The sequence below is a fragment of the Gordionus sp. m RMFG-2023 genome, chromosome 5 (assembly GCF_954871325.1).
Source record: "Gordionus sp. m RMFG-2023 chromosome 5, tfGorSpeb1-WG-v2, whole genome shotgun sequence".
Taxonomy (NCBI): domain Eukaryota; kingdom Metazoa; phylum Nematomorpha; class Gordioida; order Chordodea; family Parachordodidae; genus Gordionus; species Gordionus sp. m RMFG-2023.
In genome coordinates this window covers 16,380,968-16,453,056 of record NC_088779.1, presented here as the reverse complement: position 1 = coordinate 16,453,056, position 72,089 = coordinate 16,380,968, and the positions used below count along the sequence as shown (strand labels likewise).

General features: G+C 27.7%; 1 long non-coding RNA gene across 1 annotated transcript; it reads left to right on the top strand.

The window, feature by feature from the left end:
- The first annotated feature begins 42,014 nt into the window (after positions 1 to 42,014).
- LOC135930564 (uncharacterized) lies at positions 42,015 to 70,655 on the top strand. The gene is made up of 3 exons (XR_010572808.1): positions 42,015 to 42,093; positions 50,156 to 50,281; positions 70,539 to 70,655. It is a non-coding gene; the product is annotated as an uncharacterized LOC135930564 (long non-coding RNA).
- The last annotated feature ends 1,434 nt before the right edge of the window (positions 70,656 to 72,089 follow it).

Genomic DNA, 72,089 nt, shown 5'->3' with positions numbered 1-72,089 from the left:
ATTATTAAGAGTTTGCCAAAATATTGTAAATTATCTGCAATTTATTTTTAGTATATACTGTTCTTGTATTAATATAAATTTTAATTACTATTTAGCAATTTCTATTTATATTTAAATTTATTTTTTTGTATTAATATAAATATTAATTACTATTTAGCAATTTCTATTTATATTTAAATTTATTTTAAAATAAAAAGCATTTTTTAATTTATTTGTCTAATCTGTTACAATGTTTCAAAATTATACAAATATTATAATCGCTTCAAAATATATTTGTGGCCATTTTAGGTCATTTGACGTTTTTCATAAATTTTTACGAAGAGGTGGACCCTAACCTCACTAACAACTATATTATTGATTTTTAAATTTAATTATCATATCTCTTTCTAAAATTATTTTTAAGGTCCAAATCCAAATAAGTATAAGAGATTTATTTATAAAAAGTAAGTAGACATATAGTTTATAATCCTCTATTATATATAATTTTTTATAAAATATTAGATAAAATGCCTCATTTGCATACGTATTTGACAGTTATATAATATATTACAGTTAATATTTTAAAATTTTACTAATCAATGCTTTTGATAATAAATATAAGTAACAATTTGCATTCAAATTAACGCCATCTATTTATTTAATAAATTATTATAATTAAACATCTTATTATTCATCCAACAATGAATGTAATAAATTAGACATCTTTTCTTCTCTTTTTTACGTGTTTTTAGGAAAACTATTTTTTTCTTTTTTGAAAAACATTTTTGAGTTAAATTTTACGAATATATTTTAGATATTATTACAAACTACTATTATTTTAAGATATAATATACCAACTTGGAGTTCCTGAATAAATTATATCAAATGATGCTAAGATTAAAATTTCCAGGTTTACAAGATAGCATATTTTAAATTTACTTTGGTTGGTTGGAGTTTCTGAATGGATTATATCAATTGATGCTAAGAAGAAAATTTCCAGGTTAACAAGATAGCATATTAGTAATATATTCTAAGAAAATTTCCAGGTTAACAAGATAGCATATTAGTAATATATTCTATAATTTACCTGGGTTGGTTATGGTCTCAAATGATGTTGGAGAAAATATTATTGAGCAATCAGCTTGTTAAATTTAGCATACAAATTTTAAACTTAAGCAAAATTTAGCAAAAAGTCACGCGACAAAACATCAAAACACAAAAAAAAGTATATCATGCGGCACGATACGCCCCCCCCCCCCGTTTTGGTAAAAAATATAATTTAAAAAAAACAAAACAATGAATTTTATATGCCAAAAAATAAAATTATTCCCCTCTTTCCCAAACAATTAAATATATTTAAAATTATGATCCCAAATTAAATCATTGAGAATTTAATAAGTTATTTTATTAACATTGAATTTATATATTTTATTTTTATAGTGTCTTATAAAATAATTATAATTGAAGGTAATATTTCGATAACAGATATTGATGATGGTGAGGATAATTTTAATTATTGATAATATAGATATAGATTCGACAAATGCACTCCACATAGAACTTGATAATATTCATGAAGGTGCTAATATTCATACAGTTACTGCTTTATTAAGGGCAAGTAAAATTAGTAAAAGAAAAATAGGGAGACCTTTAAATGAAACTCCTAAATTACAAAAAGGTTCTAGGTTATTTCAGGTAATATCATAAGTTAGATGATAATATAGGGCATTGGCCAGAAGCGTCCAAAACTCGAAAAAGGTGTAAACTTGTGTTAGCGTATATTCAAGGACTAAGTGTGAAAAATGTGAAATTGATTTATACTCTAACCAGAATAGAAATTGTTTCAAAACATTTCATAATAAATACATATATATTTTTTTATACATGCAATTCGCTCAATGATGTCAAATTGTATCGTGATTTTTTTTTTACCTGTAAACTATGAAAAAAAAAGTCGAAATAAAATTTTACATCCTTAGTGTATATTAATAAAGATTTTTTATAAAAAATTTTTTTTAGTTTTATTTTAAAAAGTCGAGCTTTAAAGGGTTAATTTAGAAATTAAACTTTTGATTAAATTATATTTCGTTGAACACAATTTTTAAAAAATGGAATTTTTAAGTTTTTTTTTCAAAACTAAATTGATAGTAAGTATAAAGATACTGTAAGCACTGGATTACGTAGTAATTAACAAATATAAATTAAATGGTAAATTTTTTTAAAAAAATATTTTTTCAAAGGGAAAAGGCTAACATTTTAAGCGTAATTTTAATTATTTTTTTATCATTGAACTAAGAATTAAATTCTCTATCCAAAAATGCTTAGATTTTTTGGATTGTGATTTTAATTCTGAGTTCATTGATATAAAAATACTTAAAATTTCCTTGGATGATACTGTGTATTTTTTAAATGTTTTACGTTTTTGTTTTTACACCATTTAATAAATTCATTTGAAATAAATTGTGGACCATGGTTATACTCATTTTTCTAATCTATTTATTCAATTCTTACTTGAATCTTTAATTCTATCGATCTATAAGTATGCATCAATTCCTACCAGAGTCATTTTGGGTCGATTTTTCGCCAAAAAATTAACTCAATAAGTACATTAATAACGTTAACTTTACACAATATTTTATAGAATCAAAAGGCCGATAGTTTTCACAATGCAGTAGATAATAGTTATGAATTCATAAACAATGAAGGAATCAATATTCGTGGGTTTGACACAGATTCAAATGTAATATATTTCGATAGTATAAAATTTTAACAATTTTAAAAATATATAATATAATATAACCTTTTTTTTATAATAACAATAAATCACAAATGTTAAAATATATTTTTTATGTATAAATAATATATAGATAGAGCCTTTGACTAGCCAAGATGCTATTATATGTGAGTTATCACAGATTTCAGATATATCTACATTAAGTTAAATATTTCGAATGTATTCAAGATGACTCCGACAAAATCTCGCCGAAAGTGTATATACTGCAATACACATTATAGTTTAAATACAGCCTCAAGTATGTTTTATTAAAATTTAATATACGATTATAATATATTTTTAGCAAATTTAAAAAGGCACATTTCTAAATCACATTCGCATTTAAAAATGGAAAACAAAAACAAAAAAAGACATTCATTAGTGGGGATAAGAAATTTAGTATCTCATGAAAATACGCAATTGAATAAATTAATTATGAGATATATTATAAAATTTAACATCTCATTTAATAAAATAGAATCTCCATATTTCAGAGATATCTTCTCTTTTATATTTAAAAATGAGAGAATATGGTGCAGGCAGACGGCTGCCTGCTATGTTAAAGATTTATATAAAAAATCTAAAAATAAAATTATTAAAGACCTTAAACCGGTCAATAGTAAAATCTGCCTTACAACGGACATATGGACCGGAATAAACTCAATATCTTATTGTTCTATAACAATACATTATATTGACAAAAATTGAAAATTTGTCAATTTCCTACTTGATCTAATAGATTTACCTCATCAACATACGGGTGAGGAAATATCAAATAATCTTTTATCCTCTCTCCATTCTTTTGGCATACAAGAAAAAATAATGTCCATTACTATCGATAATGAAAAAAATTTTCTCTCCTCTGTGTCTATTATGACAAAATTTTATATAGATAAATACGGTTATTGTCTATATAGCATTAGATGCCTGGCTCATATATTAAATATAATAGTGAGCTCAGGAATGAATATCATGAATGAAAAATTGGAAAAAATAAATAAATTCGTTAAAAAGTTGCATAATTCCCCCAAATTTATGAAGGAATATATGGAATTATCAGGTGGGACTCGTATACCACTTGATGTCGTCACAAGATGGAATTCCAAATTCTTAATAATTTCCATAATTAACAAAGTAATAACAAACACCATTTTTAAATTTAATTTTATATTTAAAGAATATTGATGTGGTATGGGATTTAGGCAAGAAAGGCAGCCTTCCTGATAATCAATTATTATAAATAATGAAGAGGCCAAATTTTTAAAAGATATTGAAATATTTTTGAAACCTTTCTTCAATATTACCCAAGAAATATCCTCAGATACAAATTCTACAATTGGTTCGGCAGTTTTATTTATAGATGAAATTGTCAAAACCCAAGAAGATGTTAGTGAAAATCATGAAAACGAAACATTAAAAAATGCTGCTAGTGTTATGTTAAAAAAATAAAGATATATATGAAACACATAAATACTCTTTCAAATTATATATCGTGTTTGTTAGACCCAAAGACAAAGAAAATTTTTGCCTAAATTTATAAATAATCCTGATTATTTTAAAAATTTCGAAACGTTATATATTAAATATAAAAGTACAATGTCAGGATCGTCAGCGTACGATTACAATGAGCCCGATATGGAAGCCATGCCTTATTCTGTGCGTTTACATAATAAACTAAGAAGGTAAATATGATTAGATAGTTATATATATATTGTCTTTATTATTTAGGGCTAATTATGAAATTCCACAACATGCCACAGATGAAAGATTTAAAAGAGGAAGTAGCTAGTCCGACAACCAATGTACTGGCATAAAAACAGCTCAATATATCCAACTTTGTCTTTAATGGCCAGAGACTTTTTGGCTCAGCAAACTATGAGTGTTGCCAGCGAAAGAATCTTTAGCAAAGCTATGGAATGCATGACTAATTTTTATTAACTCATTAATTTTTCCGACGATAACATCCGAAACAGTTATCGATAATCTGGTATTTAAAATTTTTTTTATAAGCATATATTTTTTATAAGCATATATTTTTTATAAGCATATATTTTTTATAAGCATATATTTTTTATAAGCATATATTTTTTATAAGCATATATTTTTTAATGTTTATCTAATGAATTTTTAGTGAAAAATAAAAGTTAAAAGTTTGTTAGCCTTCCTATTGTTAAAATTTTTCAAAGATCCGTTAGCACTTTTAAAAATTCGAAAATATTTTAAATAGATTATGACAATTATCATTCTTCTATGGTACATATTCATTTAAGTTTTATTTTAACATCATTACTACCTATTTACTTTAAAAAAATTCAAAAAAGTTCACAAATAACGATTATGACAATTATCACTTTTCTATGGCATATCTTCACTGAGATTTTATTTTAACATCTTTATAATATATATTTTTACCTATTTAACTTTAAAAAAATTCAAAAAAGTTCAAAAAAAACGATTAAGACAATTGTAACTTTTCAGTGGTATCTTCACTGAAATTTTATTTTAACATCTTCATAATAATATTTTTACCTATTTACTTTGAAAAAGTTAAAAAATAACAATTATGACAATTGTCACTTTTCTATGGTACATCTTTACTTAAATTTTATTTTAACATCTTTACAATATATATTTTTACCTATAAACTTTAAAAAATTTCAAAAAAGTTCACAAATAACGAATATGACAATTGTCACTTTTCTATGGTACATCTTCACTGAAATTTTATTTTAACATCTTTACAATATATATTTTTACCTATTTGTTTTAAAAAAATTCAAAAAAGTTCACAAATAACGATTATGACAATTGTCACTTTTCTATGGTACATCTTTACTGAAATTTTATTTTAACATCTTTACAAAACATATTTTTACCCATTTACTTTAAAAAACTCAAAAAAGTTCAAAAATAACGATTATGACAATTGTCACATTTCCATAGTACACTCTTCACTGACTAATATTAATTTAATATGTTTACAAAACATATTTTTACCCATTTACTTTAAAAAAACTCAAAAAAGTTCAAAAATAACGATTATGACAATTGTCACTTTTGTATGGTACATCTTCACTGAAATTTTAACTTAATATGTTTACGATATATATTTTTACCTTTACCTATATATGCTGCTAACTAAAAAAATCAACTTAGTCGACTAAATTAGTTGTTTTAGTCGACTATGTTAGTTGTTTTAGTCGACTATATTAGTCGTTTTAGTCGACTAATAGACTAATTTAGTCGCTAAAGTTTTTAGTCGATTCTCGACTATTAGTCGTAGTCTAAAGAACTCGACTAATTAACAACACTACTAATGATTGTAATATATTCATAAATATATATTCCATATTTTTAATTTTAGGTTACTTCATAAACTATTAACAACATTTGTATGATACTAAAATTTCAACCAAAATTATTCCGCTTTCTGATCACTCAGTTTCCTGAGCACTATATCTAACACACAAATATTTTTTTAATATTTAACAAAAATATTATAATTCATCATATATCTTTTATATATTTTTACAATATTAATTAACCAAAGTCAAGTTAATAGTATTAATAGAAATGGATTATTCATCATAATATATCATATTCATTAAAACGGGACTAAGAATGAACCAACTATGTCTACCCTTTTTAAAGCTCCATATTATATAAATTTATATCTTTACCATGCAATATTTACTGGTCTTACATTTCTTATCCTTTAATTTTCTTATTAACCATCCTTATTTTATCACTTTTTAAATCATTATTTAATATATATCATTGATATAAAAACAAATTTTACTTAAAATCATAGCATTGTGTATTAAAAGAATTTTTTTTTATTTAATCTTCCACATTAACCCATTTCTTATAAAAATTCCTAAAAAATTTTTTCAAGATCCGGTCCAAATTCTCAGGAATTGTTTTTGAGAGGACTATGGGAATCCTTATTTTAATTTTTCACTGATTAAATAGAACACTTACATAAGAATGTGGCAAATTTAAAAGTTTATCTGACTTAATATGATCAATTAAAGATGATAAAAATTTTAAGAAAACCGAAATTTGCCTTAATTTATTCATATTCATAGGAGTTCAGAAAATTTAGAACTGCTTCGTGAGCTCAAATTTTTAACAATGAAATTTAAATCATCTATGGTACGCTCATTTTAAATTTCTAATAAATTTGCACATACCTCTGCTGAATTTCACACAATATCGAAGTATATTTTTATAATTTAAAAATCTATAAATAAATTAATATAAAATAGCGTATTAGAATTCACCACCATTGTTTGATAACAGATAAGATACTCTCTACATGATAGAATATGGTTTCGAAAAAATCAGGTCTTTCAAAATTAAAAAAAATCTCTTTATAAATGATCTAAGTTTTAAGATTGGCTAAACCTATAATTATTTTATATAAGATTACTGTAGATGTTGGGCCTTTATATTTACTAGAGAACATTTTAAATAATATTTGTTATTTTACATTTTAAATGTTTTATTTAGTTTTTTTTATTCAAATTTATATATTTAATTGTGATTAAATAAAAAATATTATATTGATTATTTTTATTAGGATATTTCACTGTTAATAAATTTAATAAAAATACCAAAAGCAAAAATACTTAAATCAAATTTGAATTTAAAAAAATTTATCTTTAATAATGAAGAAGTCAGTTGCAATTCTTTTTTTTCTAAGATGGATACTTAAAGGTATGAAATCTTTAGATTATTTTAGATAAAAATGTGTAATTATATAATGTACTATTTTTAGGTAATTAATAAATAAAAATTGTCAATAAAAATAAGCTTATTAGTGTGTCCCAGTTATTTTAATTTTATTGTCTAGCTTGTTCATTAAACAAGATATTCAATGCTACTATCTTATTTGTTTGAACAAACAATTCAATTCTAAAAAATGAATAAGAAGAATATAAGTAGACATAGTCTTACTTGTTGATTGAAAATACTTTCGAACGAGAACTTATTTTTAAATTATCTTTACGAGGCAGCGTATAGGCAACCAAAAATTAAAATATAACATATTGTAGTATAGCTTTGTTATAATTTAAATTAGAATATAACTTTTATAAATAACAATATGGTATTTAAACATTTCTAAAAAATATCTAACATGTTCAAATTCAAAAAAAAAGAAAAAACGAGTTTTCACTAAAATTTTATTTATTTAATTTAATATAAATAAATGCCTTATATTTTTTAACACGATATATTAGTGTATTTAAAATTAATTTTATTTTGATACATATAAATACAATATATTATAGTAAATAAAAATTAAAAAATTTATATATCATATAAAATAATTAATATAAATTATAAATTTTTAATACTTTAAATTATGCTCAACATTTAAAATATAAAACACTTTATCAAAACTTAAAAATAATAGCGATTATATTATAATTTCAAAGAATAAAAATAATTAAATTCTAAAAGATATTAACTATTTTATATATAATATTAAATATTTAATGATTACTCTATATATGTATCAATGACAATAATCATAATAATTATAATATGCCTATGAAATACAACAATCTAAAATAACTTATTTACTTATAGTTATATTATATATAATAATAAATATTACAATCAAGTATCTCTGATTAAAAAATAATCCTATTTCCTTAGAAGATCTTCTAAAATTGAACGAACGTAAAAAAAGAATGCGTTCGTCAAAAGTAAAAGGAACGCCTTTCATCATTTTTTCCAAAAAGAAGAACTTCGTTCATTAACGAGTTCGTTTACAACCTATAAAGCAATATTATTCAAAAAAAAAATACTAATCCGGCAGAAACTATGGGAATTGCTTATGATATAATTACGATTTATTAAATAGTATATTTTAATTTATGTTTATCCGATTATTCTAATATATCTATTTTAGATAGTCATTTTATATGTGCATAATTATATGCTAATTTATATTTTGCATGAAAAGAACAATTTAAGATTCTATTAATTTATATATAATTTTTCTTTGAAAAATTTAGAGTAAGAACAATAGTAACTAAAAAAATATAATAATATTATAACTATGTTTTAAAAGTAAATTTCATTATAATATATTAATTCATTATAAATCCAGAAGTCCATCCAAGGTCCGGGCCGAACAAATTAAAAAAAAATTATAACAGGCAGATCCAAGAAATTCGTATATAAAATTTTGGACCGAGCCGGAAATTTTTATTAAAAATTAGGCAGGGTCTCACAAATTCCGATTTTGTATAATATTAACACAAGCTCGGGCATTAAAATGATATATTTCTTTGAATTTCAAGCTAATATTTTGTTTTTGATTAATAGTGTTTGAAAATAAATTACAATGTGCATATTTAATTTTAAGAGCTGTCTATCTAACTTATAATTACAAAACATTAGAGATATCAAATCAATTGTTGTATAAAAAGGTTGTTGTATAAATAGACAGCTATAGAGGAGAGATATAAGAGCTTTAGTTAACATGAGGAAAAATTTTGGTATAGATATTAAAAAAGTGAAGGTCAAAAAATGTACAAGAAAAATTAAGCTGATGGAGAATTTTTGGAAGATTTCAACGAACTGTGTCGGGCTTGACTTTTTTTTTTAAATTTAAATTGGCCTGGCCAAGATATTTTCAAAAAATTATAACTGACAAAAATTCTTACTTGCCGAAACGACACACGCTTTATCTCTAGTAAATATATTGGAAACTAGAGATATATGACAGATGGGGTAAAAAGGCAAACGTCTATAAATATTTTATCGTAAGGGCTAATTGTTTTAAATTTGGTATTTAAATATATAATATCTAATATCTAATATATATATATATATATATTATTTTGCTCTACATTCAAAATATATTGATCAAAAACGATTTTTAGCCCTTTTTGCCAACTTTTTTATTTGGTATTTTTTGTTTGAGGCAACAAACGTGCTTCTAAATTTTATGAAATTTAAAGGATATATACCACAATATCTAATTTACTTGGTTCGGGGGTTACTAGATGACATAGGAAAATATGGCAAATTCTGGAAATAATAAATTCAAAGAGCAAGAAAACACAAAATATCTTAAACAGGGTTTCCGCATATAGAATTTACCCATACTTTTTTTACAAATTATATTTGCAATGAATGTTCTAGAGATGAAACCATTATTTTTTGGATGACTTTTTTTTCCTACGCGTGATACGCAAAACGCTGATGTAAATCTCGATAATAGAAGAAACTTTACTACTGAGGGTGAGCATGACGCTAAATCTTCTTTGAAATATAACAAAAGTGGAAGTGATAGAAATAGAGTGGTATGGTATTTCTAAGCTAATGTTGGTGTATATTTCCCCTTTTTTGATGAAAAATATTTATCGGATAGATAAAGGAAATATGAGAGGGGTTAAAAGTTTTAGAAATGTAATATAGTCATTCAATAAAATGTAAAAGAGTATGCTCGACACTTGTGATAAAAACAGCCAACCAACTCATATCCAATTAATCTCCGTAAAAAAGCTCGGATTCTACACATGTTGCCCTTCCGCTAATTGCCACATTAAGAACGATCATCATGAGGTTAACCCCAACTCAATTATCTTTAAAGCTAAAAGTGGCTGTAAATGATTCAGCTGATACCTTGGTTTGCTCTGCTTGTCAAATAACTTAGAATCTCCATTGCATTTCACTTAGGCTTTAACACACCATCTAATTGTGTTGTCTATGGTAAAATAATAGACAATAAGGAATACTAAACTGAAAATATTTCCGCGGACACCAACCCTGACACAATATTGAACAGCTTATATAACAAGCTTTAAATAGGCTAACATAATCCACCCTCAAACCAGTTTGCCTCCTGGATGGTATTGTTTTAATACCTTGCCAAACTATCTTTGCCTAGCCTGGGAATAGACTTATAGTAATTTCTTAGCTAAATCAATTCACACTTTGCCCTGGCCCATTTCGATACTTAAAAAAAACAATTACTTTGATCTTAAAAATACAATTTTCTTACCCATAGTTATCAACACCTTAGAAAACTGGGAACCAGATTTTCCAATTAGTTAAAAGCCTCGAAAAAAACTGTAGACAACAATAAACCAAATGAGTTAAATCTTTAAAATTGAATTTTTTTAAAATTACAATTTTAAGAAAAAAGATCAAAGCACCTCCTATATATTATTAGAGTCTTTCATAAGATTATTTAGATTAAATGAAAATAATATGATTTTGAATTTCGCAAGTATATTTGGAGGTAAAACATAGTTCGAATAATAGCATTGCTTCTATTGGAGATTATTAAACCATTTTTTGATACATTCTTTACCAAAATCAATGAACGATTTGTGATTCATTATATGACTATATCTAATTTACAACAATTAAAATAAGTGAACATTTTCTTTATAACAGCGGAATAAAAACATATCTCAGAAGTAAAACATTATTTGATCTGCTGTATAGAGCAACTTATTGAAAAATATTGCAAAAGAAGAATAAATTTATATTTATGATTGATAATAATTAACTTTTTGGACCATCATATAATGTTTAATTCTTTGAAATTTTATTGTGATTTATTTATCAGTTTATTAGTGTTGTTAAACGGATTTAAAAACGGCTAACTCAATATTTTATCCAGAAAATATTATGCAAGTCTAAAGATTTTGCTCATAAAGAGCATATAGGATTGAACATCTATTGGTGAAATCTCGAAGCTTAGTAAATATTTTCCTGGCTATAATGTTGAGTTAGCCGTTTTAAAATCGGCTCAAATCGAGTCGTTTAACAACCTATATACATATATTATTTTTATAGCAATATTTTGCTAATTTATTATACCCTTTTGAAAAATTTATATTTTCAAATATTTTATTATATGTGTCAATTTTTTTAAATATATGATGAGTTATAATGAATTTATGCTTAATAGTTATAATAAATTTTTAATTTAAAAAAAAGATTAAACTGTTTTAATAAAATAAAAATTATCCCTTCACACTGAAATTTCTCGACTATGCCCTTGTTGTTAGATTTTTATGTAATTTAGCTTTTAACTTTTAAGGACACCTATTATACCAAATCTTTTATAAATTTATAACTCCTTATTCGAAATAAATTAAGTTTAATTCATTTTATTATCAGATATGCAATGCCCAAATATGATACCATATGAATGTAATTTAATAATGCAATATGATGTCTGTAAGCAACATATATGGCGATGGTATTATAATCACGAAACAATGGAATGCTTACCTTTTATGTATGTAGGGTGTCATGGCGGTAATGATAATAACTTTGTATCCAAAGCCTATTGTGAAAGTATATGTAATACTGGTAATAATAAAAAAAAACATTTTTTTTTAAATATCCGATATTTACAATAAATCAATAATATTAAATATATATTAAATAATGGATTAGCTCTCAATAATATAATTACTAAATATTATAATACTTAAAATAATGGATATGTACAAAAGTGCAACAACCTATATTAACTCTTATAAGGAAAAAATATTACAATAGGCTATATTTTATATTATAAATAAAATATTAATTTTATAATTGATTTATTTATTTTAGACTTATTTTCAAATTGTTATAATTATGCAATTGAAAAAATGTATTCCAGTTCTATATAATTTAATACAAATGCAATAAATTTCAACTGTTTACCGGAATATTTTCGTGTTCCGTTCCTCTCATCTCATCAAATAATTTGCAATATTGAAAAATCATAAATAATTAAAATTCTATAAGACTATCTCATATTAAAAAAAGTAATTAATCCACATTTATAATATATGTAAGATTATAAAAAAAATATAATATATCGACAATGAGAACGTTCATATATTGAAATGAAATGAGGATTCTAACAGGGAGAGAATGCTATTACATCGCATGTAAATTTTTCTAGTAGCATTATTTTTATGGGAATGGAGCCCCCATTATACTAATATTTGGCTGATTCCAGGTAGGTCCCCTTTAAAAAGGCTATTAGCATTGAATGGTTTTTGTTATTTATTATGTTATTTGATAAGAAAATGTCGAAAACGATGGGTTATAAATTATATTTCAGTTATATTTAAAAAAAAATAAATTATGTATTTTATAAGAATTACAAAATACAATCATACATTATTACATATTATACATTTAAAATGATTGCAAAGGAAATTAGATCTATTGCAAAGTAAAATCTGATATACTGTAAAAGCTCCAGACATACAATTATAAAATAAACGAATAAGGTGTTAATTTGTTGGGGGGAGGTATAACATAAAAATTTGATAGGAGTATCAAATAAAATCATACTTTTTCAATGAATGATACATCAATCATTATTACATCAATCTATGTAGGGTGTGAAATTTTTTTTTAAAAATAAAAATTTAATATGATCAAATAAAAGCTAATTAAAAAATCTTTTAAGACGCAGCCTTAAACACGTTCAAACTTTGACAAGCATTAATTCTGAAACTTAAGCAAATATTTAATATTATTTACAATGCATATAGTTTAAAGCTTCAATCCTAAGAAAATTTCCATATTGACATCCAAATTCAAGATAGAAAAAATAGAAAAGCACTTATAACATTAGTTTTTATTTATTTTTATCTGAAATAGAGTATTGCATTATTCAATTAACTTGAATTCGGTAATACTTAAAAAATTCTATCATATACTTTTTATCGTATTTTAAGACATATTTTATTTTGCAGAATAAAAATCAAATTATTCAGAATTAAAACTACTAAAGCAAATAAAATATTGCTCAGAAATTTTTACTATTTTTTGTTTTTTAGATCTCATAACTTTTTGATTGTATAAGCTAATAAAATGATTTTGAATTCTATTAAAATTACTCATCAAGCTAGGCCCTAGGATCTAGGTCATTGGAGAGGTTTAAATTTATTTACAAAAAAGGGGAGGGAGAGGTTTGGGAGATTAAAATCTATTCTAAAAAATATCTTAATGAGAGGATTAAATAAAAGGTAATTGAAAAATATATTTATGTCTGAGTCTGGTTGGATGGGGAAGGGTAAGATTTATAATATAATATTTCCAGATAGATATCAAATTAAAGCTAATATAATGATATGTTTGCATTATTCCTCCTCTCTATATTTTAACTCTGGGAGGAAGGAGGGGGGGGGAATTATAACGTAATATTTACGCTAAATCTTAAAATAAAAATATCTTATGACTATTTGGTTAATCATCTGCATAAGTGAGTGAAGGATCAGATCCTTAAAAATCATATATCTTAGCATAAGAGGGAAGGGGGAGGGTATGACAACCTTTTTAACATTTTAAACATATCATATAAAGGATTTGTGAGAAGTAATTGTTAAAAGTTAGGTCTCCATAGCCGATCTATCAGGGGTGTAAGGTTACAATATAATACTTTGACATGAGTCTTATTAGCTTAAATATTAAAAAATAGATAGTAAAATAAACAAATATTTTTAATTGAGTTTGGGCTGGGTCGGGTTCGGGCTGGGTACGGCAGGGCCTAATTTTGCAGATCTCTAAAAAATATTGCCTAAGCATCGAGATTTCTCTAATAAATGTCTAAACCTTTGCCATCTATGAGCAAAATCTTTAGGCTTGCGTGTTATTTTTCTGGATAAAATACTGTTAGCCGTTTTTAAAATTTAAATTGAACCGTTTAACAATAGTGATATCATACCCTATTGCTTCTGTCATAAATAATAAATAGCTTTTGCCATTTTTTCCCATTTATTCCGAATTCTAAGCCTAAGCATCGAGATTTCTCTAATAAATGTCTAAACCTTTGTGCCATCTATGAGCAATATTTTAGGCTTGCGTGATATTTTTCTGGATAAAATACTGTTGGCCGTTTTTAAAAATTTAAAATGAACCGTTTAACAAAAGTGATGTCATACCCTATTGTTTCTGTCATAAATAATAAATAGCTTTTGCAATTTTTTCCCATTTATTCCGAATTCTAAAAAATTAGATAATCAAACAAGAAGAAGGAAATCCTAGCTTTTAAACTTATTTGTTCTACCTAGATAAATGTGGTTCAAGACAAACTCAGATCCCTTAACCTAGATATATTTAAATGTCTACGACTTATAAAACCAAATGATTAGATAGAAGATATTAAAAGTGCACAAATCTCCCAAATTCCAATCAAAATGGAGTCTAAAAAAATTGTAAAAATTGAGAATGAAGTTATGAAAAATACTATGGAAACTTCAAATTTTGTTGTGGCAAAACACGTATCTCATTTAACTGATTCGATTTCAATGGCCCTACCTTTATCTAATCTCAGGCTTATTATTCACTATAGTTTTGCGCCTACTAATCCGAGAGGCCTTTTCGAGTTGATTTTTCCGAATGAATATTTTATTGAGGACAAATATAATGTTTTCATATCATGACGATGGTCCGGGTAGTTTTTTTAAAAACTATTTTTAAAGTATATCTATAAATCCTATATTTTTATTACAATAAACTGCGCGATAAGAAACCACATTTTATCAAATTTGTTTACGTTGTTTATTTATTTATCATAAATAATAAGTTCCCAACCATGTTATCGTATTCTGAAAAAGTAAAAATTTAGACTTCTTCCAAAACTTTGGTTTTCTGGGCATCTCCAAATCGTAGCACCTTTATTTATCCTAAATTTATACAATTCATGAAATTAAATAATAATGTTTTACCACTCAAGGGTTTATGAAACATACAAATGAATATGAAATTATATGTGATAACTTAATATGCACTCTAAAAAAATAATGAAATGGCCTGTGAAAAGCCTTCAGTGAAATGTTTCCCAGTTTACCACATAAATGTTGTTATCCATTTTTTGGCCAATTCTTTTAGTGAAATATTTAAAAATCTCGAGAAATATTGGAGAAATATAAAATAGATGTTTAATTTAAGTTACAACTTTGATGGTTTGTTGATATTTCTACCATCACTAATAAACTCCATTTTTTATTCTAACAATCAATTGTTACTCCAGCCTCTTAGTGAAACTTTTGGAAAATCGCATATTGGCAAACCTTTTGCAGACTACCCTGCTCTGTTTAATCTTGAACAATGGAACTCTACCAGTCAACTCTGAAAAGGGGAGGCGAAATCCAACAATAATGCCAAAGTCTAGCATAGATGTTTCAATTCTCTCCTCACAAGCCCCAATCCAAACAGATGGAAATTTGTAATAATATCTATGTATATTTTAAATGATTTTAAAAAGTATAAATAATTACTAATTAACTGTTAAAAATGGGTCAATAACTTTCTGGAACGTCCACTACGAAAATAAAATCCGGCAACAATAAATTATCTTAAAGCACTCGCTAATATTATGGTTTCAAATTTATTTGTGAAAAATATTACTAGGAATCTTAGTAATCAGGTTTAACTTCCTCCAAAAAGGAATAAATTATTTTTAGTTCTCAAAATTTTCAACTTATCTAAGCGTTTAAAATTATAGTCCTTCTTGTATTTTATTATATATATATATCAGAGACCAGCAGGCCCGGCCCTAAGCCCGGCCCGACCCGGGTACCAGGGCTGGGACGTATTTTAAATTTATAATATACATGGGCTTGGCCAGGCCAGACCTAAAATATTTTTTTTAAATAACCGGGCCGGACCGGGCCTGGCCGTAAAATTTTTTAAAAAAATTTATACAACATGAACTATAATATTCTTCAATTAGATATGGTTATAATGATTATATATAGTTATGATTAATATAATGTTGGGTGAAAGTTAACACTAGCTAACACTCATAGTATCTATTACATAATATAAATTATAGTTTTCCTGCCATGGAATAAATATGCAAAGGATTAAATAAATACATTATATATATGTTATATTTTTTATTAATTAAAATATCAGTTTTATGTTTTTTATAAATAAAATTAATATAGTATATTCTCAAAATATTATTTAAACAAATTTTTTATAGTATCAATTTGTAATATACTAAATATCTGTTTAGAATATAAAAAAATAAAATATGTAATAGTGTTGTTAAACGGCTCGTTTTAAGTCGATTTTTAGAAACGGCGAACTCAGTATTTTATCCAGAAAATATTACGCAAGCCTGAAAATCTTGTTCATAGAAGGAGCAAAGGTCTAGACATATAGTATCGAAATTTTGAGGCTTAGTCAATATTTTTTTGGCGAAAATATTGTTAGCCGTTTTTAATTGCAATTATTTTATAAGGTTAAGGTGACCAAATTTTTAGAGGTAAAAGCGGTCTTCCATAATATTTGGAAAGCGATAAATATTATAAGAAGTAATCAGATCATTAAGTTCGTATAATTGACTCCACTTGGTCCATTAAAGGAAATGGCTAATATTTTACTAACATAACACTCCTAGCTCAACTTTATTATCAGAATGCAATTGGTCAACTTGGGGTAATATTCATACAACAAAACAGACGTCGATTGAAGAACCTCGACCTCTACAACAAGAAAATTGGTAGCCGCATATCATAACCCTAAAGTTAATGAAAAATATTAAAATTACTCCATTGAATCAGAAGATTCTGCAATAGAGAACGAAAACAAAATTTAAATATATTCGTTAACGAACATTATTGAAAATGGGGAAAAATGGAGGTGTTTTTTGCTTTTGAGAGAATTTGAGGCGAAATTATTGTTTATTTTTTTTTAATAGTATAATTTGAATCATTTTTATAAAATATATTATATTATACAAAATAGCTCTATTTAAAAAGTTATATATAAAAATTAAAATATTTTCAAAAAATTTATATTCCATAAAAAATGACTATGAAAATGTATTTCATAATTATACAAAATCTAAGCTATCCCTTTAAGAATGACGGGGAATCAAAATTTTTTTAATTTGATGATAGCTGAATCAGAAATTTACTTTTGTTTTGATTGATGAAAGATGATTCCAAAATTTTTATTATTTTTATAAAATATGCTAATGAAGTTTATATTTCTTGCCTTCAACATGAACAAATAATTGGAACATTAGAGTGAACATATTTTTTTATTATATCAATTTCATAATATCTGTAGTACCTTTTATTTGATACTCAAATCAAAACCTTTTATTTGATACTCAAATCAAAACTTTATCCACTCCACCATACCAAGTCCAAGTCATAAAGACTAAGAGTGAGTATGTATTTGATTCAAAATAAATTTAATTGGCTTTTATCTAATATCCATGTCAATCTTTTGTATTGACAAAAATATTCACGACCCCTAAAGACATAGACATGCCCACTTAGTGTGATAATAATCATTACAATCAAAAGATATTTTAATTACCTTTTATTTAATATCCGCATCAAATATTTACTTTACCTACCCCCCCCCCTATCAAGATTAATTCCAACTCATCAAGACCAAATGTGAATACTTTTAGGCAAAGGATATTTTTATTTGATGCCCCTATCGAATTTTGTTATGATTAAAATATTATTGACTTTCTAGGCCTAGACCGGGGAGAGGTTGACCTCGTTAGATAGATTTTTTGAGAAACAACATATTACTTTTATAAGGCCAATAAAAGACAACTTTGAAAATAAATAAATAATAAAATTTAAGAGCCAGTGTGGGCATATCGCCAAGCTGTGAGGGCATAAGCGCTAAAATGCTGTTACAAATATTCAGTTATCGTGTTTAGTTGTGAGTTTAATTTCAACTCTGGGTAGCTCCTTTTCTTTTCACAATATGTTTCAAAAAATCTGCCAAAAAATTGAATGTGACAAAATGTTATATAAAAAAATTGTTATAATGAATATTCCTATAAGGATAATATGATTGATATTTAATGGCGATTATATATATCAGAGACCTGTAGAAGTACCATTTGGACGGCCCGGCCTCTCAAAATATTTGGTATTTTATCATATTTTTCGGCGAGTATTATCATTTAATAAGCAAGCATATTAGCTAATGTTGTTAAACGGCTCGTTTTGAGCTGATTTTTAATATGATTCCTATCAAATATTTTGAAAATATAACAAATACTTTAAACAGAAAAGATAAATAAAATATATAAAGATCATAAAATCATAAGATTCAAAAATACTTTGAATTGAGGAAAATTCTTATCTTTCTATATAAACATCAGCCCCCCCCCCTCCTCATCGCTATTCTACTGGTGGATCGATAGTATGTTAGTCTTTTTGAAAGGTGGTTTTTGGATTTTGTTGATTGCTTTGTGGCTGGTTGATATCCACGAGAATATTTATAATGTAGTAGGTGGTTGCCTTTATTGTTTATTAATTTACCACAGTCAAATAAAAATTAATTTTATAAAAAAAAAGAAAATAGATACTCTATACCGCTCTACCAACCCAACTCTAACGGATAAGTTAAAAGGTATGGGGAAGGTAAAAAGAGTAAATAAAAATAATGAAACAGTGGATGGATAATATTTTTTAAATATTTATAAGGAAAAGATGCCAGGAGATAAAGGAAGGAGATGCTAGAAACGTTTATATATTAGAAAAATAATAGTGTGCAATATGAAATGTGGTCTTGATGGACCTACTCATAGGGAGGGGATGCGAATATTATTAGTACCATATATGCCTAATAAAGTGACGAATAGTAAAAGCATTCATTCGTTAATTTTTACTTTGATAAATAATATTTTTAGTTTGGTTGGATAAATGATTGTATGTGAGTTCCAAAAAAAGAGAAATTGTTAATAAATCAATATAAGATTTATTTTTATGTATAAATACACAAACAAATTAGATAATCTTATAACGGTCGAGCATACCACCATGCGACAGGCCGATTTGTCACTCATCAATTAGTTTGGATCTAAGTTTGTGGGATTATAGGGGGCAGAATAAATTTGTCCCCGGGATAATTGTGAATGTTGAACTTCACGGGAATTATATAGTGTATATATCAGATGGTGTAGAATAAATTATTATGAAAAGGCACATATTCCGGGGAATATGGCGAGTGTGAGGTGAAGCACAGTTAGGATAACCATTATGTAATGGAATCGTTCAACAATTCAGAGTTGTCGTCACAGTGGACTAAGATAGAATAATAATTGGTTAGATAATTATGATGAACTGAAACAAAGAGAGAATGGATGGAGTCTAATGAGAGTTGAAGTGCTATGGCCAGCTGTCGCTAGCATGGTAGAAGATTTATATTCAAATATATTAAATATTACATGATTTTTATATGCTAAGGGATATTATATTAAAAATAAAATATAAAGAATAAAAAATTAAAATAAGAAATGTTAATATTTTATAATGAATTCGCTACTGTCGCTCATTATTAGGGTGTACCTGTGTTTGTGCCAACTAGTTGCATCGAACCTATTTTTATTCAAGCAAAGCCATAGCTAAAATTAAAAAAAAAATTCAGTCAAATTTTATTATTAATAAATTTAAAAAATATAAAGATGTTTTTCGACGCCCTTAGCAGAAAAAATGAATTATAAACTAAATCATATATAATAATTGCTCTCCTCCTGGATTTAGATTCTAAAACATTGAAAAAAACTTTTCTCATTTTTGTTCTACAAGTAAAGTTTTTATTTATCTCGGAGTCATTAAATATTATGAGAAAAAGATTCTACCCATATTGTGATGATAAGTAGCTCTGTGAATGTTGTACTACATAATAATTGTATACTATTGCCGCAACTGTAGTTGCATCTACATTATTTCTTATTTTTGGAGAATATTTTTGTTTTGCAATAGATGTAGATATACTCCCCTGCACTGATTATAATAATAACATTCGCATAAATTATATTTTTTACATTGTAAAATTAAAATCGTTTGTTTTTTTAATAAAATTTTATTATGTTTACATTCTATTAAAAAAAATCGTTCGTTTTTTTATAAAATTAATATATTTTAATAAATCAAGATGTTATTTTAATAATAAAAATAGTATTTAAAAATTTTTGTCTCGTACTATAATTACCTATCTATTTTATTTTGAAAAATAGTTATCTGTTTTATTTTGAAAAATAGTTACCGATTTTGTATTATAAACTAATTAGGCCCGCAAAAATTTTTCTTTAACAATTTTTGTATTTTACTACAATACTCCCGCAATTTTCTTATTTCTCTTGCAAAATACCAAATTTCTCCCGCAATTTGAAAATTTGACCTGGTAACCCTGCCCAAGAAACCTATTTTGGAATTTAATCAAGGAGTTCCCTTTCACTAGATCTCATTTCATATAGGATTAATTGCTTATTGTAATCCTTAGCTATAATTATATAAATTTTGTGTATTTTCATAAAAAAAGATAAATTGCCCACAACAAATGAGGATACCAAAAGATTAATCTTCAAAATGTATTTGACAAAGGTAATTTCTAATAATGCTTATTATTAGGCTTTACATATCATACATTCATTAAATTTTAGAATTAATATATATAAATATTTTTTGATAATTTTTTGATATAAAAAAAATAGGTTAAAAAAATATTTGATAAAAATTCATAATGCTTTCAATCGCATAAATCGGCAGGGAATTATAAAAATATGACATGAAACATTCCCAGTTTATTTCAAATTTATCGAATTCTCATATTGTTTCCATACTCCTCTCACTTATGGATCTTTACAAATCTGTTCTCGGAAGGAATCCAAGAAGGGATCCTTTTAGAATCTCTACTATTCTGCTTGATCATCCCCTAGTATCCACACTTAAAATTAATTTTAGTCTTTATTTCAACATTTGATATCTAAATGATGTACTATATGTGGCACCAAGGTCAATGTTTTAAATGAAATAAAACTTAAAGAACATAACTCATCGGATATAGGACTTTCACTCTCACTAAACAAATTCTAAACCCAAAAATTTCTAACTATTATAAAAATAAATTAAATATGGTAATTTATTGTAATTGAATAATATAATATAAGTATAACAATTAGAATATATTTATTTTATTTTTATTTAAAATAGTTATTGGATAATTTTAAAAAGAAATGATAAAACACTAAAATATTAAAACAACTATATAAAAATATGTAAAAATTTAAAATGACTAAATAAAAAAAATATTTTTCTAAGCTATTATCATTTAAACATCCAGTTCTTTCATTAAGCACATGTTTAGCTTTAAAAGTGTGTTATATTCAATAAATATTTTTTTAAATTAACATAATTATTAAAAATATTCATTGAATCATCATTTGAATAAAAAAATTATTAATGGAACGAGCATTTATGAAGAATTTTTCCCCACAAAGGTATCTATTTCATTCATACATTCATTTGAAGCGCATGTGGTTTGATCCTGTATATTTTCCAAATGGGCAATTAACCTTTCTACCAACAGATTTTGTGGCAGATTAAAAAAAGGGCAATTTAGAATTTGCTGCCAATATGTTACTGTCATCACACAGTGAAGGAAATCTAATAATTAATTAATTATTATATAAGTGTTCGCTCATATAAATCATATCTGCAAAACTTAGACGGTTATTGCTTAAGTCGAGGGGTATATTATTTATTTTTTTTATTTATTTTTTTTGTTATTTTTTTTGTTATTTTTTTTATGTTATTTTTTTTATGTTATTTTTTTTAATGTTATTTTAAATTAATATAGTATTATTTGGTGATAATTTTTTTTGTGATAAATTTTTAAAATATTGTTGCATATTGTTATTATTTAGTGATAATTTTTTTTTGTGATAAATTTTTAAAATAATGTAGCATATTTTTATTATTTGGTGATAAATTTTTAAATTAATATGTATTTTTTCTTTTAAGATATTTTAAAATATTTTTTTCTTTTTTAAAAATATTTCTTAATTCCTAGGGAGGGGAGGAGGGTAGAAGAATTGTGATGAGTCAATTACTCATTAAATTGAAATATAGTCTGATAATCTAAGCAATTTTAGGAAAATTAGCATAAAATCTTAAATTTTGTATTTATTAGGGGTAAAATAGACCCCATCTTTAAATTCTGAGTGATTTTTTTAACCTTTGTTGGGAAGGGTTAATTCGAAATAAATTGAAATATATTATTGAAATTTATACAAAATAAAAATATCGAAATATAGTAATAAACGAGTCAATTTTATTCATTATTGAAAAATTATATTAAAATGTATACAGTCATTTATAAATAGAATAAAAAGATCAAAGCGATTTAATAATTTATGTTTTCTAAAATATCTATATTCAAGTAAATATTCATGAATATTCTCTCGATCCCCATGTCTTTTATAGTTTTCCTTGAGATCCCGCCACAGTCTTTCGACTTTTTGAGTGGATGATCATTTGGGTCAACGAAGTTTCGGGAATGATTGACCCTATAATGGAAATAATTTGTTTGATCCAACCGATTATATCTAAGATAAATAGATTTAAATATATTACTACTTTTGATTTACAGAAAAATATATTTACATACCCTAACCATGAGTCAGTCATTATCGTGGAATCTTGCATAACATTATCTTTAACCACACGCAGTGTGGTATCTTGATCCCTCGTTGTTGTTGCACTTAGAAATATTTCATCCGTCTCGCGACATATGCCACCGATGATCCATATAGACTCGGAAATCAAATGCCGCCCACGATTATATTTACGCTTCCACACATGAGTTTCGTCTATTTCGATAACTCTGCCAGGCCCCCCGATCTTTGTATGATTCGAAGCTATATGGAAGCCACATACCTTGCGAAATTTTTTAAACCTATATAAATTAAATATAAAAACCATATTTTACTTTAAATTACCATCCAGAAATTGCATTCCTATGATAATCCAAATCCTTCGAAGCACTTAAAATTTTATAACGGCCTAAAAATAATTTTGTTCTTTAATATTTTAAATAATTACTACTTATATACAGGTATACTAGTCTTAAAAATTTCCCAACGTCCTGAATCCCTTCAAAAATATAATCTAAAAGTTTGTCATTTATGATATAAAATTAATATTACCTTTCCATATCGAATATGATCTACGACATCTATTGCATCGATATCGCAAACTATTCTTATTTTTTTCTACCCGCATTATGGAATTGCAACAAGTATGCTCTATTCCTAAAGGGATTAATTGATTATTAAGGCAAAAGTTGTTTCAACAGTATTAGTAAACACACCTAGTGTAAAAATATTCATTTTAAAAGAAAAAAACGGAAATAATATTAAGTTAGTATGGAAGGAATCATATTATATATATACATAATCTAATAATAATCGGAACTACGAATTATTTCTTTAAAAAAACAATTTTTTAAAAAAATATGTAGACACAATTCTTTTACCTACCTCCCCTCCCTAGGAATTAAGAAATATTTTTAAAAAAGAAAAAATATTTTAAAATATCTTAAAAGAAAAAATACACATTAATTTAAAAATTTATCACCAAATAATAAAAATATGCTACATTATTTTAAAAATTTATCACAAAAAAAAATTATCACTAAATAATAAAAATATGCAACAATATTTTAAAAATTTATCACAAAAAAAATTATCACCAAATAATACTATATTAATTTAAAATAACATTTGAAAAAAAACATAAAAAAAATAACATAAAAAATAACAAAAAAAATAACATAAAAAAAATAACAAAAAAAAAATAAAATAATAATAATATACCCCTCTCGACTTAAGCAATAACCACTTAGACCTTATTAACACATCCATAAATATTTTATTAATTATTGTAAATAATTCTTATTCATAGTTATGCTCATCACAAATAAATAATAAAAACTGTATTTTTAAAAGAATTAATTATTTCTAAATGCCTTTTGAGGTTTAAACTACTAATCTTTGAAGAAGATATTATGTTCTTACATAAAAAGAATTTTGCACTGACCATTGTATAGTTACTTCCACCCGTTTCAATAAAGTAAAATACCTACGTAAATTATGAAATGGTAAAAGATTCTCATTCTCACTTATATCTGCTGTCACATCAATAGTAGATGTGTTATATACTAAATCTATAATAGAGAACATTATTAAAACCTAGAATTTATTTATATTATATATAATATAATTGAATAAATAAAACCTGTAGGCTCTAAATCTCGTTCTAGATTAAATTTAGGAAATTTTTGAAATAATAGATATGGTGGAATGGAAGTTGATAAAGATGTAGATAAATATTTTTTTAAAAAATAATATTTTAATTTAATTTTCAAAATTTTAAATATATTTATTGCTTTTTAAGTATAAAATTAATTTTAAAAGGATCGAGATGGAATATTAAAAAAAATGATCTCGATCACAATCTGGGAAAATTGACAAATTTAGGATCAGGATCGGCAATCTTTTGCTCCGATCCTTTAACAACTCTGTAAAACACTCCTAAAGTTTATAATTCTATATATTTTCATTTTGTTATTTTTTAGATTATACAATTTCAATATAAATGGTATACAAATACAATGTTAAATAAATATATTATAAGCTTGTATTTGTATTAATATATTTCTGATTAATTTTTGTCTCTATGAAAAAATTTTTTAAAATTATTTATTTTATTAAAAAAATATCAAGAATGGCACAAGACACATTACCACTCACTACAATAATTATATGTATGAGGCTCTAAGTGCTATATCGAAAAAATCTTTAAGAAAAAAGAGGAATCTACATTTTTATAATGAGAAGCGTAATAATTGTTTTAATCATAATTTCTTTTATTTTCTTAGCAGGAATTAAACCTCTGCAGGAATATATTATGCAAATCAGTGTATTAAGTATTGGGAATGATGTAATTTATATTAATGAATCATATAAAAATACAAGTTCATCCGAATATCAAGAGTTGGCTAGATTAGTTTCCTTGGGGGTAAATTAGATGAATTATTGAAATATTAATAAATTGTTTTATAAACTAGGTTGAAATAATTTGCCGAACATCTGAACTTCGTTTCCACTATTTGAGAAACAAAGTATCCGATATCTATGATGGTAGTTATATTAATCCTAATTTAAATCGCAAAATATTATTATTTGTGCTTATATTATTCACTCCGGAATATAATGAAGGATCTGAATCCATAAAAAATATATTTAAAAATACAATTTTTTCTTCTGGTTGTTTTTTAGGTGGTACTAAATTATGCATAGATCCCATTACATTAAAAGTGTTTCCCGCTTCCCTTTTTAATTTCGATCTTTTAAATACTCTTTCAAGTATTACTACACCATTATATATAGAAAATTCCACAATATATAATTTCACCATTATGACTAATCCTGACTCTCTCTCAACAATAATCCCTGAAGCTAATAAATCACGCAATATCCAAATACCAATTAATCGTTGTTTATTAATGCTTAACATCAATAGTACCTCATATTTATTTACACCTATATGTGGTGATAATGCGAAATGTAAGATTCTCAATACATCAGATCCGAATAATAATACGTGGTGTCTATGTCAACCTGGTTATACTAAATGGGGAGATACAATTCATTGTAGAAGTATACAATTCATATTATTGTTATTTATCCTTTGAAATGATTTAAAATAGTTTATCTTAGTCATTAAGTTAATAAATGTAAGAAACCGAATCACATAAGTTATGCTCCCTTTTATCAATCTTTGCACACGTAAAATTTTATATGAAGTTTATTTTGAACCCATTATTTTTGAATTTCAATTTCAAATGCCCCAGAAATTTGAATTAATTTAATTGAAAATTCTTAATTTAGAAGAAGGAATGAATAAGCCGTATTCGCCGAAAAACTAAACCCTAAGTAATGAAACGACCAGAAAAATATTAATAAATTAAGTGATCTTGTTAAATCCGCTCGCATTAACCTCAAAGATAATCCAAAGGTAACATATCTAGGGATAAACGCAAGTTAACAAATCAGAAAAATCGGGGATCGAATTTGTTAATTTAAATCAAAAATTGATAGTAACAATAAAAAAAAATCAATCTATTTTTATATCTACAAAAGAGTATTACATTCTTTATATTAATTATTTCCCTAGAGGTGTTTTATATTTAATTAGAAAAAATATATTAGTGTATCGCCGCTGATTTATTTCATCATTTTCTATCGCAATTAATATAATCATGAATACAATTTTACTTTCCATGTAAAATTATTCCATAAAACTTTTTTACTGCCCTTTCTTTTATTTTGGTCAAATAATTAAATATAAACAAAATACAATAAATAACATGATAGGGTTATCTTATGAGTATTGTTTAATAAAAGACACTCCCTCCCCCCCCCCCACTAATTACTAAACTCGAGTAGTAAGGATAATTGATAATACATGACCAATAATATACTAAATATATATACATATATAGCAGAGTTGTTAAATGCTACTTTTAAAGGTAGCGTGCTACCGCTATCGCTATTTGTTAAAAAAAGTAGCGCGCTACCGCTATCGCTATTTGTCAAAAAAGTAGCTCGCTATTAGCTAATATTTTTTTAAAGTAGCTTTAGCTACTTTTTAAGCTACTTTAGCTACTTTTTAAGCTACTTTTTATAAAAAAAAATTTACAAACAAATTTTTTATTTTTTGCTTATAATGTTATTGTATAGTAAATATATAAAAATCAACATTTATAAATATTAAAATATAGTTAGTTTTGATTATAAAAAAATTTATGTAATAAAAATAAATATTTATGGTAATTTGTTGCATTTTAATAATAAAATCATTTCAATATTATCATCCCCAAGTCTAGAGCGACGATCAGAAAGTATAAGTTTTGCCTTATTAAATAATCTCTCGACATTAGCACTTGAGTGTAAGGGCGTATTTAATCTTATATAGATATTTTTAATATAAGATAGATTATCAATAATTTTATTTGCAAGTATATCGTATGTCTGGCATCCTATTATATTTTGAGGGCTAATGCCACAGATCTTCTTTTTAAAGTTCTAGGGTATAGCCAGTGGCCTGTGATTCCCAAATAAGCTCAAAAATATTTAATCAGATCAATTTATAAATATAAATAAGTTTTGCCTTCTGTTATGTGATCTCCTGTGGTACATATATATGATATCTCTGATAACTCTACTATTAAATCTTTATCATTTTAAAGTTATCTCCTATTTTATTCATTAGTGTCTGGCGGCATAAAATAGTTGTACCAGGGGATAGAGTTTTAATCATCATGGTAAATGATGGATTATCAACTGAGGACATTGGCTGAACTGTATAAATTATAAAATCAACAATAACTTTATCAGCCAATTTCTGAGAAATATTGTCAATTGCATTGTTAATTAATTTGGTTTGAATTAAATTAGTCTTTTTGGATGTAGAGTCGCCTATACCAAAATTATTTAGATGTTTCTCCATTTTCTTAAAACTCATGAACAGTCTTATAAAATAAATATTATTAGAATGTAAAAATGACAATTTTAGGTGTTTCTTGAGGTTTAGCTACTGGATTGATTTGAGGAAATATTTTTTTTTACATTTTAAACAAATAAATTTGAAACCAGTTTTGGTATATTTATTTAGAAAATTTTTCAAATTTAGGGATGGGAAATTTGTATTATAGCTATTAAGAACATTTTCTTCCCTGGTATCTTCCATTTCATTAATATCATTGTCTGAATCACTTTCAACGATTTGGATATCCATAGGCGATGACATTTTAAATTATTAACACGTGATTTAGGTTTATAATACAAATGAAAATATATATTACAAATTGAAATTATATTTCAATTTCAAAATAAAATAATAAATCATAAAAATTATAATTAATTATGATATTATACTTAAATTTTCATGTTTATATTTACCTTCATTATATTTTTTAAAAGTAGCTTAGCTACTTTCAAAAGCCATAAAAAATTAAATAATTACAAAAAAGTGCTATTAGCTATAGCTACCAAAAAAGTTAGCGCGCTACTTTAACAACTCTGATATATAGGACGTTTTTCATTTACTAGAACAGCATATGGTCAATTAGCTGAGTTATATTTGAAAGGATATCAGTTTGTTCAGTGATAGTAGGAATAGTTAAGTCTTGAAGGAATATTAAACGGATTCCGTAAATTCCAGGTAAAAAAATCGCGTCTAAAAGATAAGATCGCTTTACTAACATCTGTCATAATAAAGGTGGTAGCAGAATACTAGGTTCAGAATAAATTGAATTATCGCATATTAAGTTAGGTAATATCAAATTATTTATTTAAAAATTTTTGTTTTATAGATGGGAAATCATGTTAGAAATATGTATTATTCAATTATATTTTAAAGATTTGTTTTTGAGACTATTTAGTGATAGAGATATTTTCTAGAGATTAGAATATCCAACCTTAATTATTATATATGTAACATTTTGATGTTTTTCTAAGGATTGAGTGATTAGAACCGTTGTCAAATAAAGAAAGGTTAGAACTAAAATGATACTAAATCAGACTAATATCCTCGATTATATATACTTTTCTATAATATTCGTCAAATAAGAAAGGTTAGAACTAAAATGATACTAAATCTTTATTAAATAATAAGATAAAAACATAATCAAAATAAATTAATATAAATTAAAATTAAAAATTAAAGATTAAAGATTAAAAAAATTAAGTTCGTAAAATCATAATCTAATCCTTTATTCAAAATTATAACATTATCAAATTAACAAAATTATAAAAGTAAAAATAAAAAAAAAGATTAATAAAAAAAAATAAAATAAAATACAAAAAAGTTAATAATTATAAAAGATCTTTCTTGTATGGTAAAAATTGGCCTTTTTATACTTTTTCCAATTTTCTTTATCACTAATATTCATAACTATTCAAATATAATATTTTTATCACGCGTTATAACAATAAATCCAAAAGAATTCTTTATGCAAATTAAATATAAAGTACAAATTTAACTAATCTAAAATTCAACAATATATAATCAACAGTTTACATAATAATGATACCATTTTATCATGTTCATAATATTTTATATGTTATCCTACAATCTAGCCATAAAATTTATTGATAATTTAAGCTCTTAAAGTTATAATTAATACATTATTAAAACATCTCTACTATAATTAATTTTCGGTTAAAATTTTTTGACCATGTTGCTTAAGGTTGTCACTATATTATAACTAGGCCATAAGCATCGGCCCTTTTTTAAAATTTTTGGGGATATAAGATTTTAGCTATGTAATATTTATAAACTCTTTTGAGAGGGTATTTATGATGTTCATCTAGTTAGAACACTTTCTATGTGAGCATTCAATATATTGAGAATAAATTTTTGTTAAAACGGAATCTTGTTTGTGAATCTAATGAATTCGGCATAATATTTTATATCAAATATTTCTATCAATCTTCTGTATTATGAATTGAATTATTCATAATTAATAATTCGGACATTATCATTAACCGTTTTCTGAAATTCACACTTGTGTAACAGCACAAGTGACTGTGCTAGAATTTTCAAAATTCAATGCATATTTTAGAATGTTTGAAACATCTCTTTCTTTATTAAAATAGGGCAGCATTATTGGGAAAAATAGTATTTCCATTATCCGATGCATGTGTTAATAGAGAAAATGAATGAGTTTTTCTCAAATCCTCTAAGATGTTTAATTTCAGGACCTAGCTATTTTCCTATTTTTAAGGTTTTCATCTACATTTTATATTTTTTTTGTCTATTTTTGAATCAAGTACGTTATAGGTTGGTAATGAAGGGGAGACTGGGGTAAGTTGAAACGATTTTTACAAAATTGGCTATAGCTCCTGGTTTTTTTAGATAATATAAAAAATAATATCCTTATAAAAAATTTTAAGAATATAATCATTTTTTTTAAATTTTATTTTTTGTAAAAGTGAAAATTTTGTCCAACAAGTCCCAATAGCGGGGCTTGGCAAACCACTTCAAGAGACTTTCTAAATCATTGGTTTTTTTAGGCCATAATAAATTAAAATGTATTTTTATTTATTAATAATGAAACATATAGAATAATTTTATTATTTTATTGTTCAAAATATCATAATACTTATAAATTGAAGGTAATTATATATAAAAATTGAAACTTAATCTTGGATAATTTAATAAACATTTTAGGTATAAAAAAATAAGGATCTTAAGGAGAGATTATCATTTCTTAGCATACATCTCAAACACCACTCATAAAACAGCCATGAAATTGCCTTTACAAGATTTTGAAATTTTTTTTCATTATTAACTGCTATAATTGACGTGTATGGTTTAGCAAGCCCCGCTAGCTCTAAATTGACGAATTATGATTGAAAACTCAAACTTTCCCAATTAAACATTGCTATAAAATTTAATTTACATATTAATATTATATTATATATTTTAATAATTAAAATTCTGTCATGTAAAATCTTTTAAAAATTTCATCAAAATTTTATTTCTTTAATAAAATTTTTAATAATTAAATATTTCAAAAGATTTTTTGTCGATAGATGTAAACTAATAATAACTATATTAGGGTAAAATTTTAACCTTCTGGTGAATTTAATTTTAAAATGAGATTAATGGTTTACCAAGCCCCGGTTTACCTAACCCCAGTCTCCCCTAATTCGTAGATTAACATATAAACGAATGTTTTATTGTGGGATAAAAAAATACCGTTTTGATTATTGCAGTATTATCATCACATAAATTATTTATTGTTAGATATCATTTGATGATTTCACATTTTTTTAATGTTGACATAAGTTTTTGCCTTACCTTGTTGACTGTTTCTTTTATATCTTGAAATCCTCAAATTTTGTATTGCATATATTAAATTGCATTTGAACTCTTTTCTTTATCGTCACAAATTTATTAAATTTTTTAAATTCTTTGTAAATTATATATAAATTAATGGAATAAAGTTGAAAAGAAAATGAAATATCTAACTAGAAGAAAATATTACTTAACCAATCAAAAATTATAAGCAAAATAAAATTATAAAAATAAAGATCGGAAAAAAGCATAAATTTTTTCGATAAAAAGTCTGCGGAAAACGTAGAGGGCGTATTTTGGGGTAATCAAGAGTAGAGGATTGGGAGGCTAAAGCCAAAATTGCTAAATCTGGCAATTCTGTTTTTACACGAAGAGCCCTGCCACATAGTTTTATAGTTGACATCCACATGGTGTTTAATAAAAGTGTGGCTAGATTGAGGAATTTTATAGGTATAAAAAATCTAGATTCAACTTTATCATTTCAAAATTTATTAAAAAGGCAGCAACTTCAGAAATATTAGTATTAATAAATTTTGAGTAAGCCATTCTTCGAATTCCTAAAATTTATAATTGATGACCAATATTTTTTTTGGTTTAGTCTCATTAAAAAAATTCTTATTTAATTTATTGAAGATAATATTAAATATTTTTTTGTAAACTTTCCATAATCATCTTATGTTTGAGACCAATTTTAAATAAAGTTTCTATCTTTAATTCTGCATTACTATAAGAATTTCATTAGTATGATATTGAGATGTGTTATTAGGAAAATATATTACTGCTGCACATTGCTCTTCCTTTTTAAAACTAAATTTCATCTAAAAATTTTCCTACCCTCTTGTGTATTATTTGTATATATATATCCCCAGATATTGCTATTTAAATATTTTTGAACATCATCAGCATTTTTTTATATAAGCCAGACTAATTTTTTATAATTTTCCTTACTTTTAACAGGTTATTCATAGTAATCAGATTAATCTGAACAATATTCAACAATTGTTTTATTAAAGTGTTCAGAAAAATCAAAACTCCCCAAATGAATAAAAAAAACCTGAAAGTTAATAAAATTTTACCTGTAAATGTTTTTTCTACTGCCCATAAAATACTATCCATTTTGATTATTTTATTTCTCATTTCTTATTAAAAACTTTCCTAATAATTTTTCATCTAAAAAAATTAAGGTTTAATGTCTATTTTAATATAATTTACCCCTTTCCTAATTTTCCAAATATATATCATAAAGGCATTTCTTAAAAATTATAAATGAGAATTCAATATATATTTTCATATAATATTTATATATGTTTTTTATAATAAGCTAAAGAAAAAAAAAGTAGAAACTAAATTTGGTTTATTTAAATTAGATGTTACGCATCTTGCCCATATAATATTGCAATTAGTATTCTTGATGACATAGTTTTAAAAGTTGATTTTAATAATGTTTTCAATTCAGTAAAACGACAATACTTCGATCTTTTGTTCTGTAACAAATATCCTGAATAGACATCTACATTTATCACAGGTATTCAAGCCCAACTTTTTTTTAAAATAAATAATAATATAATAAAATCTCAAAAAGGAATTCAACATGGAGATCCCTTAATCCCTGCTCTCTTTTGTATTGGTATCCACAAAATAATCTAGGGAATTCAATCCAACTTGTTGCGGGCAACCTCTCCACAATCCTAACTATCCCACCTATAATCGATTAGAGGAGACCAGGGCTAGTCTGTGCAAGGGGCTTGTCGGTTCATAGGATTTTATTTTAAAACTAGTAATGATTAAAAATTGAAATTTTGTTTTAAAAGAGAATTCAATAATTTCCAATTTGGGAATGAAAAGAATTTATAATATTTATCTATTTAAATTTTTATCTGATATGACATATTTTTGACGTGAATATACTATTTTCACTTAATAATAATAGATTGTATTAAAAAATTAGAAGTTTAAATATGACAAAATGGACCATATATGAAAGTTAAATTTTTATTTTAATATCTGGAAAAGTTTTAGATTGATATATAATGCATAAATATATTAAGATCATATTAGTAATATTACCACATTGAGGTTAGTTGAATCGTGGCTTGTCGGCGCAATCAATCAATTAATTTTTATAATATTATTATAAGGAGCGTAGCTAGCCTTTACAATCTCAGGGGGCGCAACTAAAAATTTTGTGTGGGGGGCGAAACCTCCATATTCCTAATTTGCGGGACTTCGGCCCGCTTTTACCCGGCCTTCGGCAGGGTTTTATATTAATATATTATACTTTTTTAAAATTTGCTAACTCTAAACAATTAATCCAAATTTTATATTTTGTCATTTATTATCTAGCATACAAAATAAACTAACATATAAATAATTAAAACAACACAAGACATATCTAAAAATAATATTTTTTAATACAAAATCTATTTATTACAGTATAAAATATTTTCGATGGTTGATACAAGAAAAATTTGCGTCTAAAAAATTACGTGATAAAAAAGATTAATTAATTCATACATATGCCTCATTTGATAATGGTTTTTAAAAATCACATAAGGCTATATAATTCTTAGCAACTTACATTGAAACAAGGTCATGAAACTAATATACTCTGTTACCATTTTAGACAATGTTTTGGACTAATAAAAAAAATTTAATAGGCCTTACCAAATTAACAATTCTTGAAGAGAATATAAATGACCAATCCAAATCATGAAACTATATGGTGGTTAGAGCTTCCTCTTAGATGACATGATGGAAGCTAGATAAGTAATCGAGAAAATTATTGTGAGATATTAAATTTCTAAAAGATTTTCTTCCATTTTTAATGATATATAAACGACTACCCAGTTGACCATTATTGCATATCTAAAATATGCAATCATATGCTCTCAGCAGTTGTAGTAATAATCTTAAATTACATAGCCACACAAATAATAGATGCTAGTTAATTTACAGTCATAACCATGACACTCACGATGGTAATCCATATCAGAATTTATTATGTTAGAATTGATGAAACAAAACACTAAAAATCTTTAGAAGAAATTATGCAAATATATCGAAGCCTTAAGTTATTTACACGGCAAGGATGACATATTAGAAGTAAAACATTTTGTAACTATAAAAAAGAACCAGAGTGCTATCATGAAATCAATTAAAATTTTGTATATTATTGTAGCACCATCTCTAGTTGGTATATTTATCTTAAAATAATATAGTTTGTAATAATATCTAAAATATATTCGTATTAAAAATTTAACTCAAAACTGTCGTCTTGTTTCAGGAATAGGGGAGAGCAGAAGGTGGAATCCGTCCTTTCGATAACTCCTCCGTCTACCAGCTGGGAGATGATTGGCATGTATTTGGCTGCTAATCTACGAAGCGGTTGCGGAAGAAGCCACCGTTGTCGCTGATGGCTTGATTATCGAATTTGGGGCAAAAACCTCTCAATGCTATTCTCTTGGTGAATGGCGATTGATCTGGATGAGGTTTCAGCATTAATGTTGCTAGTCCCAATGTCGCTCAGAGGTTGAGTTGAACGCTATCCGTTGTATCCACGACCATCAATCTTAGCAACCTGTGGAACCGTCCGATCGAGTTGCTATCAACCGTCGGCGCTGACGGAGGCAGAATTGCAGCTGCGTACGGGGTAAATCGATCTCCGAAAATGTTTCCCATAATAATTGGTTCTCCGTTATGATCGAACTGCTCTGAGGTGGGAGATCATGGATGGTGTCTTCACTCGCGATGGATACGAAATCTTCCTCTTGGTCACCTCCCTCAGGGCTATCTGGGACCCTTACTGGCGAAAATTTATGATGCCTCACATCTTTGACCCATTGTCGGATTTCGGCTCGACCTAAGTCATTGATGCAATTGTCCGCCCAAGGGGCCAACGCCTCGGCTATTCCAAGATCAATGGTCGAAGGAGGGAGGGTTTGGAGGAATTCACGGATCGACTGGAGGTTTTCTGTTTCTCCTAGGGAAACCCTTTCCCTATCCGGCACTGGTAGATTGTTGGCTAAAGTCATCGTCTCTAGGAGGAGATCTAGTGCGGGCGGTTGATGTCCCTGATTTCTTTCCCGCAAAGGAAGCGGGGGGGGGAGGGCTCGAAAGGGATCTTGATGCACTGGTGGTGGTCCTCCTACGAATTTGTACATTATAGAATGAGCCTCCCAGCGAATTTGGTCCCAGCTCCAGGCTACTGATTTTAAATATACTTGGGCTTTTGTGGCAATATCTCTTAAGAATTCAACGAATTATATTCTCTCATCTCTATAACATCTATCTTTAGGGAAGGAAATTCATGGATGTCTCTGCCTTTGAGCTGGAATCCTTGGGCTCTTCTCCTAAACATGTAGCTTTAGTCAAATGTTTCACCACTCTGATTAGTTTTCTTTTGTCCCCAGAATATTCAGGGTGCGAAGCTCTTCTTCAGATAAGAGGAATTCCATGGAATCGGTTGTGAGATCTACTAAGGGTGGAATGATTTGAATTGCATCCATTTTGGGTGTCGTTTTATCCAATTTGGTGTCCAAGGTGGGGGGGGGACTTCCACCTTGATATTATCTATCCTGAAAAAGAACTCGGACATTTTGGTTGGCATGCTATCTACTTTGTGGTTTAGGTTAGTTACTTTATCATCCATCATCTTTTGACTGTTGATGGTAGTAATTCGTAAGTCTTCCATGTCTGTCTTTAGCTGAGCGCTCTCTGACATAGATTTGGAGCTGGTATATTTTGACAAAATTTATGTATTTCGTAATTTATAGGGGAGTGCGTTGCTTACCTGACTAATTTTTGCGTCGGTAGAGTCGTAATACACAATATGGAAATAATTTAAATTTTGAAAAGATAATTGTTTTCTATTGTGTATGCCTTTTATAGCGTAAAAATTCTCCCCTGATCCATCTCCCCTAACATACACTCCTTTAACCGATAGGTCTTATTGTAGTGCAGAACCAGAGAAGAAAAGGGCATATCTTTGGCGGAGGAATAGGTTATCACACCCTGTATCCTTCCGCTCACCCATAATCTCCTTATTTACCGATGTAAGCCGCCGTTACTAATGATAATTAGAACGGTAAACCGCGTAATTATTTATAAAATATAATGGGCCCCCATCTTGGTAGGGGGTACCTTGCGATTCTTTTGGCGCTTTTATACCTTAATTTATATATTATTGTATGAATATTTTATGGCTATTATAACCGTATTTAAGCTTAAATAAAAGTTTATAAGATGCCCCGGCGTGGCTTCGCACATTTATTGAATCTCCCATTTACCAATTCATTTACCAATCTCAATTCAATGTTTAATATTTATTAATTTATCAATCTCATTTTAATGTGTAATATTTACTACCATATATTTATATAATGTATCCAAAACAGTCATCTAATATATCTAAAACAAACAAATCATCTTGTTTCTTCGTTCAGTCTTGATATCCTTGTCCTTTCTTCCCAACAACAATTGCACCAGGTGATCTTCCCCAAAATCCTTCCCTTCCCCAATCTCTATCCATCATCCCCAAGGAAAAATTAAATATTATTATCAGAAAATGACTGACAATTAATATATTATATTAAATTTATTTTTTCCTATTTTTAACGGCTACAATACGCCCACCCTTCACAGGTCCATCGTCCCTCTCTTTCTGGTGGCATGGTATCGATTCGTCCATTTGAATTGTATCAACTTTCGGTACGCCTTGAAAACGTTCAGGAAATTTATCGAATCGTCTCCTTTTATGATGATTTATAGTATAATATCTCCGGTACATTTCCATATATAATCACTGGAAAACATATTAACAATAATGACATTTACATCGTGGTATCCATATTTATAATCTATGGAACAGTAATATTGACAATATAATATACAAGCAAAACATCATAATTCATTCATTTTAATACATTTGGAAAATATGAGTTATAATATACATTATGAAGGGTCTGATTAATGGGAATTAGGAAATAATGATTTTACATATAATATCGTAATGTGAACAAATGGTTTATGTGTGAAATGCAATTTCAACAACATGTAATTTTCCTTCTGTCATTTAAAAAAACAAAGCTAAATATTTTATAGAATATAAATCTCAGGAAATAAAATCCCTTAAAAATAATTCTCAAGGAAAAATTTGAGATTAACAAATATAAACTAAGCGAATTATTCGGTATGATTATTAGTGTTTATTAAAATAAATTAATTATCTATCATTTCTATTGATGACCTATTAATCTGGATGTGATTAATAAAGATATGTGTCAACTGCTTGTAAACGGCTTTTCTTAGTTGGAACTAATTTGCTGTCAAAGAATTACATCTCTTATAAAGAAAAACTAAAATAGATAGAAAAATCCATTTTTAGGTATTAAAAATAATTGTAAAAATTTGCCGAACAAAGATTTTAAACAAAATTACAAGGAATATGTATAGACATAAATGTAATATTTTATAAGGAGGAAAAATATATAATATGTATAAAATAAAATATTTTTCATTTAGGAATTACTCAGTATCCTAAGAAAAATATACCATTTCTACCTAACTTGCCATCACAATTATCCCAGATTCACAGAAATTTAGAATGCAAAGTAACAAAAATTGAGAATATAATGGGCTATATGATATACATGTAGAGAATTTTTAATATAACATTCAAAATATAAAATAATCTGAGTTTTTTTTTTCTTAAAAAAAATTACATGTTCATAATATACATCGTAAAATGTGATGTGCTATAAAATTATTACAAAGATAAAAAAAATTTAATAAACAAAATACATCTACAAAAAAATAAACGATATTTCCATTTTAAGGCATACCAAACTAAACGATATTTCCATTTTAAGGCATACTCATCAACACATGGCTGACCTTATCCATAAAAATATTTGCCTTTCACATCATTGCATACAATAGAAATTGTATAATAAGCAATTAAAATTTTTATAAAATTTTATTATTTAAAAAATATATATATATTAAATATAAAGATTTCATAATTTAAAAAAAAAAAAAATTAAATATCATAATTTCTACCAATATATCATATAAATCCATGCCAAATTTATATATATCAAAAATATCAAACTTATTCCAATATATCATATAAATCCATTCCAAATTTATATATATATATATATCAAATTCATACATTAAATCAAAAATAACTATCCACTTATAATATTATAGATATTATTATGACTTTTATCATAACTCAATTCCTTTAATTTCAATGTACTTCATAAAGTTATTAAATAACCCTGCAGACACATTACCTCATATTTTCACCAATGATATCATTCCTTTTAAACCTAAATATATCCCATATATGCTTCATATAACATTCCTTTACACCTAAATGTATCCTATATATGTTTATCATTTATAATTAAATTACTTCAAAATAAACAACATGAACACACCCACAATAGATCCCTTACTAATCAACCTTAATTGAAACTGGATTACATTCACAATATAGTAACATTAATTAATAATAAGTCATCCCACACTGTCCTTCCCTTTAAAAACCCAATATATATAATTATATAACAAATATTTTATTATAAAAATCCACTTCTTTATATATTTTCATCCAGGAAAAAAGCCCCCGGAAATTAAACCCCCAGGAAAAAAAACCACGAATTTTTTTTTCGAATTTACTTAAGATCTAATATTATCGGTATATTTCTATTTGGATTTAATAATGTTTAGATAAATTAGTATTTTAGAAAAAAATATTATAAAAATATAATTTAACAATAAATTTTTTTCCAATTCATTATTTAAAGATTACTCATATACCCTCCATAAAAAATGCTTAAACAAGAAAAAATGCTGCTGTTCAAATTGGTACTGGGAAAAAAATATCCCAGTAAAATAACCCATGTATTACTTATTTTAGTAACAATTATTTGCTATAGTAATAAATACAATATCCATCCATAATTACTATATTAAGTAGACTAAATTTGACAAAATTTGCAATAAGATCTGTTTATTTTATTGATAAATCATTAGTATGTATATACAAATTTAATAATTTAGAATAATGATTATATGGGTTGACATAGAATATTAAAGGAAATCTCCCTCATAAAATCTGGATGGCTTCGCACCCCATCACGGTATTCCTTGCAAAGTTTCTTTAGCCGAATCTGGGTATTGTAATCTGCGATTTTGTTTTCGGCCAACTACCTACACCCCATAATTTAAATTAGGTTTCATCGGCAGCCACCTCGCATTTCATTTTTTTAATCAATACCCAGATTGATGGGTGTTTATTCCCAATCAGATTAGAAAAACGATGATTCCAACCTTCGCATTGATTAAACATGCGTTCTTCGTCGGATAGAGTGCACTCATTCACGTTCCAAGTTTATGGAGGAAATCTAGGCCCAATTCGACGTGTCTGGGATTGGCTTCAAATGACCTCCCTTGATACTCCATTAATGTAATTTTTATCCAAATATTCAAGAATATCCTTACCATTGCTCGGAGTAACCGATCTAAGGAATGCCATTGCATTGCCCATATCACATAAAGGAACAAATTCTAAGCCGTCCATCATGCCACAAAAGAAGCTTCTGTATTGGCTTTCCAGACCTAGCTTTTAAATTTTTATATGGGTATTTTGACACAAATGGTAAAAGCATCCTCTGATTATGATGTGATCCCCTAATTGAAAAAATAAATATAAATTTAAAATATTAGTAATCATACCAATGACAGTTTTAACCGCGCTCATAGCAGACATTTCGAAATCCATGTATATATATAATGGATCAGGAAATAAATCCCGTTCTTGACATTTAGACATTATTACTTCGAATATGTGTTTTTTTTTAAGTTTAATAGCTGTTAATGATTGTGGCATTCGCTTATAAAATTATTTATCAATATAAATTATTAGGTTATACTAAAAAAATAAGTGAAAATTGAGAAGAAAAAATCGAGGAAAGATCAGAAAAATAAAGATTAACAATGACTTAAAGCAAAAATGGGAATAAAAATATAAATTGAGAAAAAAATTTAAGAAAAATTGACAAAAAAATTTAAAAAAATAACGATTTTCTTTGTTTTTGAATTTTTTTTTCCACGGGGTTTTTTTCCGGGGGTTTTTTCCATGGGATTTTTTTCCGGGAGTTATTTTTCCGGGGGTCTTTTTTCCTATTACCATATTTTCATAAACCCTCAATTACACAAATTTATATCTTAATCATATAAATATTCAGCAATCCTTTGTGTCCTGCATTACGTGAGGTCTGTTTTCCGGCTGATGGAAACATTCAATGAGTCTTAATGCTTACCTTAATAAGACAATAACTTATTGTCAAACATTGGATGTAAAAATGTAAATTCAGACATATAATATCAAAAATATTATTGTCTTAAATGGGCCAATGAATCAAATATCATTAACCCTCAACAGTAAACCCTTTTCAAAGTAATATATAATTATTATACATTATATATATATACATAATAAATTCATAATTTTATTTTCATTTTCAGTCCTAATATTCATTACATACTTTCTATCATATTCCTTATTTGCCAAATATCTATAACAAAATGCTAAAATAGCTTAATCTCTACCCATATAAAAATCTTATTTTCCCCACACTTCTTTCTGACACATCGTATAGTAATAATTGCATTGTGTTAACTTACCAGAACTTCTGATCCTTAGGCCAATTATCTTTTCAAAATTTAAATTATTTCCGTATTGTGTATTACGACTCTACCGACGATCAAAAGCATTGATTAGTAAAATTTTAAAAATATTAACTGTAATATATTATATAACTGTCAAATACGTCTGCAAAAGTGGTATTTTACCTAATATTTTATAAATAATTATATATAATAGAGGATTATAAACTATATGTCTACTTACTTTTTATAAATATATCTCTTATACTTATTTGGATTTGGACCTTGAAAATAATTTTAGAAAGAGACATGATAATTAAATTTAAAAATCAATAATATAGTTGATTAGTGATGTTAAACTCGGCGAATTACAATTAAATTTGTTAAATTTCAATTAATAAATGATTATATTAATTTAATTAGGGTTATATAATAATTTAAATAATAAAAGTCAATTAAGATTCAACTGATAATGCTAAATTAATATTTAGTGAGTGATATTGATATATTTTTAACACAGAATTTGATCGCAAGCTGACATAGTGAAAATATAATTTATATGTATTAATCTAATCTAATAATTAAAATAGTATTCATTTAATAAAAATTTAGATAGTCTTATTAATTTTTAAATAATAGAATGAAATCTATATATTACTCAATCTATTATAATAATCCTCAAAAAACGTCAATCAAATTTAGCCAATAGTGTTCTTTTAAAAAAAATTTGTCCAATAAAAATGATTATAGGGTAATCGGTCCAATAGTAATCATGTAACAACCTTAACATTCATTCAATTTTATAACACATTTTACCATCTTCTCATAAGGTTTTTTTTATAGTTTATATATTTAACCTACATGAAACGTTAATATATTGGAATATTCAAGTCTTTTAAAATTGGCTTCAAATAAATTTAAACTTCAAACTGGGTAGAATAAAGGAGAGTTTTAATGTCGCAGTATGCATCTATGAATTTAGGGGTAAAACAATTTTATTATCAAAACTATTTTTAAAGTATACTTTGATAAACTTTTTGAATATTTTGATTTTTTTAAAACTTAAATTTTTTTAAAACTTAAATGTGTCCAAAGTGTTGTTATTAATTTGTGAAAATTTTAAGGATTTTTTAAAACATTTTGGATGCAACTTAAAATAAAATTTTAGTTAATTATTATTCAATAAATTTTTTGGGTTTAAAGAAAAGTTATTTGGGAATATAATAATATTTCTTAAAATAGTAAAAATAAAATTTGGTATCTGTTCTATCTCCAGTTTTGGAATAATAATAAAAATGATTATTTTAGAAAGGAACTATTAAATATACACATGATTTTCATATAAAACCTACACTTATCATAATAAATTATTTAAATGCTTTTAAGACCTTCATAAATACTCTTTTAAACAAAGACCTCCTATCATAGATTTAAATCAAATATGAGATCAACCTGATTGTCTCACAAAAACTCTGTGGTGGTATCCATTGGCCATTTAGAAGATTATTGTCAAGGGTCAAAATTCAGGGTCTTAATTTATTATGTATACATAGCAATTATGATTGATTGTTAAGGGAGAAGTTAAAAGAATATTTATGAAGGTCTTAAAAGCATTTAAATAATTTTTTAAGATAAATGTAGGTTTTATATGAAATTCTTGTGTATATTTAATAGTTCCTTTCTAAAATAATCATTTTTATTATTATACCAAAACTGGAGATAGAATAAATACCAAATTTTATTTTTATAATTTTTAGAAATTTTATTTTAAGCTGCTTCCAAAATGTTTTAAAAAAATCCTTAAAATTTTAACAAATTAATACATTTTGGACACATTTAAGTTTTAAAAAAATTAAAATATTCAAAATGTTTGATATGATTCAATTATTAATTATTTATTAAAAGATATGTAAATATTTAATTGTATTTATTATTATATATTACCATTCAGTTATTAAACTTTATATGAACTTATTATTTGATATGGTTATATTTAAATTTTATTTATATACTTAATAAATAAATATATGTTGTAAATAATTGTATCAATATTTAATAAACAGTTGGAAAACTAATAATAACTTTTATTTTGAAAGATAATATAATTTTTCCATAAATTATATAAAATTATTATATTTGAGTTATAAAATAAAATTATAATAGAAATGATATAATCTTTTAAGAATAGGAATATTTTTATTAATAACTATAGGGTTTTCATTTTCTTTGTTGGCATTATCTTGATCTAGCTATTATTCAATAATATAACAAATAATAGTAACATAATGTACAGAATCATTAGACATAGGGATAGCAATTTCATTATGGTATGATGCAGTTAATTTTACATACATATATAAAATAATATTGTTCCGAGATGTCAATTTTTAGATTCCTAAAATAAAAAACTATTTTATATTTTTGCCTTTTAATATTTTACATTTGTCTGTCAATTTTAAAATTGACTCAGATATTTGGTAATATCATCAATATTTTCTTTTAACCATATATATTGTTTGACATATAGTAGATCTTTATTTTCCAGCACCTTTTAATGTTACGATCTGAGTTATTGTAATATATTTATTGTATGGTTTAAGAGAAAATTGACAGATATTCCAAGAGAAATTGCAGATATTATTAGCAGTGTAATATTTTGAAGAATAAAATAAAGAATTAAATAATTTTGTAAAAATTGTCCACTTACTAATACTTCAATTACCATTAAATAATTCAATCTATTATAATATAGTGTTGTATATTTTCTCATAACTTCATAATTGTAGAATGTATGTTATTCATAACTTATTATAACATTTTTGATAAAATGTATAACATTTTTGTTTTACTTATATATAATTTGACTATGATTGTAGTTAACCTCCTATTATTTGATCTTAAAATATCTTTTTATTTTTTCTATTGTAATTTAATATCAATTTCTTAAATTTAATTTTATAATTTGTAACTAAATAATAAATCATTTGGAAAGGTGGTGGTTTATTTAAAATTTAAATTAGGATGAACATATTTTCAGCATGGTACTTTAATGTGTATTCATGAATTTCATATAATGATAGGTAAATCAGATATTTCCCCTTCATTTGATGATAATTTTGAAAAATTTTCTTAATTAATATATACATATATTAGACAAATTTAATTCTTATAAACCCCTTACTATTTTTCAGGATCCAAGGAAAAAATTAATTATTCTGAATTTTCCAGGGCTTGGGAAATATTTTTCGCAATTTGGACTTGGACGTAGCTTGCTAAACATTTTTCAAAAAATTTTTTAATTTTAAATATGGGCTAGAAATTGGCCTGAAAATTTCTTTAAAAAACATGGCCAGGCCTGATCAAAAACCAAGGCCCATGCAACTTTCATATTCTGATTGTATTTTTAAATGCATTGTGACTTTTTATATATTTTATTTCAGTTCTCAACTACCAAAATTATTATGGTCTTTGGCAGGTTTGAGAAAATTATCCCAAGTGCGGACCTGGCTTGGGAATTTTTTTAATATTAGGCATTGGTGTAATATTTAACACAGAATATTTATATAGCCCTCAAAAGCTAATTTAAATATTATTTTTATTCAAAAAAATAGTATTCACTCTTAGTCTAAATGGGTTGGCCTTGGTCTGAAGTAGGGGTGAGCAGGGTTATGATAGAATAAAAAAAAGATTTGGTTTTTAGAGATTTACTTATCTCCAGGTTTGGGAAAAAATTTTGAAAATTACTATGGGTTGGTCAGGCTCGAGAAAAATTTTTACAAAATTATTATGAGTTGGACTGGGCTTGGAAAATATTTTTATAAATTATATTGGGGTGGGCTTGGGGAAAATTATGAGCTTCGACGTTTGATAATTTTTTTATTATTAACTATGGGTCAGACATTGGCCTAAAGCAAGTTATTTTGCAGGCTTGGGCTCGGCCTGATCAAAAAACCAAGGCCCATGAAAATCTGATTTTGATTGTATTTTTAAATTCATTATGATTATTTAAATGTTTTATTTCAGTTCTCAACTACCAAAATTATTATGATCTTTCATTGGGCTTGGAAGAATTTTTTTAAAATTATCATGGCTTTGTACTTTGCCTGGGAATTTTTTTTTAATATTAAATATTAGGTATAAGTGATCGGTAATATTTAACAAATAATATTGGTATTATCAAGTAAAAGCTTTAAATTTATTCTTACTCAAACAATAATTTTAGTCTTAGTTTTAATGGATTGAACCTGGCCTGAGGGGGGGGGGGTAAAAAGAATAAAATTGGATATAATTTTCAAATAACAGGTAACATCTAGCAAAAATATAAGAAGAAAATTCTTATTCCCCGTCATTTTTACGGGCTATCTACTGGTAGAATTATAAAAGAAATTGTTCAGAGAGCAATTAAAACATTTATTTTTAGTTCAAGGGGATATTAAGGAGTCATTAAAAAAAATTTTGCTTCAGAGGGCTATTCAAATTTTTCAGAGGGCTCGAGCCCCTGCGCCCCCCCCCCTTAGCGACGCCACTGATTATTATGGTACGCATATTTATAAATTTTTAATAAAAATGATTATGAAGAAGTTATAAAACTGTATGAAAATGATATTTCATCAAGAAAAATATCATCTATTTACAGGTAAAATATAATATTTTATAAATGCATATATAAAATAATAATTATTATATAAGTTTATTAATATAATTTTCTTAATACATTTCAATTTCAATATTATAACAGACCTAAATAAATATCTTGCAAACTAAAATCTTCATTATATTGTGTATATTTATATATTGTGATAATATAATATATATTGTGATAATATAATATATATTGTGATAATATAATATATATTGTGATAATATAATATATATTGTGATTATAATATACATTATTTTAGCATATAAATTTTAGACTGATAATAAGATCAATTATTTAAAAGAATTATATCTAGCAAATAAATATTTTTATAAATAACTATTAAATTGACAATATAATATGATTCAAATTGATACAATTGGATATGATCATTTTAGTTATCAGGATATAATTTTGGCCTTATAAGAAGGTCAAATGATGTTATATTATAAAATTAGATTAATTTTGAGTAAATTTATTATGATATTATAAAAAATGACTGGCACTATACCCAAGATAGGCCAAAATAATAAACAAAAAATTTTAGAGATGAAAAAAATAAAATTGTTGAATATCATATTACATGTAGTAAAATGTTTTATAGTTTATCTGTTAAAAAGTTATTAAAAAAATTATAATATTATTATTTATATATACAAATAAATATTCAAGCTTATTATCATGCAATTCAATTAAACAAAAAAATGCCCAAATCATGGAAAATTAATTAAATGTCTGATGAAGAATGGTTTTCTTCATTTATGAGAAGAAATCCAAGATTATCTCTAAGATCTCCTTGAGGCTACTAGCTTAGCTCGCTGGTTTTAATAAAGAGGCCTTTCTTTATTTTTTTTAATCTATATAAGGGAATACTAGATCAACATGAATTAAGACCTATGTCAATTTATAATATGGACGAAACAGACTTGACAACTGTGCAAAACCCATCAAAAATTGTTAGAGGCACTCTAATAACAATGGCACTGGCTGTTAACCATCTAGAAAATTATACCCCCCCCCCCCCCATGTTTATTTTCCACGTAAAAATTTTTATAATCATTTTATTAGAGACGGTCTACAGGGATGTATTGCGCATCTTAAGGATCTGGATGGATGCAAAAAGTTGAATTTATTATGTTTCTAAGTCACATTATTTCTAATACCAGATTAGCCAGAAATATAAAATTTTACTAATTTTGGATAATCGCATATCCCATTAATCTTAACATGCTATTTAATATTGTATAGATAATGATATAATACATTTATCATTTCTTCCACTACTCAAAATTGGAACTTTTAGACTAGACAGTATATTGGCCTTTAAAATTTTTTTATAATAATGGGATAGATTCGGGGTTGCAAAATCACCGTGGGATCTCTTTTTCCCTTTATGATATTTCCTCTGTTATAAAGGATATTTTACCTTTGGCAGCCTCCTCAAAAAATATTCAAAAAGAATTTGAATCGTGTGGAATATACCCCTATAATGAAAGTATTTTTCGGGAGGAGGATTTTATTCCTTCATCAAATCATGATAGATCGTTTATATTAGGATAAAGTTTTGGAAATCCTTTTTCAAGTTCCTCAATTATGTCTATTCCTAGCTCATCGATTAATTCTTTTCACAACACTTTTCCTTTTATTCATAGCCCCTCATTTAGTACAATTACTAGCAATTCAATTAATGATATTCCTATCCCTTCAAACATTAATCTCTCAGGTTCATTATTTATCCCTATCCCAATCTCATCTCGTAATTCGCAAATTAAAGGAACAAGGGAAAAGAGGCTGAGATCTTTACCTCATTCCCATTCAAGAGGGAACTTCTATTAAAAGAGAAGAATAAAAAATCAAACAAAAAACATTGTTAGAAAATTATTAAAAGATATGTGTATTATATGCAAACAGGATTATAAAAATTATTTTGAAGATTGGTTTCAATGTAGAGTATGTAAAAACGTTGAGCGCATGGGTCCTAAAAAAAGATTGTTATTTTATTTGTTATAATTGTAAATAGAATATTATATAAATAAAGCATCATAGTTATATATTAAAATCTGTAAAGAAAATTTTTTGTCTCATAAGAAGCTTAATAACCACTTGATTCGATTAGCCTCATCTATGATCCAACTAACCAGGGGTTCGGGGCTACTAGGTTTAAAAAATGACTTTTACTTAACCTTTTATAGAGAAAAAAAAATTAAAAATTTAAAAAATATAACAGTATATAATTATAGGTTGATGTTTAAGGTATCGATTGATATTTTGATTTACGATCATTATTTTCGGAGCTATGATCTTGACAAAAATCGCGCTGACTAGCCTTGATCTCTCCTATCCAGTGTCTACATGAGCGGGGGGGGGGGGTAGGAACAGTTTGCATCCTAATATCTATAAAGGGGTAGGGGGTAGATGGTAAGGGGTAGGAATGTTTGGGGGTAGGCTATAATAATCTAGAAAATTTTCCATTACATTTTTAAATTATCTTTGGATAACATTTTGGTATTTTTAGGGGGGTAGATATATATTTTTGAGGGGGGGGGGGTTTGCATCCAGTAAATATACTGTCATGTAGACGCTGCCCCTATCTCTAACATATTACAGGACTTTCACTCAATCACAGGTGTAATTAATGTATTGTGAATCCTAGATCCACTCCTTTAGACACTACATGTCATTAACAGAGAAGAGATGACATATTATGGATCATCCGTAGGTGGTGAAAAAGATTTTAAAACTTTTTGAAACAAATCCCTTAGCAATTTGTCTAAATTTAATTACCTTTCTGCACAACAATCTTTTTTTTTCAAAAGTTATTTTAATATTCCCAAAATCCTCTACGTCCTGAGATCTGCACCTTTCTATAAATAGAATGATTTGCTAGTTTCTCATGAAATCCAAATCAATCTCCTCTAAAATATATTGAACATAAAATTTTCATACTTATCCTATTTTCAGGCCATCCTCCTTAGCAAGTCATGTGGTATTAGCATTCGAACCCCATCTCGTCTATCTGCTTAAGTTAACATCAAAAAGGTATCCACTTCTATATGTCCTGATCTATCTCAGGCCCTTACCTATTGGGAGAGCAACAGACTTCCACCCGGTTGCCCAGCTTCCAGCATTCAAAAAGACTGGGATGTTACTTAGATCGCCCGTTCCTTTACCTTTTTCGAACAGACTCTTTGAGGAAAATCCCAATAACATAATATTAAATACAAACTAAGGCTATGAATGGTTAGAAGCTATTCTAGTTCCAACCTTGGACTGCTCATGACTAGCAAACAGTTATGTATTCTACTCCTTGCATTGGCTGTAATACAATAGTACTCTCCATTTTAATTGATTGTGGCCAGTTTATAGAATCGAATGCCTACCAATCGTTGCACTGCAAGTTTTCTCGGTCGACAACCCTGCCATAAATCCATTAACAACATTCTTCTAGCTACCCTTAAAAAATTTAAAATCCCATGCACTCTCGAACCAATGGGCCTTTACAATAAATGAGACATGCGACCGAATTGTATATCCTCATTCCCTTGACTAACGGTCTCCCGCTGATGTCAATTTAGTTGCAAAGTCTAACAACTCATTTTTTGTCATCGAAAAGACAGAAGTCTTGAAAAACCAAATATGCTGGCCTCATCGACATAGTGTTCATACCAATTATTGACAATACATGTTGGAAAATAAAGCCCTTAATCTCGTTAAAATCTTGGAAAAAATCAGGCCACTCCAACAAAAGATTCTACCTCTGTCGGCAGATTTCTCTCAAAATCAGCCAGTCAATTTCTTAAAAATTCACTCCCCTCTAGGGTGATATGCACCATTTTTAAAAATTTATTTTTAATGTTTTTCTATATAAATTTATAAATAAATATTTATTTTTCTTAATAATTTTTCTTAATAATTTTTTAACATATTTTTATTTGTTTTTTTTCTTAAATATTTTTTTAATTTGATATTGTTCATATTTGTATATATATTTTTTTTTAAATTGAAACAAATTTACCTTATAAAGGTAAAAATTAACTTTTTTTTTCGTTTAATTAAAGTTTAATAAATAACATGTCAACTACAGAAACTCTTACATATGACAACAATCCTAGGAGTTATATACCATCATAGTCCTAGATCTTCAAATAGAATTTGCAAACTAATATTCTTCAATGTTGTTTTTTTTTCGGTCATGGGTTACTTTATTTGAATATTTACATGATTGATTTTTATATAAATCTTGGCATATCACTTAGAGTGTATTATCTAATATGTTGTTAGTAAAATATTCATAAATATTTGCTGAAAACGATTAGTATTTTAATTGTATATCAAAGACATTTTTTTATAATCTTGATTTTCAATTATTTTAACGTATATTTATTTAATCCATAAAACTATAATTAGATGAGAATGAAACAAACATTTGCAATCCCTATGAATTCATGTGTAATGGAAGAGTTGAACCTAGATGCATAGGATGGAATAGATTTCAAGATGGTCATAATGATTGCTCTGATGGCGTTGATGAAAGTATTAATAAATAGACATTATTAGTATTATATTTTTCCAAGGATAATTTTTATTCTGGATTAAAATATTTCTGTAAAATATAAAAGTAGGCTTAATCAAAATAATATAAATCCGGCCTTTGGCCCGAAAAATAATAAAGTTATATACCCTTCCTATTCTTCCCATTTTGTCTGATTCATTATTACAATTATAAAATGAATAAATAAATGAGAAAATGGTTTTTTCAAAAAATATGTAGTAAACAAGAGTAGGAGGGGTAGGACAGCCCCCCCCTCCCAAGTCAAAAAATTTAGATGTCGGTTATTACTGATTACTACATTTTATTGCATATATATTCCAATTTACATTTATTTATCACAATAAAAACAGAAAAATTTACTTTACAAATTTATTATATGAATTATAATATCGATTTCAAATTTTCCTTGGCTTTTTATTATCTACCATTTTAAAATTTCCAAAAAATATTTTTTAAAAATGACATCGATATGACATCGATATGATTAAACCTATGAGAATGGCTGAAAGCATTATATTGTAACTTAAGGAAATTATGGTCAATGTAAATGACGAATTTCATTTAATTATGTCATTTTTTTCCCCGGTCATGGGTTACTTTTTGAATTTTCACTGATATGATATGTTGTCAACATCGCCGGGGTGGCCTAATGGGTTAGATGTATGCTTGGAAACAAAAGGACGAAGTAGGACGCAGGTTCAATCCTGGTAAGGAGCACAAAAACTTTCAAGTTTTTCTTTGATGACTGATGTGTAAAGACATATGGTAAGATGAATTTCGGAGCTTAGAGATGACACCCCGGTCACCGACAGGCCTGGACATCCGGGTGCTAAGGATACCTGTCCAATAAACAAAATGAATGAAACAAATGGAAATATGAATATGAAAGCTAGGGCGTTTCCTCCAATCGACGCGCAAGGTGTAGACCTCCATCCTGTGAAAAGTAAAGTAAAGGTCAAAGCAAAGAAGACAAGATTAGCAAGTTTTAATATTGGGACGCTTAGAGGTAAAACGAAGTTGGCATCAATGTTGAACAAGAGAAAAGTTGATATAGCGTGCATACAAGAGACGAAATGGAAAGGTCAGAAGACTTTAATGATTGGAGATAGGTATAAATTGTACAATAATGGAATTGTTAGCAATAGGAATGGTGTGGGCATCATCCTCAGTCAAGATCTAACCTCCTCAGTGGTAGAAGTCAACAGGATCTCTGATAGACTAATGAAGATAAAACTGCATGGATCAATCAATACTACATATCCTTTCAGTATATGCTCCTCAAAAGGAAGAAGAGAAAGATGACTTTAGAGCTATCCATGATGAAGCTGTAATGGAAATCCCTAAGGATGACCTAATCATAATTGGTGGTGACTTAAATGCGCATGTGGGGACTGCAAAGTCATCCCAGGAGAAGATATCGCCGCACAACACAAGCTACTAGTCATGGATTTACACATCTCAAATAAATCCACTTAAAACAAGATAAAACTAGAACCATGCATCAAATGGGGCAAATTAAAAATAATGACAGATGCCTTTGCAATCAATGCAAACATTGAAACAATAGATTCCTCACTAGAACTATGGTGGTGGAATGAAGAGGTACAAGCCACTATAAAGGAGAAAAAAGCCCTATATAAAATATGGTTCCAAAAACTCAGATGACAAGACAAATTACAAAAAATCTAAGAGAATAGCTACAAAGGCGGTGGCTAGGGCTAAATCTATCGCACACGATGACATGTATGAAGAACTACATACCAAAGAAGGGCAAATTAAAATATACAGATTAGTCAAACAGCGAGAAAAGAACTCTAGGAATATAAACGGAGTTCCAAAATTAATCAAAAATAAAGATGGGAAATTGATAATAAAAGAAAAAGAAATAATGAATGATTGAAAGAATATTTTCAGGAGCTTCTCAGCTTTAATCCCCACATACTACATCTAGACGAACACTCCCCATGTCAAAACCTTATACAATCAATAACAGAACTAGATATAATCACATGCCTCAAGCATATGAAAAACAACGGGTCCAGACGATATTCCAATAGAAAGCCTTAAAGCACTAGGAGATGATGGAATACATCTCCTCGCAAATCTGTACAATAAAATACTTGGAAATGAAGAGGTTCCCCAAAAATGGAGGCAGAGCTATCTAGTTCCTATCTTCAAAAATAAAGGGAAACCAGACAATTTTCAAAATTACAGGGGCATAAAGCTAATGTCACACTGTCTAAAACTATGCGAAAAAATAATAGAAAAAAAAATAAGAGACATAATCGAAATAGGAGAGACTCAGTTTGGCTTTATGTCTGGAAGATCAACAACTGATGCTATCCACGCAATTAGGCAAATGAGTGAAAAATACATGGAAAAGAACAAAAGGATACACATGGTCTTTCTCGATCTAGAAAAGGCCTTCGATAGAATCCCAAGAAAACTTATCTGGTGGGCGCTACGCCACAAATAGGTTCCCGAAAAATATATAAGAATAATACAGGATATGTATATGGGCCATACAACAATGGTCCGGAGCACAACAGGTACTTCAGCGGCTTCACAATAGCCAAAGGAGTTCATCAAAGGTAGACTCTCAGCACGCAGATGATATTGTGATACTTGCCGAATCCAAGGATGAAATGAAATAAAGATTAGTTAGTTGGATAAATATCCTAGAAAAGCACGGACTAAAAGTAATTGGAGAAAAGACGGATTATATGGTGATAGAAGGAGATGAAACCGCGAGTATTGTTATAAATGAATGGCAGATATTGGCAATTGAAAGCTGCAAATATTTGGGCTCCACTATACAAACAAACGGCACAGTAGAAAAAGAGATAAAGAGTAAAATTAATCAAGGGTGGTTAAAGTGGAGATCTTTATATGGAATGCTATTTGACAAAAAAATCCCACACAAATTAAAGGGAAAAATTTACAGTTCCATAGCACAACTAACTATTCTAAGTTCGGAAACATGGCCAACCAAAGAATCAGACGAGAGAAGTCTACAAACTATGGGGAGGAGAATGCTGAGGATGATTGCTGGGGTAACAAGAAAGGATAAAGTGCGCAGTACAAGAATACTAAGTAGTTTAAAGGTAGTGCCCATTATGACTAAGTTAATGGTAAACAGACTTAGGTGGTATGGGCACACAATGAGAAGGCCTATGAACTACATAGGAAATAAGGTTGAGAGTTTGGAAGTGATGGGCAAACGTAAAAGTGGAAGGCCAAAACTTCATTGGGGCCATAAAGTTAGAGCCAATATAAAGAAGTATAAATTAAATAAAAGAGATTGTATGAATAACATAAAGGGGAGAGAGATGTTGAATGAGCTTACCACCAGAAAAGGTGAAAGCTAAAGAGAGAAAAAAATGATACGTTGTCAAAATGTAGTAGCAAATAATTCTTCTTCTTCTTCCCCGTTTTATGGCGATATCCAGGTTTACCAGGGTAGGCCAGTTTTCCCTCTGATTTTTCTTTTCCATTTTTGACTGTCCTGAGCATCAATATTTGTAAGATTTATGCTTCTTATATCCGCCGCTATCACTTTTGTCTACGTCATCTTGGGTATTCCTCTAGGTCTTGATCTTCCTACTTCCATCATTGTGCATCTCTTTACCCAGTCATCTTTTGTCATACGTTCCACATGCCTAAACCATCTTAGTCTATTTCGTCGCATTACCATTCCAATCATGTCTATATCCAATCTTGCTCGCTATTCCTTGCTAGTTTTTCTCTCTCTCTCAGAGATATCCCACACATACATCTAATTATCCTCATCTCTGTTCTTTCTAATTTGGCTTCGTGAGTCGCTTTCATTGCCTATGTTTCGCCCCCATAAACTAAACAACTTCTCACACAGCCGTAGACTTTCCCCTTTAACTTCAGAGAGACTTTATATTAGTAAGAATAGACGACATCTCTCTGAACTTCTTCAAAGCTTGTCTGGTCCTTGCAACAACGGCAGAATCTACACTACCATCGGCGTTTAGCATATGACCTAAATAACAAAACGTATCCACTTTTTCTAGAGTTAACCCATTGCCAATATCCAGACCACCATTTTATGTATCCCTTTCATGCATGTTCTACAAATAAAGGTCATTCTTCTTAACATCAAACTTCCTTTTTTCCCGCTACATCTATTATGTACCCATTTCTGTCATCTGGTGCATTGGATAAAATTCCTAGCAACTCCTTTTCCACATACACCACAAGGCCACTTACCGGATTCCTCCATCTTTAAATTTTCCCAACCAATCATCACCTTTGTCTTTGATGCATTTATTTCCAGGCCCTTTGCTTCCATATTCATCTCCCATTTACTAATTTTATCCTTCAATTCTTTCTCACTGTTTGTCATCAATACAAGGTCATCTGTATACAATAGCTCCCAGGGAAGTCCTTCACGCATTTCTTTAGCCACCACATCAATTACTAAGATAAATAATAATGGACTCAGCACAGATCCTTGATGAAGTCCTACCTTCACCTCAAAGCTGTCACTATCACCATAATCCGTCCGTACTGCTGTTTGTGCTCCAACATACATTGCCATCACTGCGGTAACTAACCATTCCTCCACACCGGATTTTCTCAAGGCCCATCTTGTAATCTCACGCGGCACCCTATCAAATGCTTTCTCCAAATCAACAAACGCATAATAGAGTTTCTTTTCCTTTACAAGATATTTCTCCTGCATTTGTCTCACCACAAAAATTGCATCTGTCGTGCCTTTTCTCGATGTAAAACTAAACTGTATTTCATCAATTTTAATTTGTTCCCTTATCCACTTCTCTAACACTCTCTCAAATACTTTCATTGCATGTTCCAAGAGTTTAATAGCTCTGTAAGACCCGCAATCTAAAGGATCACCTTTCCCCTTGTATGCTGGGATAATTATACTTCTTCGCCACTCCTCGGGAATAGTTCCTTCTGTGACAATTTGATTGCAACATCGTTAAACCCGATGCCTTCCCTTTTTTCATCTTTTTCACTGCTCTCTTTATCTCGTCCTTGCCAAATTTACACCCTGGACCTTCTATCTTTGCACAACTAACATTTTTATCCCTTTCATTTTCTTCATTCAAAAGTCCTTTCATGTAAATCTTTTAGGTGTTCTTAATACACTACTATCAATCACCATTTTTCCTTCCATATTTTTCAAACACTTTACACCTATCACATCCTGCCTCTTCTTTGACATCTGCTTTGCCATTCGAACCATATTTCCAATTCCATCAGCGCATTCCATTTCTTTAGCAAACTCGTGTCTTTTTTCTTCTTGAGCCTTCGCTATTAATTTCTTAGCATTTCTTTTAGCCATCTTGTAAATATCGTTATCACTATTTTCTTTGCTATTATACCATACTTTGAAACACCTCCGTTTCTCATCCACAGCTTTCGCTACCTCCGGGTTCCACCACCAAGTCTCCTTATGTCTAGGCGGCCCTTTTGTCCATCCACATACCTTCTCAGTTGTCATTACCCAGGCTTTCTTCATGGCTTCCCACTTGTCATTTACCCCAGATGCTTGTGCCACCTCCGCCTTCGTAATCGCCAATGTCATATATTGACGTCTAGCACTCTCCTCCTTCAATTTCCAAACCTTGAGCCCCTTGACACATTTTTTAGTGACTCTGGCACCTTTAAGAGTGAGATCTCCTACAACTAGTCGATGCTGATTTATACATTCCTCTCCCGGTATCAATTTCACATTTTTTACATACATCGATCACATCTCCTTAATAACAAGTAATCTACTGCACTTTTGGTACTACCCGACTTATAAGTCACCAGCTTCTCGGATTCTTTCTTAAACATTGTATTACAGACAATCATATCCATAGCATCACTAAAATCTAAAATCCTCTCTCCTTCCAAATTTCTCATGCCGTAACTGAACCCTCCATGTACTCCTTCATAACCCTCACTACTCGCTCCCACATGTCCATTCAGATCACCAGCCAGGATAATCCCCTCTTCATTTGCCAGTCTCGATGTCACCCCCAATAGATTGTCCCAAAATATATCTTTCTCTTCTTCACTTCTTCCAACCTGAGGAACATATGCCGAGATAATATTATATAGCTTTCTACCAAAAATCATCTTGATAACCATTATCTGGTTATCTAGCCTTTTCACATCGACTATTTTGTTTACCAATTTCTCCGCAACCAATCCCCAACTCTAGCCTTACCATCATTACTTCCTTGCCAAAAGAATTTATATTTTTCACTAGTCTTGCCAATCATTCTGGTCCCATTTCCTTTCCATCTAGTCTCCTGTATGCAGCACACATCTATATGCCTTCTGTGCAATACATCGACGACTTCTCCCGCTCTTCCCGTCATACTCCCAACATTCCATGTTGCGACCCTAACTCGATCTCCCGTAGACTAGTTTCTCCACTTATTATCAGGTCGTTTATGGCCGTCATAAGTTTCATTTTCATGAATCGTGGTTCCACCAGGTTTCCCAACCTTCTTTTTGTCGTAGGCGGATGAGGAGGCCCATGGGGTACTTTAGGCTGTACCCCGCCCATGCTTTGTTGTAACCATAGGGAAATTTCGTAGCAAGGTTTTTACAATCGGATGCCCTTCCTGACATCAACCTCTTTAAACGGATTTTACACCCCGTCGAGGAGACGGTAATCCTATTCTAGACCCAGATCACAGGGAACCTTTTAGACCTATATTTTAGCCGCCAAAAGACGTTGTCACTCCCCCGCCACGATGAGGCTGAAGGTAGGATTTTGGGAGAGTAGTAGCAAATAATTAATTTTTTATAAAGGTAAAATAAATAAAGGTGAAAAATGTAGAAATAGAATTACGGGAAAGGATGGGGGATAAAAAAGAAGGATGCTAGGAATTGGAAGGTTATTTAATGGAAGAGATAAAACTTAGACAGTTAGAGCCTTTGAGTCAAAATTAGAGCTCTATGAATTTAATATTTATCTACCTCGAATCGAAAGAAGCCCATCGTCCAATAATATAGGGTCAGTCAAAGAATACCATAAAATAAAATCTAATCCCCTCTTGAATAGTTTTATAATTAATGAGAGATTATTAATTATTAAGTCCATTATAAGTAACATAAAAATAATTTTAAAGCATTTTATCAAATTATTGATAATTTTAATTTTTTTAAAATGATTGTAGATAATTTTTTAAAACTTGTAATAAGAAATCATCGACAAATAGCATATATTTATCCGTCTTTTATAAAAAATCTTCTAATTTATCAGGAGCGTAACCAAGGGTGGGACTTCGCAAATTTTCCCGTTCTTATCATTTAAGCTATTGTTTTCAAGACTATTATCGCTGTCAAAATCAGATATTTATTATATTCTATTCTTTAATTTCAAATTCCATATTTTTATAAACACGATTGTCTCCAGAATATTACTGATTTCCAAATCAAGTATTTTTGTAGTTTCTGTGTTTTCAGTTTTTCTTATTTTTATCAATACTTGTGACACTTGGAATTTCTGATGGATCATTATTTTATCTCAGAAATATTTCTCAATTTCATTTTTTTTATTACCAATTTTTCTATAATTTCAATCCTCCCAATTCAATTTTTTTCCTTCCATTTTTTATTATCTTTTTTATTTTATTGATTTCCATTTCTTTTTTTTATTCCATAATATACCAAATAACTCATAATACTAGAATTATTGTTATTCCTACGTAAACACTTATAATTTGAAAATATTTATATTTTTTTTATATTTTGCATATAATTAAACATTTTAACTATTTTTTATATTTCAGATTTACAATTTATCAAAAAAAATGTAATCGGCACCTAATTGTTTGCATAATCGTAGTTTTTACATTGTTGTCTCGACCGTGGTTGAAACGGTGCCAACTATTGTAAAATTTCAAAATGTATATTTAAATTTGTTCTAAGATTTTATATAATCAAATCAAATTTTTATTGTAGAATTCCTATTAGAAATCAAATTTAAAACAATTTTTTTAATGTTTTTTTATTTTTATTTTTCAACAAACTTAATATTTAAATTTGTTCTAAGATTTTGGATAATTTTACAACTATTGTAGAATTCCTATTAGAAATCAAATTTATAATTTCTTTAAAATTTTATTTTTTTTATTTTTCAACATCATAAAAAGAATAAGTGTTTTTTTAGATTTTTTCTGCCAGGTCAATTATTTTCATAAATAAATAATCTAAATTGAATAATACAACTATAATAATTCAACAAATACAACAGTAATGATATATTAAATAATAACTATTATTTGTACTTTATTTATAAAATTAAATTATTTATAATTTTAATAATGTTGATCCAAGAGGTTCTCCCTCCTTAGAATGACGGAAATTATAAATTTGACTCTTTTATTTATCAATTGAAATAGCATTTTAAATCTTTACGTATGGATGGGGGGGGGCTAACTTAATGTTATAATTTAAGTTTAAAAATTTGATTTAGAAATGAATAATGGAGATGAATATTGTTTAGAACCAATATTAGGAAAAAAAAGTAATCATCGTTTACTTAAAAAATCTTTTTTTTAAACCTATAAAAGATTTTTTATTTTTACGGTCAAAACTTTAAAAGCGAATATTTCAAAAACAAAAATAGTACAAATCGAGCGTATTGGTCAATTCAGCGAAACTTTTATCGCGAAACTTTTATCGCGAATGTCGTTTATCGCGAAGGAATTTTATAGCGAAGGCAATATCGCGAAACCAATTCCGCGAATTTTTTCCCGTAAAACTTTTATAGCGAAGACAATATCGCGAACTTATTATCGCGAATTTATTTCCGCGAAACCTTGACCGCGAATACTTTATAGCGAATACATTATAGCGAAACTTTGATCGCGAACTCGTTATAGCGAATTTATTTCCGCGAAACCTTAACCGCGAATACTTTATAGCGAATACATTTTAGCGAAACTTTGATCGCGAACTCGTTATAGCGAATTTATTTCCGCGAAACTTTAACCGCGAATACTTTATAGCGAATACATTTTAGCGAAACTTTGATCGCGAACTCATTATCGCGAATTTATTTTCGCGAAACCTAAACCGCGAATAGTTTAGAGCGAATAAATTTTAGCGAAACTTATAGCAAAACTTTAATCGCCAACTCTTTATAGCGAATTTTCTACTGCGAATGTATGTGCGCGAAATTATTATAGCGAGCGCATGACTTCGAAAATTACGAATTCATTTTAAGTGAAATTGATATATTCAATATCAATTTACCAACCGAAGTTTCTTAAATCATAACCGCGAATGTTTTAAGAATATTTTATTACGTATTGTTTATTTAAAAAGCATGTAACATTTATCTGATGTGATAAAAAATACATTACTCTTTCTCGTCTCACTCACACATGGTTGTAAGTATGGAGGGGACATTTTGGGTTAAGTTTTTACCAGAATAAGTTAACCCCCCCTCCCCCGTGTGCTTTATGTTATTTAAAGAAAATTTTCTGATATACCTTTTTTACAATCTAGATAAAAAATTATATAGAAAGCTAAGAATTTTTTATTGATTATCTCAGATTATTTTTAAAAATTATAGAAGATTTTACTGATAATTAATGCCTCCTAATTATAATTTTTAGATAATGCACATCGATATAACTTTCTAATATAATAGTAACTAATTTATTTGAATATTTTGACCTCTCCTTTTTCTTCTTTTCGCATTTTAATAAACTGAAATAACTGCAAAGTTATGATTATCAAAAAAAAAATTCAAAATATTTTATTGGATTACATTGTAATATTTATGAAGAATAAATTATGGAAATAAATCATTAGATCTTCAGTTATTTTAGTTTTTTATTTTTGCTGATTTCACAAGTCTAACTAAACAATATAAAAATTAAAAAATGGTATAATAATTTTCATCATTTTATAAAATAATACCAGTTCAATTTAAATCAGGCGTTTTTATGAAAACACCGCTAAACGCTCCTTCTCAATTTGTATGCACTTTTACTCATTTTTTCTAAAAAAATGGAATTAAAATAAATTAAGATTTTTTGAAAATAAATATAAAATTTTCCAAATCAAGAAAATAAAGATATTCCAATATCAGGAAGGCTTATATTTACATTTTTATTTAATTCTTTCAAAATATTCGAACTTCTTTAAATATCATGTTTAAGATATTTATATCTATAATTACCATAATAATTTGATAATTCTGAGCAATTTCTTTATCGCTTCAACTTGTGTATCAGAACAGTGGCATAGACAGGATTTATATACATAATATCATCGCCGTTAAATTTGGCGACTGTATAGTTCTACGAACTAATTGTAAATTATATCAATATTTCTTGCTTTATTAATACCAATTGAGTACTTAAACGAGTATAATAGCTAGTAAAAGGAAAAAAACTATTAGTAACAAAATTTTGGCAAATCTATGATTTAAGCGACTGAAATAATTTATTCCGAAAATTTTATCGATGTTCCTTATTAATTATAATTTAATTCGTTTAGACAGTATAAAGAAAAAGTTTATTAGCAAAATAAGAAAAATTGCCTAATTCAGGCATTATTGATAGAATGGAAAATAGCTGGTTTGCGCTAATATTTATTAATTCTTCAGTCATTTTTTTCACACACAAAAAGGCAACCGTGCTATAAGAAAAATAAAATCTATATCACCCATTAAAGCGTAAAATCAACCAAATTTCTGGAAGCAATAAATCTGGAACTTAAATCAATAATTATTACATTGATTCTTCAATTCATTTGGTAGATAGTTTTTACTGACAAAATAAGATAAAATTGCCAAGATTAACAACATGCGAAAACAAATATTTTTGGGTAAGCTCTACTATATGAAATGCCAGATTATTACTTAGTATTACATCAATCAGTTTTTCCAGTAAATAAACAAAAATTAGTTTTAATAAGCGAAATAGACAATAGCAAAACTTTAAGTATGAACCAAAAAGTATTAGAATTTCAAAAATTTGAAACATTATAAGATTAAACAAAGAATCTAAAGAAAGCAATTATAATAAAAAAAATTAAATGAAATATCTTAAAAAAATATTACTATCATTATTTATAAAATCAACTTTTTTCCTATTTCAAAATATGAGGATTTAAAGATACTCGATATTTTAGCCAAAAGAAAATTAAGCTTGGAAACTTTTCCGACAGATGACATAACTTGCGGCAACTTTGGAAAATGTTATATCAAAATGAGAAGGATTGGTTATGGTAAAATTTAAAACAATTGGGATAGCTAATTATTTTCATCAAGTGAATAGGTTGAGCTATTGTTTAATAACATAATATTAAGTGCGCTTAACCTCTCTGAGAAGCGTTCCGTTTTATAATTATAATTTGTAAAAAAAATTGTGAAAATGGATTATAAAATAAAATGATGGTATTGTTTATTCCTAGATTTGTAAGATTTTTTTATGTTGTTTTTTAAATAAGAATTTTCTTTAGACTATGGAAGGAGTTTTATCAATTTACAAGAAAGTTGTCATTAATCATATTTCCCAGTGAGGGAGGTTTAGCTCTTCCCCTTTGTCTACGCCACTGTTCAGAACACTTATTTAAAAACGATTTTATAAACTGTAAAATCCAAGCTGATAATAGTTATTCTTACCATATTCTCCATAATTAATAATAAATCGTTTATAATTACATTAGTATTTTAATTATTTCATCTAAAACCGCATACAATTAAAATAAAGCCTAGCGAAGAATGATTTTAAAATTATTGGTGGATGTTTTAGAGAAAATAACTCAAAATTCCTATAAGTTCTTTGTAATAAGTGAAAAGGTAAGACATCTCATATACATTTCTTACGTAAATTTCTTAAATCTAGTTTTCATAAAAAAATTTAGATTTATAATTATTCAGCGAGATTTTTTAATTTTTAATGCCACTCTTCGCGAAAAAAATATAACCAAAAAAAATGATGTATTTTAATTTTAGTTTTATTTTTATTATTCATGACATGAAGCCACCTAAGCTCAATTACATTGTTATCAAATCAAATGAGAATATAGTATATTTAAAAAAGTTAACAAAATGCCAATATTTAAATAATTATGAACCTTAAGGAATTTTAGAGCTATAATATAACAAAATTAATTCAAGCAATTTTTTTTCCATCGTAACTTGAACTGCGAACTCATTAGAGGAGCATCATTGAAATTAGAGGGGGAATAGTTAGTTATGAAATAATTATCATTATTTGAATAAAATTGGAAAGGGATGAATTGTATTTTCTTTTTTTAATTATTTTTATTTGGTAGGTGGTTAAAAGTTTTGAGAGGGTTGATATCATTTATAGATATGTATACAAGCCCCTGATTATATTCTCCACAGTCCTTTTCTTAAGTTAAAATAGGAAATGGTATAGCGTATTATCTTATTTTAATAGATCCCTTTAGGCCATATTTTTTGATATCTAATTCACATTTAGAATAAATATCCTTACAAAATAAATTTAATTATAAAAAGTTTTTTAAAAAATGATTTTTTATTTATTGAATATGTGAAGGAAAAAGTAGAGCATTGTCATATCATATCGTCTAAGCCAATAGTTTGTTTGTTAAATATATAACTGAAGTGTAAAATTTTAAAAGAATCACTGATTTGGACAAAGACTGGTTAAAAATAACCATGGGAAAAAAACATCGGACAAAAACATCCCAATATAAAAAAATTTACATGCTTTAATGAATAAAAGGAAAATGTAATCCTCATTTTAAACTTTGCCCTTTAGTGTAATACTTGAGTATTTATATTAATATTTTACTAATAATGTTGCTCATCAAAAGTGATCATATTTGTAAGGGAAAACAACTATATGACTCAAGGGCTAGGAGGAATATGAATTTTAAAATAATTTTATAATGCATGACGAAAGGTAGTTATTTTTGAAATTTTAATCGTAGGATTGATGTGGTAGAGAAAGATCACATATAAAATAATTTGTAAATACCCTCATAAAATCTGTATCTTGACGAATGAGTCGGTATGTAGCTTGCTAAAATTTATACCAAAGTAGACCTTCCTATATTTTTGTCACAAAAAATAATGCAAATATAAAAAATTTGAGCCTATAATATAAAAACAAACAAAATTTTTATTATTGTATTTTATAAGACTCTGAAATAAAGAGGATAGAATGGTGAAAATATTTATAATTTATAACCAAGGGAATGGCACCAGCCAGACGAGAAAATTTTTTTTTTTTAAATTTCGGCAATACTTTTTTTTTAATAGTTATAATTTATCAAAATTGCTCATGGACCTGTTCCCGAATCCATCAGGCCACTCCTGTTCGGCGCTAAATTAATCGCACTCGAAAAGCCGAACAAGGACATCCGGCCGATAGCAATCGGGACCGTATTCCGTCGCCTCGTTGCTAAACTCATAGCTTCCAAAATTAAGGACAACGCAGCCTTAATTTTAGCACCCCATCAACTCGGTATTGGCATCCAGGGAGGTTGCGAAATAGCCACACACGCTACTCGCATCCATCTCCAAACCAACCCTAGTGACGAAATCCTCGTCAAAATTGATTTTTCTAACGCCTTCAACTCCATTCGCCGTTCCCACTTTCTTCCACAAATATACCACTCATTTCCCACCTTCTCCCAATTTTTCCACTCCTGCTATTCCAAGCCATCTCATCTCCAATTCAACAACTACTTACTTTCATCATCTGAAGGGATCCAGCAAGGCGATCCTCTAGGCTCGATACTTTTCTGCATTGGAATCAACGAAATGGTCAAAAACATTTCTACCAACTGCAATCTTCCACTCCACACTTGGTACATCGACGACGGAATGTTCTGCGGCTCCCCTCACGAGGTCGCCAAGGCCCTCGCCATCATTAATACACATTCCGCCGCAATTGGACTTTCACTTAACGAACAAAAAACCGAAATCTGTCCACTTCATTGTTCCATCCCATTCACCCATAACTTCCTTACAACCGAGCTATCATTACTCACTTATCTCGGCTCACCTGTCGGTGGCTTGCAATCCATTAATCACTTCTTCTCTAACGCATCATCCAGCTTACTTCACTTCAAAAACATCTCTAAATTTCTCCCTCGCCATCAAGCTTTTTTTCTCCTCAAAAACTTTTACTACATTCCTAAAATTCTTTACGCTCTTCGATCCACCTCAATCTTTAAATTTCCCGACTCACTAAAATCATTTGAAACTTCAAATCTCTTGCCGAAGAGATCCTTAATCTTCGTTTCAACCATAATTCATGGCTACAAGCATCACTTCCATGCAAGCTCGGGGGCATCGGCTTACGCTCACCTTTAACTCTTTCCATCAGTGGATTCATCGCCTCCCGCCTCTCATCTGACTCACACATTAGCCAGCTTACTCACTTTCCTGACCCATTATTAGCTGAAGCCCAGACCATTTGGGACAATTCCGTTGTCCCAAACACTCCTCGACCCTCCTCCTGTTTACAGAGAGACTGGGATACTCCACTCAACGAAGGCTCCGTCGCTTACCTAAAATCGAGCCTTCATGACGACGATCTCACAGTCTTTCACCAATTAAACCAAGGATCGGGTTACGAGTTTCTGGAAACTATACCCTCCAACAACCTCGACTTATTGCTGACCGCTGACGAGCTAAGATTTGCCATTGGATTACGGCTCAATTGCGAAATTGTTCTACCATACCAATGCAAACATTGCGAAACCAGCGTCGATCGCAAGGGCAGACATTGCCTCCATTGCCGCTTTTGCCGAGGCCGTTTTCCACGGCACACCAATTGCAATGACATCATATTGCGCGCTCTCAAATCCGCAGGCATTCCATCAAGACTTGAACCGACCGGCATTTTTAGATCCGACGGAAAACGTCCTGATGGAATGTCCTTGATTCCTTGGTCAAGGGGCCAGCTACTAGTCTGGGACTTCACCTGCATTGACCCAAATGCACCATCCAACCACAACGTCGATGCCCTCGCTCTAGCAGAAACTCGTAAAACTATCAAATATAGTTCCATAGACCCCTCTTTCTTATTCATACCTATCGCCTGCTCTACTCTTACCACCTTCGGTAGCAAAGCTCTAAGTTTTTTTAAAGAATTAGGCAAACGGATTCGGGAAAAAACCGATCAGCCTAAAGAGTCCCTTTTTTTACGACAAAGACTTGCTACAGCCATCATTCGCTCTAACTACCTAAGTTTCATCTCTTCCATTGAATAATCTCCTATGTCTATGCTCTCTCTCTCCCTTCTCTTTCCTAGTTTCCATTCTTTTATCCCTTACCCTTTCGCAAATTATATTTTTATATTTTTTTACCTTTATTAATTTTACCATATAAAAAAATTTATTATTTGCTATAAACTTTTGATAACATATTATATCAGCAACTATTGAAATAAAGAGAGAATTTACCCGTCAAATTATGTCATTAATTATTTGTTAATTTTTATAAGTGTGGCTATATTTTTATTATATTTTAAAATTATTTATTCAATAAGAACTCAAATCAAAATATTATATTTAAATTAATTGAGATTCATGCCGAGATATTATACTAAATCACCCCCCCCCTTCCCAAATAAACAGAAAAGATAAAAAGAAATCTATAAAGATCGTAAAATATAACTTATATTTTGATCACCACCTGTAGTATGCCTAATTCTCTTATTATTACATACTTCATTAAATTCACTATGAGTAAAATGCTCTCCTTAATATTAGGAACTCAATAAATAGCAATATTGTGATCACATGTATTTATATCGTTTTTTCTTTTTCAAACATATTTTTATATTCAGATCTTATAGAATATTTGACTATATGACCAGGTCAAATATTCCCCCGTTTAATTGACCCGTCAAAATCTAATCATTTGACTAGTTAATTGACTGACTGCTAACCCTGGCCAAAATTGATTGATAAATTTATAAATATTAGGTCTAGTGTTGTTAAACGGCTCATTTTGAGCCGATTTTTAAAAACGGCTAACTCAATATTTTAGCCAGAAAAATATTGCCTAAGCCTTGAGATTTTTTAATAGATGTTCAAACCTTTGTTCCTTCTGCAAACAAAATCTTCAGTCTTGCTTAACATTATTCAGGATGAAATATTGAGTTAGTCGTTTTTAAAAATCGACTCAAAAAGAGCCGTTTAACAACACTAATTCAGTCATCAGACTATAAATAGGAATGCTACCCAGATATCAATTTCGCCAGTAAATATCAAGATTTAATAAATAAACTCAATGATTAATATATTGATAAAGCTGAGTTCCTTGTGAGCGATTATTATAAAATAAGAACTTCGAAGAAAAGGATAGGATAGCGAAAAAGTGTATTTCAATAACAAATTTCATAAACCAGATCTAAGTTTATTAATCATTATATATATTTTTTAAGGTTAAAAGAATATTACAAACTATCATTGTGAATCAATCTTCAACCTATTTTAAAAAAATATTATTCAAATAATTTAATTATAAAAAAGTGATTCAAAATAAATTAGTCATTATTAGCAATTATCGCGATATTAAATTCTCTATAATATCTTCGCGATATATGTTTCGCGATAATAACTTCGCTATAAAATTTTTGCCATTATTGATTCGCGATTAAAGTTTCGCGGTAATGTATTCGCTTTAAAGGTTTCGCGATAAAGATTTCGCTATAAAATTTTCGCGATTATTGATTCGCGATAAAAGTTTCGCGGTAATGTATTCGCATTAAAGGTTTCGCGATAAAGGTTTCGCTATAAAAAATTCGCGATATTTGTTTCGCGATATTGTATTCGCGGTAATGTATTCGCTATAAAGGTTTCGCTATAAAAAATTCGCGATATTTGTTCGCGATATTGCATTTGCGGAATAGTATTCGCTATTATGGATTCGCGATAAAAGTTTCGCTATAAAATCCATTCGCGATAAACGACATTCGCGATAAAAGTTTCGCTAAAAAGTGTTTCGCGATAAAAGTTTCGCTGAATTGACATGGAACCCAAATCGAGTTTGAAACGGTAAAAATCGTTACGAATCGACCTCGTTTTAGAAAATTGCAAAATGGGAGGGGGGGGGTCTAACTTCATGATATAATTTTAATTTAAAAAATGATTTTGGAAATAAATAAAAACATTAATAGCACACATTTTCTTAAAAAAATTTTTGAAATAATCTAACCATATTGTCTTTAAAGTTATACAAAAAATATGAAATTTTAACTACATGAACTAGAGTTGAAGTTACCAATCATTCTCAAATTTGGATTTTTTTTATTTGAGTCAAGCAAAAGATATGCCACTCAAATTAAATATCAAATGCTGCCTGAAAATAAAATGTGATATTGGAGTGTATGGGGGGGGGGGATTTTTGTCAGCATAAAATGTTATTTAAAAAACAGGCATATCTGCGATGGAGGAGTGCTATTCCCCTCAGACCCCCTACTTACGCCTTGGACCTAATAAACCTATTAATTAGGAGTTAAAAATTTTCTGAAAATAAAGGCCTCATCGGTTATATAAAATATTTTCACCCAAATAAATTTCAACATATTATTAACACGGGTATCAAGGAAGAATCACTGGGAGAAGTTTCGGATTATAATGATTCGCATTCTAATAAATGTAAAAATTGTCTAATTTATGTGTATGATCTTCTGCATATTTACAATACTACCTCATACACTCATTTCTTGCTTGCGCATTTATATTGATATTGTAAGTGAGTCAAGTAAAGTGGGAACGAAGATGTAAATTAGAAATAAAAATAGAGTACGTCCCAGTATTGGGTAGGACAGATTAGAATCTTCTCTACTTATGTCAGATCAATTCAATTTGAGGATATCCTCCATTATTTAAGAAAACATAAGTCTTTATTATATAATTTATTAACATATAATTAAAATATATATTAGTTTAAGGCAATTTTATATGTGCATTTATAACTATAATAAAACATTAAATCATTTAATTTAATCGAAAGTTGCAAGGAAAAGACACTATACTTGTAATGTTTTATAAAGATTAAAGTGCAATTATTTTAATAAAAGATGATATATGGTGTAAATTTTTTTAATTAAATAATATATTTATACCTCATAAAATAAATTATCAAATAAAAAGGAAATTTCTAACCCGTCACTCTTTTTTCTGCTAAGTCGGTATTCGATTATTTAAATGGTAATAATTCAGGATAACGTTTTGCTTTATTAGAATGATGATTATAATTGAGTTAAATATTGGTATTAGCTGTTAAAGTTTCCTTATACCCATCTCTAATCTCTATCTATATTAGAAATCTGCAAACCTCGACCCGACAGGATTTTTTGTACAAGTTGCCCAGATCACACCCTTATTTAAATGTTTGTCCGACACATCTTGATCCGATTATTTTTCTGATTTTTCCCCAGCTCTATCTGTTAAAATTATACAAAAAGTCAGACCCACCCGGACATAATATTTTTTAGATAAATATTTTTCCCACCATTTTTAACATCTATATCTAATTTTTCCTAATTTATATGGCTATCTGTTCCTCTATCTAACAATCATTTAATATATTTATTGTATTTTAATTTCGATATTGAATATCATAAATAACTGGTTTAATTTTTTGTGAATTTACAATTTTATTTACAGATTTAGTATAGACTATTAAAATATAAAAAAAATGAGCATTTATTTATTTACAAAGAGTATGGATCAAAGTCAAAACATGAAATTCACATAAAATATATCAAAATTTTAATGCCCGGCTTTCCCAATTTTACGATAAATGAGAGATTTGCGAGGCTTGGCGCTATTTTTTATTAATGAATTGCCTAGCCATTCTCTTATTCGACCAGGCCCAATACTTTGCCCAGTTTAGACCAGTATAATTATTAAAAATATTTGACTGGAATATTTTTTTCCTTTATTCCTCGAAATTTTTAGCAAATTCATATATAATTTATTAAAATAAGCTCAAATATTTTTAAAAATTTAAACATTATCACCGAAGATGGTTATATATTTTATTTGAAAAAAAAAATAAAATAATGTATTAAAATAAGTGAGGAGGTGCCTCAAGGTTATGGCACTGTGGATTGTTATATTATATGAGTTACAAATTTCCATTGAAATTCTTTGACATAGGTAAAAACCTTCCTGAGGATAGCCCGAAATTAAGCGTATTTTTTGGTCGAGTGTTTGAAGAAATCTTTGGCTTAGGGCCCAAAAGAACCGATTAGTGATAATCAATGGGGGTTAGAGTAATATTAGGAATGTTAATATATTTGTTAATTTTTCTTATTGATTAAGGAAATATATATATATAATTATAATTTAAGAATATTAGTAAATAAATAGAATTTATAACCATGATTGTGATATATGTTTGGAAAATGCTAACTCTAGCATTAGACTTTTATTAATCCCTTACCAATAATTCTAAAAAATAATTTGATTTTTTTTTGGATCAATATAAAAAAGACCTATAGAGATTTTAGCCAAAATAATATGTAAGATTCGAGATAAAGGTCCAAACCTTTCTGCCATCCATGCGCAAAATCCCCAGGCTTACATAAAATTATTTTGGCTAAAATCTTAATCTGCTTTTAACAACATTAATAAACATAGCTTATAAGGTAAATTGGCCCACCAAAGAATTCAGGGTATAAATATTGGTTTACAAATTTTTTGATATTAAATTTTTTATTGATACTACACAATTAGTAAATAAAATTGAGATTTTTGTAAAAAAATGTAGGAATAATTTATAAGACGAACCTTCAAAATGACTTCTATTTAATAAACCTTTTGTTTATAGTAATAAATTGGTCGCACCCGATTTTTTTGAATGCTAAAGCAGAATTTTTGATCAAATATTCCAAATCTTTTTTGATAAATATCTTATAAGTAAATTTTTTGCAATTTTATTCATAAAAAATCATTCATGATGAAATCAAATTTATTTTTAAAAAATTTTCTATATTTTTTGATGTTTAAAGATTTGTAGTCAAAAAAATCTACAAATGAAACTTCAATTTTTAGTCACCTTAGACTAAAACATATGACTAGTTTTCTAACGCATCAAAAACTTTTAAACTGTTATATATAATGTCCAGGACAATTGAGATGTTTTTTAAAAAAAATTGTCTTTTTTCCTGGAGTTTTCCTTTTAGGATTATAACACGGGTATATATTTAATAAGCAATTATATTTTAATCATTATAAACGAAAAATTTATTTTATCATAATAAGTCTGTTTAGGCTGGCAATTTGACTGTGGAATAGGGGACAAAAACAATCCGAAATGTATTTTGAACAACTTCTTAAATAATGGTAGAAAAGACTGTTTAAATGGAATCGATGAATTTCAATGATGTTACCTTCAAATATATGACATTTTTAAAAAAGGAGAATATTAAATTATTGTTTATTTTATATTTTAATCATTTTATAAATCTTTATTAATTTAAAAATATTAACAATACACACTTTAAGTAGTTCAAAACAAATATTTTATTTTAGTTTTATATGCCTTATTGGGATATATAATCATAGGGATTCCGAATCTCTCGATAAATATTCTATTTAAATTTATCTTATATATTTTTTCTACAATATTTTATTTATTCAACAAATCATTATATTTATCCTTATCTTAAACATGGTAATCTTCTTAAAACTTTTGTGACATTCGCACATTTCTTTTTGTTCTATTATTGGTCACTATTCCGGTACTTTTCTGTTCAAGACTTGCCTTTTTTCATTTGTTAATTTCGAAAATTTTCATTGATCTTGTTCAGTGAGTTTTTCCTTGAGTTGATTGGAATTTATTTTTATTTTTTTTATAAACATTGATCTCAAAGGCATGTTCTTTTTCTCATTTATACTCTACCACTTCATCGGAGTTGTATTTCATTTGCCAAGCTAAGACCTTGAATGATAACCAATATGTGTTTCATTGTCAATTATATTCTTTCTTGACATCAAACCCTTCGAAATAATTTAATTACTGTAATCGACATAAACTGTTTATTATGTTTACCTCTGCCCATCTCATATAGATATCGATTGTCACACCATCCAGTGCTTTTTATCTATTGATGAAAAATGACTGCCTCTAATCCGTTTTCTGAAATGTCATAGTCTATTCCCCTAGTTAGTTTGCATTGTAAGATACTAAAATATTTTTGTTAGTCAATTTATATACTTAAACATTTTTACTTTTATACCTGATAGTTTAGGTAGTTTGACACATCTCCCATGTATGTCAAATATATTTCCTGATAAATAATAATGCTTAGAGCAATGCCAGGTCAAAATTTTTAAATTGCGGGAGAAATTTGGTATTTTTCAAGAGAAATATGAATTGCGGGAGAAATGTAGTAGAAATATAAAAAAGTTTAATATAAAATCGGTAATTATTTTTCAAATCAGATAACTATTTTTCAAAATAAAATAGGTAATTATAGTACGCAAAATTTTTTAAATACTATTTTTATTTATAAAATACATCTATTAAAATATATTAATTTTATAAAAAAACGAACTATCTTTTTTAAATATAATAGAATGTAAACATGATAAAATTTTATAAAAAAACGATTTTAATTTTAAAATGTAAAATATATATTTTATGCGAATGTCCCGCAAAACTACCACAATTGGAAATCTACCGTGTGTTTGTGTATAACATTATAGCCTTTTCCCATAATATTTAACGATTCAAGATAAATAAAAATTTTACTTGCAGAACAAAAATGAGAAAGGCTATTATCAGAATTGAATCCAGGAGGTCAATTTTTG